Here is a 65,630-nt window from a genome sequence, read left to right as displayed (position 1 = left end):
TTTCCTAGGGCAGCCCACTCTCGGGTTGTGGGGCCCATTTGGAGCCTCAGATGATCTCGAATGGCTCTGGGCCGAACAGAAACCATAGGGTAGTTGCTCTACTTTTACACCGGTTCTATCGTGTGGTCGGTGGCCTATTTTAGGACCGCCCCCAGTCGACTGTTTTGGGCGGACTGGGTCGGTCACCCAATTGGGTCTAACTGATACGACTATTGACTATATAAGAGCAAGCATGTGAAGCCCATTTCATCACTGGCTATAACAACCCTGATTTCTTAGCATCTAACCTCCGTCTTCTACTATTTCCAGCTCGCCATCGAAGCTTCTTTCACAAGAGCGCACGGTTGGGAGGCAGCACCATCTATTGTATCAGTTCTATAGTAATCAAATTTTTGATTCTCCATACTATCTATTTTTCTCTCTTGTGTATGAGATCCTGTTATCTATTGAGCACAGACGTTGTATTTTTTTTCTTATAGATGAACCCAAGGGTTGTTCTGCATCCACAAGTGGTGGAGCGGGCCGTCTACATCCATAAATCATGGAACAGATGAGATAAACCTAGACATAGAGCCTGAGGAGCATCTAGCCATAGAGGAAGCCGAGAGTCTAGTCATCCTATCGGCATATCCTACTCATGAAAAGCCTTCCTCTCCCTATGATCTAGACAAGGTAGCAACAAAGCCACACCTTATGTCAATCAATTCAATAATTATTGAGGGTGAGGAATATGTCCCCCTTGATGATGTGTTGCCATCAATGATATCACACTCTTTGATGACTCGAGCCTAAAAAATTTAGAGGCCATCTATCTCACACAAATGGCGATCAAGGAGGCCGAGCTAGAATACGAGATGCTTGATGATGAATTTTTGAATTTGCAGAGGCCATTATTTGGGACAATGATGAGAAAGCTAGAACCTCTAGCCCTCATCAATCTCATGATGCACCACCATAAAAGGGGGTTCAATGGGACACTGGCAAAAAATACTCTTTGTGATGACAATGAGGCAGAAAAGGTATGACCTTTGCGAGTTTAGAGTTTAGGATTAATTATCATATTAGTCTCATTGTTTGTTTCAATTTCCAATCAACATCCTCTACATTTTTATATGTTTATTCTTGCATGTTAGGGCAATGATTGCTTCAATCAGCCAATACATCGACAAAGTGACTCCACAAATTTTGGTCTTTGATCTCAAAATTTCCTTGGATGGAGAGTTGAAGATAATGAAGATAATTTTCCTTGGATGGAGAGTTGAAGATAATGAAGCTTAGGGTCCTTAGTTGGATGCTAAAGATGAAGGCCATCTATCACAATGTGGATCATGTGGTTTTGGTTAAGTGCATCATTGACTTATTTTTGTTCTCGAACACATGATCTAGACCCCTCCATAGTGTCACAACCATTGTAGGGCTAGCTAGTGTTACTGATCCCAAAGCCATCGAGAATGACATAAGTGAACCCTTCCTTCTCAAACACATGATCTAGACCCCTCCATAGTGTCACAACCATTGTAGGGCTAGCTAGTGTTACTGATCCCAAAGCCATCGAGACTTATGATACTTGCAGATCTCCCAGAGTACCACAGTCCTCAACTTGAATCTGTACTTCCTCATGGTTGTAGGACCATGAGTGGGAGGTCTTTAGCCTAGGGATAGTGGTGACTGATGTGCTCATGGTGGGAATCAATGAGGTGCATGCTACTGTACCCCCCCCCCTCACATGGAGGATGCTCTCATAGATCTTACCTTCCCTTGTGTGATGCTGGCTCACAATGGAGGCTCATTCAGATGATTTTGCTTCATCCTCTACTGCCTTCATTGTTGCACTGCTTCCTCACTCTCTTCTTTGGTTTCTATGTTCTCTTTACTTTTGATATCATTTGAATGGGAATCTTCTTATGGTTTTGGGAAGCTGTCCTCTAGGTCTGGGGGGACCACTGATTCAGGTTTTCTCTCGTCACTCTCACTCATTTGGCATCCAAGCTTTTTGGTATTTTTCTTATGCGTGGCCATGGGGGATGGAAAGGGAGAGGGAGAAGGTGTAAGAGCAAGGGTGGGGTGCAGAATCAAGATTAGGTGGCGAGGGCATGGGAGTGTGGGAGTGAAGAGCTCTTAAAATGATGAAATGAAAATTAGACCCAATTCCTTTATATAGGGCTCATAATCCTAAATTTTAAAAGCACTTTTTTTCAACCTTGAACCCCAAAAACATAAAATTGACTCAACGTTGAAGTGAAACTTATCATTAACATGCATGAACTCAAATTTCTCTTTTGTATTACAATACATAGGCTCTATATATCAATTTTACTACATATCACATAATTAAAATCACAAAAGAAATATGAATTTGATGCACAACAAATCATTCCCAACCTTACACCAAAACTTTATTAAGCTAGTCAACCCATGGAATTGAGGATCCTAACAAGTTTGTGGATTTATTGGATATATCTATCCATCTAACCACAAATTCATACTAACGTTTTTCCTTGATTTCTAAAAGTTGCTAAATCACTTTCACTTGCTATGAAAGATTCATTCCTCTTAGAAATGGTGCATTCTCACATCACATTGAAAATGGTTGTCCACCTTTTTCTTATTCCTAAGGAACTCCATGGTTTCATACACTTTCCACCTAATTAACATAACATTAACATTAGCAAACAACATACAAACATGCTAAAATAAATTATGAATGCCAATAACATCAACATATATAACATAAAAAACAAAACTAATATCACACACAAACATATCACCCCAAAGAAAATAATTTGACTTGCATTTAGCAAATTTAGAGGCACACTTGACTTATAAACTACAATAAAGCTATAGAAATCACACTTGAAAACATCAAACATTGTTAAACTATCAAACTTAAAAAAAACCAAAAACTCGTGAATGAATAATACCAAATTCTTAGAGCAGGGATCTCTGAAAGAATAATGTGATCAAACGTGTCCTCCCCAGTGGCCCTCTTGTATTCTAGGTTGCTAAAGTTGATGGGTCTTGCTCCGAAATAAATTATATACTCCCAAACATCTCAAAACCTATTTTGTAGAAAACTAAGAGTGTATGTGTTTGAAAGTATTAACTTTTCATGAAATCTATTACGAGATAAACAAACCTTCCAATGTTCTCAAACCATGTAGTGAACGAGAAGAACACAACTACATAAAAGAAACTATGAACACGCTTTTTGTTCAAATTTGCATCATCAATTTTTAAATCTTGTCATTGTCGCTATCTTGCATTGTTTCAAATGTTGACTCACCTCAACCTCCAGAAAGCTACTTGGATATACTCTAGACCTTCATAGATGTTTCCCAAGAATTTGCACTAGCAAGGAAAGTGGCCAATGTTGGAGACATGGGCAAAAAAAAGATTTGTTTTCATTCATAAACACGTGTAATGCTTGAAAGTTAATCTTGTTTCTTCCTTTCTCAAAGAGTCTCATACAGTAGCTCCTTGCAGGCTTGAAACATCCGGCATCATTCATGGTCCATCTCAAACATTGATTGCCTCTAGTTTCTAACTAAAAATGATTTGAGATCACAAAAGAATCTTAGATGAGAAGAAGTGGTGAGATTTGAAAGAAAAGTGCCCAAAATGGAGCAAGAAGAAGTCAGGTTGAATATTGTTCAAAAAATCTTGAAAGTTTAGAACAAGTGAATGTGAAATGGGAGGGAAATGTAGGTTAGAGGTACTACACAAATGCAATACATCTCCACTAGCACCATAACTTGTTTCTATGGTTACCACCATCAAGTGATATCAACGAAGCAAGAGATGATCTCTAATGTCAACAATAAAGTGAACAAATTTGTCCTCTATGTGGAAGTGAAAGAGAAGGAAGCTCAAGTAAAGAACAGATTGATCTTATGTGTGGGGGGACTGCCAGATGACTATTTTGGTGAAGGGGAGTACATTAAGGATAGAATCAATAGCCTCAAGGAGAAAATACCACAAGTTGAATGGGAACAAGATGACACTTGGAATAGATCAGTCAAAAGGGAACACATGCATGAGCCTTTTTAATGAAAAAGGGTAAAGATTGTTAGACAAATCTTCAAGCTGAAGGGCGCAAGGATATGGATATCTCAGTAGCTTACTCCAACCCAACTCAAACAAAGAGCCATCGACCTTACCAAAGTGCGGGAAGCCAGGAAAGTAGGCAAATAGGTGATCTATAGGTAGGGACAAGTGCTCATTAGGGAAATGGGCTATCTATATAGGTAGGGACAAGTGCTAATTAAGGAATGCAAAATATAAGCCTCACGGTCTTAAACTAATACAATGAATTTCACCTGATGATAGGACTAGAACATAGTTATGCTTTATAATATGTTTGGCAAGAGCTATCATGTAAAGTCCCTCAAGTCTCTAGTAAACAGATGTAGTAGCTACTATTTTTTGTTGTATTTTGTCTCATAGACCTGTGAGGTTGCCTGAAGACATTAATATTGCTTTCTTTCTTTCTTTCTCTCTCTCTCTCTCTCTCTCTCTCTCTCTCTCTCTCTCTCTCTCTCTCTCTCTATCTCATCTATGTCCCCTCCATTCCCTCATCATGGCACTCCTCTTTCTCTCTCTTAGCCTCTCACAACCTCATGTAGCTTAACCAACCATCAAATCCTCTCTCTCTCTCTCTCTCTCTCTCTCTCTCTCTCTCTCTCTCTCTCTTTGAGGCATTGATAAAGTGCTCATGATGGCAATAATAGATCTCACGCAATGGGTGTTGTAGAAGAGCTCATGTGACACGCATTGTAGCGAAACCTTTAGATCTCCATAGCAATGATGATGTGGTTGATCTCAACATGCAGTGATGTGAGGCACTACCATGTAGATTACTGTATGACCTGATAAGTGCCTACCTATATTTTTCATTTTTTCATTCATGTTTTTGAATAATATGCCTTTAAAACAAAGCATCAAAGATGACAACAATGTAAAGGCAAAAGATGTTCAATTTCACTTATACCACTTTTGCGATAGTTTGGTGGTCTTCTTGTGGTCTTGGTTGGAATTGAAAATGAAGGTGATCTTACCTAGGTCTTGGGCCACTCGTACACTTTTCCTTTTCAATCACTATAGATGGTGATTCTCTAGGTTGAAATCCATACACAAACGTAAAAGATTATCTTCAAATGCTTTGAAGCATTAAAGAAAAATGCTTACATTTAAATATACTCTTCCTAATTCGTATGTCTTTTACTCACATATGCATTTAGCATCTCTTTCAAATTTTGATTTAGACTTCTCATATTTTTCTAACTTATTGAAGACAAACCCTTGAAAGTGGCTATCAAATTTCCTATTTTGGTAACTAATAATACCTTCTCATTTACCATACAAGTTTAGGACACTTTGGACAAAACAATCTTGCTAACTCAAGAAATTTTACATTTTTTCCTTAGATAAAATGATCCATCTTGGTCAATATATCAACTATTACCCACACAAATTCATGACATCTATGTATCCTAGATAAATAAACAATGAAATCCATAGAGAGAATTTCTTGGCGGGATCTCTGATGAATGTGCAAGCCACCTACCATTGCTTGCTTCCTTAAGTTGAGACCTAGATAACACGTAATGCATTCTCCTCCCATAACTAGTGAATCCTTTTGATAACTAATGAATCCTCCTCCTCCTGCCATAAGTGTATCTCCCTCCCATAAGAAGTGCCTCCTCCTCCCATAAGATGTGCATCTTCCTCCCATAAGAAGTGCCTCCTCCTCCTCACATAACTAGTGAGAATTTTATTAAGGTGCAATCTCTTCCTTCTTGAGTTGTTTGATTGAAGAAATTTGCTATATTTAGCTACATTCGCCATTATTGGCTTAGGCGCAGGAACAATGCATTCAACTACAACTTCTATTTTTGCCGCTATGCTCCTCAGAGGTGATGGGTTATGTAGCGATTAAAAAATCACATATGGGCACTTTCTCTCTCTTAATTGGGTGGAATCAAAATCCACATTGGACATCACTCACAACTTTTAGAGCTGCATTGGTGGCACTTCTACTTGAATCCCCACAAAAGCATCAAGTCATATGAGGATACCAAAACATCCCTAGATATGCTAGTAGGTTCATATGAAGGGACAAAGACCTCCCCACAACCACTCTCAAGGTTGTACGAAGACACTAAAGGTTGCCTTGGGATAATGGAGCTTAAACCATGAGATGACATTGAGGAAGATACACAATTTGAGTTTGTAAGATCATAGGTAAAAACTGAGATAAACGTACTAGAGAAGAACTACCTCCACCCAAGTTGAAGAAAAACTAGTTCCACCCCAATGCTTCACCACAATGAAATGAAGCAACAAGAGAAGACATGGGATTTAGAGAGACATGGCATTGAAAAAAGAGAGAGAAACTTCAAAAATCGAACCCAAAAAAATACTAAATTAGAGCAAGAAGTGGGTTTGTGATCCCCTAAATAAAAAGAATGCAAAACAAGGACCTTTAGGATAGACAAAGAGGGGGCCTTCGTTGTGGAAGCACCAGTTGCCCCCTGCAGGAAGATCATATTGTGTACAAACGAGTCTTCCAAAAGATTGTCTCAAGTTGTGACGAGTTTTGAAAAACCCCCCAAAAGTACCCAAACCAGTGAGAGTGGTAATTTAAGAGGATGAGGTGGAGGAACTAGTTTCAAAAAGTCTCAAGTTGTAACAATTTTTTGAGAAGCCCTTCACCAAATGTACCCAAACCAAGGAGATTGGTAATCTAAGAGGAGGAGATAGAGCTGAGGAGCCATTGAGGAAGAATCCTACAAAGGGGAAGACCAAGAAGACCCTTGATGAGCGAAGGATTAGCACCACTCTAAACTACAACTTCACCAGAGCTATGAGATCTCAAAGTATGCTTTGGTTTTTAAATAAAGAATTGGAGGTCAAGGATTTCTCTTCCCGAGATCAGAAATTGTCCACATTGCAAGATGTTGCATGGACTAGAACAGGGCCCAAGGGCTTGATACCAAATATCATTGTCTACATGAGGATAGGACTATCAAATACAAAGCCATTTTTAGAGGGGGCAAAAGGCTGGTCATCATCATGTTATTTACAGATGATTACACCAAGATGAGCCATTGGAATGCCGACATGAGGATACACATGTATCTCAAAGTCACATGCAATGTGGGATTGCTTGTGAGACAAGCAACATCCTAGGTGAGTACTATGACTCAAGCTTGTCCATGTCCCATAGAATTTATCCAAGCAAATAGGTATACATGCTGCTCTACACATTGCTTTTGTACCATGCCACCTGTATAGGCTGCTGCCGACCAGGTACAGGTTCCTGAATGCCCTGCACAGACTGTCCTTCAGCCATAACAGTTCCGTACCAGTCTGGTGTCCTTTGCAGGCCCTACACGACACACTGCATGATGCCCATGTGGCAGCCCTGCTGCTCTCAGACCTGTCCCCGTGGACTCTCTCTTTCCTGCTGGTTCACCTCCCCTATGCCCTCATTTGGGGGCTCACAGGTGGGGAGGTGACATATAACACTAGAGCCTGCTGATACATGAACATGACCTAGCAATTATCTTAACCAGGACAGCACAAGAGAGGTTCCATTCCCATCCAGATTACCACCCATGAACAGAGTATGGACAATAGCATCAGTTAAGAATGAGAGCTCTCACAGAGTTTGCAGGACTGTAGCCGTCAGATGTGAACAGATACTCTCAGGTAGCTCCCCGAATTACTCAGCCAGTTCCTGCCACTGTATATCGGAGTGGGGGTTCTCGTGAGAATCATTACAAACTTACAAATGTTCTGCTTCCTCAAATGAATTGATTACAGTACCAGTTTCTCACTATGCCGCACATTGCAGCTGGCTATTCATCATCCCTCCATACCTGTACACTTGGCTAAAACTGAGCCAATTTCCATGCTCCCTCAGAAAAAAAGACAAATCAACTGGTTTGAGGGAATCGTCATCCCTACCAACAAATGTATGCATCATTCCACTGAGGCCAGCCCACCAACTCTTTCCTGGTTTATTCCACGCTTCAGCGCTCTCTCTCATTATCTTGATCCTGTGACAGTCCTCATGCATACCAGCATCCACATATATGTTTGCCATCACTACATATGCTGCTGGAACTTTTTAGCACATTTATTCTTCCACTTTTAGCAAGCACCCAGCACAGTCAACCATACCGAGACAGTAGGTTGGAAAGGCATCCTCTCCACCATACACACTGCCTCATCCAGTTGGCCTGCACGGCCCAGGAGATCAACCATGCAAGTATAGTGCTCAATGGCTGGGATAGTGGCAGCTTAAAAGTACTTCTGGCCCTTGTCCACCAGACCCACATGACTGCATACAGTAAGAAGACTAAGAAATGTAACCTCATCTGGATGTACACCCTCTTCCCTCATTCTCTCAAACAACTGGAATACAAGTTTACTCTTTCCCTGGCGGGCATATCCTGCAAGCAATGCATTCCATGCTACCACATCCCTAGTGGGAAGAGCATCAAATACCTGTTGAGCATCACCCAGGCTCCCACATTTAGCATGAGTATCAATGCGACTGTTTGCCACGATTGCAGTCATAGCAAAACCAATCCTCTTGATACCGAGATGGAGTTCCCTGGTGGTTTCTAAATCTGCTGTATTACCACATGCTTGCAGGAGAGCAACAAGGGTAAAACTATTAGGTGTCAGTCCAAGCTCTTGCATTTGTGCATTAAGTCTAAAAGCCTCATCAATCTCCCTGATTGGCATAGGCCAGGATCATGGCATTCCAGGAAAACAGATCACAATGAGACAATTCGTCGAAGACACATTGCACATCCTGCAGGTTCGCACATTTTGCATACATATCCACCAATGTGGTTGCCACAAATACATCAAACTCAAAGCAACCCTTTACTGCTTGGGAATGGATAGCTCTACCTTTCTCTAGGCTTCCTGCTTTCACAACTTTCTCGTCAACATGCTTACCCTCTTCCAAAGCTGCCAGGCTACTGCAGGCCTTCAATACACCCACAAAGGTTCGATCATCCGGTTGGATGCATTCCTCATGCATCCTAGCATATAACTCTAAAGCATGTGCACCCTCTCCCTGCTGAGCATACCCAAGGATCATGGCATTCCAAGAAACGATGTTACGATTAGACAATTCTTCAAAAACACACTTCGCATCCTGCAGGTTCCCACATTTTGTGTACATATGATACCAAGGTAGTCCCAACAAATACAACTTTCTCAAAGCCCCTCTTGAGTATCTTGCAGTGGATGGCTCTACCTTTTTCCAAGAACTCTCTTCGGAGAAATTGCCCATAACCTTGCTTTGCCTCTTCCAGGATACCACAGGCCTTCAAAACACCAACAAAGGTTCGGTCACTCGGTACACCTTCTTGGGAGCATTTGTGCATACAAGTCCAAAGCCTGGGCACCATCTTCCTGCTGGGGCCAAAGATCATCACATTCCAAGAAACCACATTACCATTTGGCAGTTTCTCAAATACACAGCATGCATCTTCCAAGCTCCCACATTTTGCATACATAAAGACGAAGGTATTTTCTACAAATACATCTGAATCAAAGCCCTTCTTTACGATTTTGGAGTGGATACTTCTACCTTGTCAGCTTGCTTTTCCTCGTCCAAAGATGCCAAGCTACTGCAAGCTTTCAATATGCCAAGAAATGTTCGGTCATTCGGTTGAACACATTCCTCGCACATACATGCATACAAGTCCAAAGCCAAGGCCCCCTCTTCCTGCCTGGCATAACCCAGGATCATGGCATTCCAGGAAACCACACTACGATGCGGCAATGTATCAAAGACATGCAGCGCATCCTCCAGGCTTCCATATTTCATGTACAAATCAATCAAGGTATTGCCTACAAATGCATCTAACTCAAAACCATTTTCTACTACTTGGGAGTTGATGGCTCTGACTCTCTCAAGGCATCCTGGTTTTGCTAATTTCCCATCCACTTGTTTCCTCTCTTGCGGACCCGTTAAGCTATTGCAAGCCTTCAATGCCCCAAGAGCCCTCCCGCCCTCGTCTTGATTTTGTGAAACGCTATAGGCATGAACATCCTCAACATCAGTCAGCTGAGGCAGTTTCTTGAGGACTGCATTTCCATCTTTGGATGCTCCGAAGGAAGAGGAGAAGAGACAGCCACAGCTGGGGGCCCATAACCACTCAGGGAGAAAACTTTCACATGAGAGAAACCTGCAGAGAGAACTAGCAAGGTGAATACGCAAGCAAATCTCCTTCGCAAAAGCATAGCTTGCCGTCTCATCTTTTCAAGCCGATGCTTAATGTTTCCTCCCTATGCAGATTCAAAACCACTGATCTTGAGAACATTTGACGATCACGAGGAGGAAAAATCTGTTGTGGATATCCAAACCACCAATAACCTAATCATGTTGCCGGGCATTTTCTAATGAAAAGTGACTAATCAAGTTGCCAGGCATTTTGAACTCAAGGTTGCGCTCATAGAGAACTTAAGGATCAGAGTGAGATTCTATGCAGAAAGAATTTGCAGATTAAGCGAGCTGAGAACAAGAGACACCTCTGAAGTGAACCTGTGGCAAGAGCTCAACAAAACTTATAAACTGCGAAAGAGCAGCAGAACGTTCCCACGCGCCCGTCCACAGTGCTGAGGAGGGGAGAACAGGTTCCCGTGTGGATGTCTGACATATCACTGGCATCCAGCATATGATTCTGAGAAAAAGGCCCACAACGAAATGGTGTTTTCTGCAGCAACTGATTGATCCCATCCCAAATGCCCGTTGGGAGAGTGAAATTTTCACTCTCCACCCGCTCAACTATGGCCTCTCATTGCTAATTTCTTCGGATTCTTCCCTTAAAATCCTCTCTCTCTTTCTTTCTCCCTCTCTCCCTCTCACTCTCTCCCTCTCTCTCGCTTTTCCATGCTGCTCATTCAATTTGTCTTCTTTTTCGATCTCGTGCAGGCCTTGTGAATGATATTCATCTTGTTTTTCCCTTCTCTAATTTCCACGTTTCTCTTTCTATTTCAACGCACCGCCCCCTCCCTCCCCTCTCTCTCTTCTCTCTTCTCCTTGTGCACATCCAAGTCCTCTCTCTCTCTCTCTCTCCTCCAAGCTGCGCATATGAGGTAGGCCTTATGAATGCTTTATGAGCATTCATCTTGTTTTGCTTTTATTCTGAAACAAGTTGAATGACTTTTGTCATTCAAATGGCTGCCCTATGGGTGAAATGGTAAGTTGGTAGTCCACCAATAGTTGAGAGAGGAAAAGTAGGGAGTGAAATAGTAAGCTTGGGACGTGGAGGTGGAGATCACATGGAAATTGGGGGAGTGGATTAAAAAAACATTGGAAATTATTTTCTCTTCTCCAAGCTAGGCCGCCATCGATTAGGCTTCCCCGTGAGACGTGGCAAGCCAAAAAAGTTGAACGATGTTCAAGTGGGTTGCCTTGAAATGGAAAGAAGAAAAAAGAGGAAAGGTGGAGATCACATGCCCACAACCAATCACCAAAAACCTCCCAAAAAAATACTCGATTTTTAACTTTCTAAAGACAAACCGGTCATTATACCCTACCCCCTTGGGAGAGGCTTTTTTTTTTTTAAATTTGACCTACCTGAGATGGTGGGCGAATCGAAAGCAGAGAGAGAGAGAGAGAGAGAGAGAGAGAGAGACGGGGGGTGGAAGAAAAAGGTTGAGATTTCAAGGGATAGAAATAGAATAGTCATATGTTGTAGCCTGCTCCAATCAATGCACGACAAGAAAAAAGTGGACATTAAAAAGTATTCTTGACATCTAGCTGGTACACATTCCATCTGTTGAGCATCACTAGTGATATCAAGAATCTTATGGAATTCATCTTTGCTATTGGAGCATAAGTCTCATCATATTCTTGACCATATTGTTGTGCAAATCCTTCTGCAACTAGTTTAGCTTTATATCTTTCAATGCTTCCATTTGAATTTTACTTCACTTTGTAAACCTTGCTATGGCCTTCTTTCCTGGTGGAAGGTCGCATAGTTCCTAAGTATTGTTTTTTGTACAAGCTTCCATTTCTTCATTCATAGTAGTTTGCCATTCTGGCTTGTCAACTGCATCTTTGAAAGACACTGGCTCTTCTGTAGCAGTGATGTTACTCATAAGAGCATAATTGGTAGTTTCAACCTGAATGGCTTTGCCTTTCTGAGCATATGTCAATTTGGCTAGTGGTCTACTTTCCCTAGTAGACCATATGAGTTGCTGCTCTTCTCGAGGTGTCTCTAGCAAGTCTTGCTCTTCTTCATCAATATTTTCTGAAGATCACTAAGTAATTGATGTGTCTATCTCCTATGTATTTGAGGTTTTCCATTTTGATTCCTCATCAAAGATTACATCTCTAAAGATAATTACCTTTGCTTCTGCCCAATACTGATTCAATACTGATTCAGAAGATGCTTCTCACTGAGCATCGCTCTAGCACTGTCTGCTAAAGTAAAATTCTTCCTTTCAACTATTGCATACTGCTGAGGAGTAATTACACAAGTGAATTGTCTTCAAATGCCGTTACTTCTGCAAAAGTTCATGAATGTTGAATACATGTATTCACCTCCTCAATCTAATCTCATGACTTTGATCTTTCTGCCTGTCTGGTTTTCTACCATGGCTTTGAATTCTTGAAATCTAGAGAAAACTTCAAATTTCTTAATTAGAAAGTAGACCCAACAATATCTGCTGTGGTTGTCGATGAAAGTCAAGTAGTTAAGTGAACCATTGATGTAGTAGGAGGGTTGCGGGTCTATACATAACCCCATATATCTGTGTGTATCAAATCAAGAATACCTCATGCTCAAGAGGTGCTTCTACCAAAATTGGTTTACATTTGTTTACCGCCGTAGCAGCATGCTTTGCAAACTTTTCCAAGAAACTGTAGTTTCACAATTCCAATTGCTGTATTTTGATTTCTGAGCTGTATCAAGATATTGAAATTGACATGTCCATATCTTTTGTTCCATACTGCAAAAAGTGGCATTTATTATGGTTGAGCTAACATGGCATGCAAATCTGGTACTGAAGCTAGCATTCTGAACTAGCTGATATCCTCTAGTGTATTCATCTCCATCAAAAATGACTCAATAGTTGTGTTCCATCATTTGCCCAAGTGATAAGAGGTTTTTGCTGAGCTTTGGAACATAGAATATATCTTGACCAATCCTTTCATGCCAGTGAAATTGTTCATAGGGACAATGCCTTTCCCTTGAACTAGATTCGGTGTGTATCATCTACAACAGTGTAGATAATGTTCTTCTGTCCTTCTAATCGTTTCATCTCTATGAACCATTCCTGATGTTTTGTCATGTGAGATGTTGCGCCGCTGCTGATGTACCAAGGATCCTGATCTAGTTGATGGACTTGATAACTGCATTCCCCTTTTGAATGGCAATCTATGTCAAGATACATTATTTTAATCTTTGCATATCATCACTTGCAAGAAACATATTCTCAGGTTCATTGGCATAATGATTGTGACTTGAATGTCCACCGTGATGATTTTCTCTTCCACAGAAATTCCCTCGATTGTTGTTGGATTGGTTGCCTTGGTCGTACTGCTTCTTGCACGGTAATCTCTTTCATAGTGTCCAAACTTATGCACTGAATGTTTGACACATTGGTGGATGCATTCCCTCTTCCTAGGAATCTTCCTCTATTGGAATGATTTCCTCTTGGTTGTTGATGCCGATGCTATTGAGGATGATGGTGATGTTGATGCTGACTTTGATGATGACTTTGTTGGCTGATGATGACCACTTTGCTAAAATGATCTACCTCTACCTCTACCTCTTCCTCTGTTTCTATATGAAGTTGTGAATGTTTGATCATTGGAATGACCTTTGCGTGTGTGAATGGCCTGAGTCTTTAGCTCTTCACCAAGTAACATTGACTGTAACTCTTCTAGTGTTGGAATTTGCTGTTGAATGGCAATACTCTGGACTAGATTCTCGTATCCTTCTCCTAGTCCATTCAGGATGACTTGAACCATTTCTGTTGGATTCATTCCTACTGTTGCTGCAAGTTGATTGTTGTAATCCTTGATTCTGAGTACGTAAGCATGACTAATTTCATTGCTATTGCGAAAACTATGGTTTACCTATTTTCTCAGTGTGAGAATCCTAGAGGTTTTCTTAGACTCGTAAAGAGCTACAAACATATCCCATGCTTCTTTTGATGTCTTGACTATGTTGAGATTTCCTAGCATGACATCTTGAACATTCTGCTTGATCAAATAATATTCATATTGGTCTTTCTTGTCCCATTCTGCCTATGCTCGGGCAATGGAAGGATTTACTACAGGTGCAAGCACTGATGGTGTAGGTGTAGATCCCACTGCTTATGCTGCAGCAATGGTGGGAGCTACTACTAGACCATCTGATGGTCTTGGTGTAGACCCATCGACGTACTCCCATTTGTCTTGAAGTACAAGAATGGTTTCCATGTGCCATATTTGGAATTGTCTAGCTTAGCAGATGCCTCAGTGGTAAACATGGTGCAAGAAATGTACCCAAAGTGCTTGTGAAATCACTGTTTGAATTAACTGCAAAACACAGTCTGTATCAAATGAAATGTCGATGAAGATGGAACTACAATATATATCCAATTTGTTTTACAAGGCTAGTGGCAAATGTGAAGATAGTGGGAGAGAGGGAAGGAGTCTCACTTGCAGCTTTCTCACATACACAATGGGGGAATACACACAAAGGTGGAGGCTGAAAACAATTTTCCTCTTCTTAGTTGTGAAAGCCAAAAGAACTCTAGTACAAAGAAATAGAAGAACCCTATATGTGGGTCTCAAACCAAACTCAACTAACTAAGGTGGCATACTAACTGAGCCACGAACTAGTGTAGATAAGGATAGCTGTCATCCAGCTATTATTTGTGGGCGGTGTACCAATTGCATCTATAGCTAACAAGTCGGTGACATAAATGCACAACGGTCACCTTGGCATATCGCGAGTGGAGCTCGATATCTCAACACTCCCCCTCGAGCTCAATCCCAATTCTTGCACACCAAGCAGGTCTCTGAACTTGCATAGCTTCTCTGCGCCCAATGCCTTCGTGAATATGTCAGCTACCTGATCCTCTGTGCTGACATAAACTAGATCAATATGACCTAGTAAAACCTTCTCCCGCACATAGTGATAATGCACCTCAATGTGCTTTGTTCTAGCATGATAGACTGGGTTATTTGCCAAGTGTATACTGCTCATGTTGTCACAATAAATGACAACTGGCCCATCTGTAGACTGATGCATATCATAGAATAGCTTATGCAACCAAGCTACCTCACATGCAGCCATTGCTGCACCCCTGTACTCAGCCTCTGTGCTTGACAAGGCAACTGTAGGCTATTTCTTGCTGCTCCAAGTGACTACAGCACTCCCAAAAGAGAACACATATCCACTGGTAGATCGTCTATCAGAAATACTACCAGCCCAATCAGCATCAGTGTATCCATGCAACTGTATCTGAACCCCAGCCTCATAAAATAGTCCATACTGCAATGTGGACTTCACATACCTGAGTATGCGTCTAGCCGCATCCAAATGCGGTTTCCTTGGAGCCTGCATAAACTGACTTACCAACCCAACAGCATAGCTCAAATTTGACTTGGTAATAGTCATGTAAATCAAACTTCCTACTATGCGTCTGTACATAGTAGGGTCTTCCAGAAGCTCACTTGCATCTGCGCTCAGCTTCACATTCTGCTCCAAAGGAACTGAAATAGGCTTACAGCCTGTCATCCCATATTTGGACAGCATGTCCAGTCCATACTGCCTCTGCAAGAGCTGTATCCCACTTGGTGATCTAATCACCTCAATGCCCAAGAAATAACGCAGCTCTCCCAAATCCTTCATCTCAAACTTCTGCCTTAATAGCATTTTCACATGAAGGATATCTTCATCACTATCACCTGTGATGATCAAATCATCAACATAAATGACAAGCAGCATAATCCCTTTCTCTGTTTTTCTCACATAGAGTGAGAAATCTGCCTTGGAAATCTGAAAGCCAATAGTGACAAGATACTGTCCTATCTTGTCAGACCATGCTCTAGGTGCTTGCTTCAAGCCATACAAGGCTTTCTTCAACCTGCAAACAAACTCAGGATGAATAGCATGAACATAACCTGCTGGCTACTCCATAAAGACCTCTTCTTGCAAATCACCATGCAAGAAGGCATTCTTTACATCCATCTGATGTAAAGACCATCCCTTTGATGCAGCCATAGCAATGGCTGCTCTTACGGTTGCCATCCTTGCAACCGGGCTGAAAGTTTCTTCATAATCAATGCCATATGTCTGTGCATACCCCTTGACAACTAATCTTGCCTTGTATCTATTCACAGAACCATCTGCATTGTGCTTGATCTTATAAACCCACTTACAGCCAATTGCATTCTTGTCTTTAGGCAAAGGCACCAATTCCCATGTAGCATTTGCATCCAAGGCATCCATTTCTTCATCCATGGCTTTCTCCCATTTTTCATTTCCCATGGCTTGCTCAAAAGAAGTGGGTTCTGGTTCCTGTATCACTTTGACCATATAGGCATAGGGAATGGCTGTAAATCCATCATATTTCAGCCTATCCACAGGATACCTAACCCTGGTAGACCTGTGCAAAATAGGCTTACTTCCAGGTGCTCTCAAAACATCCCTGGTCTTCCTTACTCTAGGTGTAACAACAGAAGGAATACCCAACTCATCATCAATGCTCTGCTCTAGGCCACTGGATTCACCATCCACATAAGAGTGACCTGCATTCACATCAAACATGGGCTGATCTACCTTCTCTTTTCCTTTTCGTGATACCTGCGTACCACTATCTGCATTGCTTTGAGGAGATTCTCTTGATCTCAATCTACCTGTCCATGGTGAAGTATGTGAACCACTGCTAGAGGACACTACAGGTCCACTGATATTTTGTGATTGCTGCTGTGAATTTTGTGCAGCATTACCATTTTGTGCATCTACATCAATCATCACATTTACTGGTTTATACCAGCTGCTCATCTCATCAAAAACAACATCTCTGCTCACTGTGAACTTACGTGTAGAAGGGTTATAGCATCTATACCCTTTTTGCTGCAGAGAATAACCAATAAAGGCGCACTTCTCAGCCTTTGGATCCAACTTGGACCTCAACTCATCTGGCACATGAACATAGGCAATGCAACCAAAAATTTTCAAATGAGAAATGTCTGGTTTCCTACCAGTATACATCTCCTCTGGCGTCATGCCATGTATTGCTGCAGTGGGAGTCCTGTTCATTATATAAACTGCTGTAGCAACTGCTTCAGCCCAATAATAATCTGGTAGATCTTTTTCATTTAGCATGGCCCGAGATACCTCTCCAATATGCCTGTTTTTCCTTTTTGCAATTCCATTTTGCTGTGGAGTATGACTGCATGAATATTGTTGCTTTATGCCATGCTCCTGCAGGAACCTTGCAAACTCATTTGAGAGGTACTCTCCCCCTCCATCTGACCTTAGGCATTTTATTTGCAGGCCTGTTTCTTTTTCAACCATAGCTTTAAAAGCTTTGAAGTGCCCAAACACTTCACTTTTCTTTTTCATGAAATACATCCAAAGTTTTCTGCTGAGGTCATCAATAAAATGTGACAAAATAGTGACAGCCTCCAATAGATGCAGCTTTAGTAGTCCACACATCAGAGTGGATTAATTCCAATGGCTTTTTACTCTCTTGAACATGCTTAGGAAACGGTTTCCTTGCTTGTTTTCCAAATTGACAGGCTTCACATACCTTATGCATTTCTGCAACCTTGAATTTAGGCAATCCTGCAACAATATTTTGGGCTTGCATTGATTTAAATCGCTGTACATTAACATGACCAATGCGTTTATGCCAGATATCAATATTTGCAACTACACCAGTCCAATGTGCAAACATTGATGCACTCAATTCAAGCATGTCCACATCCAGCATAAACATCCTGCCTTTCTTCTTTCCTTTTGCTATCAAGCGACCATTATTTTTCATATCCTCAACAAAACATCCATGAGGATTGAATCTGACCTGCAAGCCCTGCTCAACCATTTGACCAACAGAAACCAGGTTCTTGGTGATGTTCGGGACATGAAATACATCAGACAAGTATTTCTTTTTCCCATCCTGCATAGACAAAGGAATTTTGCCAATTTGCACAATAGGATGTGCAGTATCATCACCAGTCTCCACAAATCCTGGTTTTTCCATTTTCCTTGCATCCTGCATCCATTCAGCATGACATGTCATGTGGTTTGATGCACCTGAGTCAACATACCACACATCATTGCTTTCTTCTGCACTTGTCACAGAATTTGTCATATGCTGTACCATAAACAAATGTTCATTTCTGTCATCACCCTGTCTACTAGAGGATGCATAATTGCCTTGCTGCAATTTTCCATTCATAATGTCATTCTGCTTTTTGTAGCAGTCTTTAGCCATATGCCCCATTTTACCACAGTAGTAGCATTCAACATTGCTGTTTGCATTTTGGCCTCTCTGCCATCCACAACGACCTCTTTGGCTCCCCCTGCCTCTAGAGTTACCACGTCCTCCTGCATAGGACTGGTTTTCTTGAGTTTGCTGCATATTCTGATTTCTACCACAGCCTCCAGATCGGCCTCCTCTACCTCTGCCTCTACCCCTTCCAGCATTTGAGTAGAAGACAGTTTCTTTTGAGGTTCCTCCTAAAGAAGATGCACCACCATTTCTCTACTCTTCAGAAATTAGAAGAGCAATCAACTCCTCAAAATCAGGAAATTTTTCACGGACGGCAATGGATGTCCGGAACTGCTGTGCATAATCCTTTCCTAGACCATTCAAGGTCACAGAAACTAAATCGTCATCATCCACTGGCGACCCAATGGAAGCAAGTGCATCTGCAATTTTCTTCACCTTCATGTGGTAGTCATTGATGCTCATATTTTCTCTCTGCACATTGTGCAGCTCCTGCTTGAGCTGCATTTTCCTGGCCTGCGTATTTGTGCTGTACATTTTAGCCAAAGTATCCCATGCCACCTTTAGCGTACTTGCATCCTGAATATGCACAATCATTGAATCTGAAATACTGATAGACAGCCAGTACATAACTTTTCTAGCTCTCTCATGCCATCCTTTGAATGCTTGCATTTCCTGTTGATTGGGAACATTAGGAAGAACTGGTTCTTCTTCATTTCCTGTAATGAACTCCCAGTAGCCTTTTCCCATAAGGAAATTCGTCATTCTAAACTTCCATGCTTGGAAGTTGTTCTTGTCAAGCTTTTCAGTGACAATCTGTGAAAGAGGATCAGACGCCATTACAGAACACTGCAAAATATTTTGTCACTGCAAAAAACACAGCTTCTGCCTCACAAGGGCAAATCTGCAAACCTGACGAAAGTGGTTTTTGACCACACAGTCACTTCCTAGTGAGGATTTTGCATCAACAGGCAATAAGGATGATTCTGCAACTCCCAATATCTCTGCGCACAAGCATACGATGCAATTTTTGTGGTAACTTTTCACCGACCTGCAAAACAGTGGTCGCACAGCAAAAACAGGGCCTTTTTCTGAGTGCCTGCGGAGAACTTCCGCCTCCAAAACAGGCCCCGAAATGACCTCGAATCAAAAAAATAAAGTCACCGAGGGCTTTGCCTTCACCCGCAGCATATAATGCCCTCTCGCCACACCGCGAAGGGCGTCTCAATCTGAGACAGTGCACTCTTGCACTTCCGGCTGTGCTACCTGCAGAGATTTGCTCCCAAACTCGAAAAAGGAAAGCAACACTAGTCCTCTTACCAGGACACTGCGAACTTGGTTTGCTTTCTTGAGCTCCTTACCACGAACAAGGCTCTGATATCATGTGAAGATAGTGGGAGAGAGGGAAGGAGTCTCACTTGCAGCTTTCTCACATACACAATGGGGGAATACACACAAAGGTGGAGGCTAAAAACAGTTTTCCTCTTCTTAGTTGTGAAAGCCAAAAGAACTCTAGTACAAAGAAATAGAAGAACCCTATATGTGGGTCTCAAACCAAACTCAACTAACTAAGGTGGCATACTAACTGAGCCACGAACTAGTGTAGATAAGGATAGCTATCATCCAGCTATTATTTGTGGGCGGTGTACCAACTGCATCTGTAGCTAACAAGTCGGTGAATAAATGCACAACGGTCACCCTCGCATATCGCGAGCGGAGCTCGATATCTCAACAGCAAATGATGCTGGGAATAGCCGAGAGGCTTTACAAGGCTTAAATGATGTGCACAATGCTAGAAAATCACCCATAAGGCTTTACAATGGTAGCATGTGAGTGCACAATGAACAAATGTGCAATCTGCCCTCTGATCAATCGGCCAATTTCCTTTAAGAACTCAGAAGTCTGCTCATTGAACTGATGGTGGTTGGGTTTCAGGAAATGTAGTGATGTGAAACCGTGTGTGAGCGTAGGGACTAACTCCGAGTAGGAACTATTTAGGAATTTTTGGACATGGATTCGATTGGCTACTTTGGAGTTCTCTCCGCTATGGATGATCTAATCTACTCTGATCTAGATTTAGACCAATAGTCGAGCGATGAAAAAGTAGCAAATAATTTCTTTTTTTTAATCATTTTAGGTGTTGGGTCAAATGCATTGATGTAGTAGCTGATGTGCATGTAAGAAGTGGATTTGTGAGTCTATGGCCACCCAAGCACCTTCAAACGTGAAGGGCAGCACCTATCATGAGCTTTTCTTTGACGTTGGTCGACACTAATGAAGGCATGCAGATTCCATGCTACGAAGTCATTGATGGCTCATTTCTGGAGTCATTTGAGCTGCTGCTCTCGCTATTACTTGTTGCGCACAAGCTGCATATGGGCTTATGTTGCTTGCTGCTTACTACACGGGCTTGGTCAAAGTTCTCTTCAGTAACTGGCCATGGAGCTGTCTAGTCATTGTTGTCAATGAAGGAGATTTAGTTGCTCATATTAGAAGCCTTGCTGAAGGAGTTTAAAGAGCTAGCCTTGATTGACAGTACAGTGGACGTTTTGGAAGTGATCTCTCTAGAGCTCTAGCAAATGAAACCATTCTCCCTCATTCTTGTCAGACTCAGAGAACAGAATGAACAAAGAATATCTCACTTCTTTCTCTCAATGAAGGAATACGATGAACGAGATTAAGAATTGAACATAATTTTATCTTCCTCTCAGTAGAAATGTCTCAAAGAACTTTTAAGATAATGACAATGAACAGAAACTTTTCTCTCAATGGAAAAAATTCATCATTAGAATGAAAAAACAATCACTTGCTCTCAATCTCTCAATCACACAATCTCTCGCATCGCAATGCCTTATCAGAAGGCAAGGGAGCTCTGATACCATCAACAAATATGGAGAGAGGAGAGGAGAAGAGTGGAGATGAGGAGAGAGGGCATAGCTAGAGAGCACACCACAAATGACTAACTATACACTAGATTTAGTTGAAAATGTAGAATATATACAAACCCCTTTAGGGTTAGGGTTTCTAACCCTTTCCTTTATAGCAATTAGTGCTATGCACATATTAACACATGATGTTGAGATGGCTCCTCAACAAGATTAAATTGTTGTGAAACATGCAGAGGAAGAAGTTGAAAGATGGCATGCATAGAAATTAGAAGAGGCAAATGGTAGTACTTTGGTGGAAAGCATAATTGACGGGTAGCTTATATCAAGCGACTAGAAATGTTTATTTTTATGTTTCATATTTAGGTGTATACCTTAAGAACTTGATGGAGTAGTTCTTTTAAGAATTCCCTACTAATTTTAATTTTCTTTTAAATACTAAGATGCCATGTCAAAGCAAGTAATGGGCATGGTTCAATGCAAACATCAATTATGTCAATTTATTTCACAAAAGCAATCAATGGCCTATGAAAATTGATGTTCCCATGTAATGAAGATTGAAATTTGAGCCATGCTACATCTTGCATCATCTACATCAACTCTTTATACATGCACATATCGGTATGTAATGGTGATCACATGTATGGTAACACATTATGATGTTTTGTAAGTTTGTTGTCATGGCCATAAAAATTATAAGTGAACACATTTTGAGCATATAGTATGTTTTCATGGCAATTTCCTTGAAATTCCTTAATGTGCATATTTCTTACAAAGGTTTTAATTGTCCATTTCAGCACAAGTGCTCACACCACAAATAAAAAAGAAGAGCATGATTCAAGTGAGACTTTCCTTGATTCACATGATAGCCAACACAATGAAGGCCCATCTCACAATCCCGCTCGCCCTTCTAGAGCATTAGTCCCTATAGACACCAAAGCATGCAACCCATATGCACTACCAATCTTGCTTATTAGGTAGCTATCTGAGTTTATATGCTATTGAATTGCCTTCAAGGGGAAGTCATTAGCCAATTATGGCACATATAGATCCAAAGATGTGTCGTATGCCACATATGTGCGGGTAGAGTTCATGGATAGGGAGTGTGGCGAGACGATGACATTAATTATCCCACACACCTTCATTGGACAGTTGAAAGATGTTATCCAAGCTGATAGTTTTTATAGAATCAAGAGTCCTTATGTGTTTCAAAAAGCATCTGAAGAGTGTGGCACATTCTACAGTGTCTCTTGATTTGGATGCAGCCACTAGTGTTAAAGGGGGGGTGTGGGGGTTAAAGGTCACTGTGCCTTTACCCCGGTTATGTACAATACTCAAACACATATATAAATGAATGAAAAAGAAGATTAGGGTGGTTCTGCACCCACCAAAACTTGTGTGGCTCTCTGTCTCTCTCTCTCGCTCTCTCTCCCTCTTCCGTTCTTGCTTCCGTTGAGAGCACTCTCAACTGGTATCAGAGCCCGGGTGATCTAGCTGAGCGTGCGTGAATGCTTGGAAGCTCAGCAGCTCTGTGGGAGGAAGGAGAAGCTCTGTGGGAAGCTTTGTGGGCAACTTTACTTGCATCCAAGTGTGCAGAGACCTTGGAGGAACCTTTGGAAAAGTCACTTTGGCTTTACAAAGTGGTTTTGAGAGCCTGTTAAGAGCTTTCAAAGAAAAAGTCGTTTTTTGAGCTTTTCCCTGTTCCGTTCGATGACAGAGACTCCGTATTGACTTGTAGAGGCAACTATTGCTTGCTTTTGGTGTCCACATTACTTCAGGAGCTTGGAAACACCTTCATTCTTGAATCTGGGATCATTTTAGTGGATTTCTGACTCACTGTGTCAGTTCCTGCGTTTTTTGCCCGGGTGTTAGAACTCAAGTTTGGAGCAACCATTTACAGATCTGTCAGTTCCAGTGGACTCAGGAGGTCCCAAAACTTCTATGTTGCTCATCATTCGCACTCCGGTGGAGTTTACAGATAGCTCTGTTTCCAAAAACGTTTTTCAGTCCGTGTGTTGGACCCAGTGATTGAGACCACGGTTTCCAAAACTGTCTGTCCCATTGCGTTCCGGACGCCCAAAAACCCCTACCTGTCAGTCCTTGCACGATTCGGTGAAGGATTTTCAGAGTTATAAATCTCTGTGTATTCGATTTCGTCTCTCTGTTATGCATTTTTCATACTAAGGTTTTGAAACCTTAGATTTATGCCACATGGCAGTGGATAAGTGTTGACTCCCATTTCTCACTCATCGGTTGGGATTTTGGAGTTCTGGCAGAAGAGAGATATTTGTAGATTTTCTTGCTGAGTCCGATTATGCAATGGCGCCCATGTTTTGAAGCATCTCAGGTTCTATTTTCAGTAGCGCTCATTACCGTGGGACTATGATTTCTTGAGCATACCTTATGCAGATCACTCTGGTTGCAGTTTGAGCAGTGTGCGCTCATTCGTGGTATGCATTGGGTTGCAGTGGATGATTTATAGGCCATTTGGATGCATTGCGGTCCTTGTTGGATGCGCTGATAGGCCCAAATTGCCTTGTGGGATGCTATTTTTTATGGACGCTTTGCACATGGATGCTATTTTATGCTGAGGGACAGCTTTGAAACATTGCAGGTGATGCACTGATAGTGCTATGCTCTCTTGGATGAGACATTATTGATGTATATGCCAGTGGACAGTGTTTATGCTTGAGTCATTTGGCACTTATTGGCATTTTCTTTTGGGCCAGATTTGCTCATATGGATGCATAGTATATGCACATGAGTCAGATGCATCTTTTGATGCTTTGAGCTTTGAGTTTGGTGATATTTCAGTCTATTGTGGCATACACATTTGGGTGCACCTGGTATTTGGTGTGATTCTCTCTTGCAGGCACTAGCATTTGGCATTTTGTTTCATTTGCATCATGGCATCCTCTTCCATGCCTGAAAAGGAGTTTTTCAGCATTAAAAAGTTCGATGGGACAAACTTTTCTTTGTGGAAAGAACAAATAAGGGATGTGCTTATTCAAAAGAAGCAGATTAAACCCTTGGCAGGGATTGAAGCTAAGCCTGCAAATATGTCTGAGGATGATTGGAATGAGTTGGATGCATTAGCAAAGTCTACTATTAGACTTCATCTTGCAGAGTCAGTTTATTTCACAGTAGTAAATGAGCAGACTACGGAAGATTTGTGGAAGAAACTGTGTGCCACTTATGAGAAGGAAACTGCCTCTAATAAAGTTTACCTCATGAAGAGGTTGTTTGAGCTGCAGATGAAGGAAGGGGTCTCCATTGCTTCTCATTTGAATGAATTCAATATTATTTTCAGCCAGCTTCAGGCTCAGAAAATGAATTTTGATGCGGAGACTAAGGCAATATTTCTCTTATGTTCATTGCCATCCTCATGGGATACCTTCCGTACAGCTGTCAGTAACTCTGCACCTGGTGGAGTACTGAAATTTGATGATGTTGTGGGTAGCTTGTTGGCCGAGGAGATTAGACGGAAGTCTATGGATGGCAACAAGCAGGATGCAGCCTTAAATGTGCAAAGGGGCAGATCACAGTTTAGGGGGAAGTCCCAAGAAAGAGGGAAGTCACGTAGCAAATCCAGGGCACGGAACATTGAGTGTTACCATTGTGGCAAGAAGGGCCATATGAAAAAGGATTGCTACAAGCTAAAAAGAGAGCAAAGGGATAAGAAAAAGAATGCAAATTGGGGTGCAAATCAAAAGGAAGAGAGTCCAAGGGAGGACAAAGGAAAAGTGAAGATCGAGGAGATCAATGCAGTCACACATGATAGTGACAATGATGTTCTCTTCATGTCTACTTTATCTGCAGAGTTGCTTACCACTTCAGATGATGCATATTCCCAGGATTGGATTTTGGATTCTGGTGCTTCATTCCATGTTACTCCCCATAGGGAATGGTTCTCCACTTATGACAGTGGAAAGACAGGTTGTGTGCATCTTGGAAATGACTATGCATGTGACATAGTGGGAGCAGGTGACATAAAGTTTTCTTTTGCAAATGGGTCTGCATTTGTTTTGAAACATGTGAGACATGTGCCTAAGCTGACCAAGAGTCTTATTTCAGTGGGTCAGCTAGATGATGCTGGTTTTCACACCACTTTTGGCTTTCAGAGTTGGAAAATTCAAAAGGGCTCTATGCTTTTGGCTAGGGGTGCCAAGTGTGGGACTTTGTATCCCTTACATGTATCAGGGGTATTTGATCATGTTGTTGCAATAACCGAGCAGCCAAGCACTTCTTTGTGGCATTGCAGGTTGGGGCACATGAGCCAGAATGGAATGAAACTCTTATGCCGTTTGGGTTATGTACCGCATTTGAGTTTCTCTGATTTTGAATTTTGTGAGCACTGTCTCTATGGGAAGCAGACTAAATCAGCCCATAAAAGAAGGGGAAAGAAAGAGTTTGAAATGCTTGATTTGGTGCATTCAGACGTATGTGGTCCCATGCCTACACGGTCATTAGGCGGGGCTGAATACTATGTGACATTCATTGATGATGCAACTAGGAAAGTGTGGGCTTATGCTATAGCTCGGAAGAGTGATGTGTTCCAGGTATTTCAGAAATGGTTGGCCTTGGTTGAGAATCAGTCAGGTAGAATGCTTAAATGCCTACGGACTGACAATGGTGGAGAGTATCTCTCCCATGACTTTCAGCATTTCTGTGATACTCGTGGGATTAAGAGGGAGCTTACATCCCCTCGTACTCCAGAGCAAAATCCAGTTGCAGAAAAGATGAACCGTACCATTCAAGAAAGCTTGCAATGCATGCTTTCCAATGCAAGTCTTTCTGGTGGTTTTTGGGCTGAGGCAATGAACACTGCAGTGCATGTGATCAATAGATCACCTAGCAAGAGTTTGGATGGTGGTATTCCTGAAGAGGCATGGAGTGGAAAGAAGCCCTCTTACTCTCATTTACGTATATTTGGGTGTGAGGCATATGCACATGTGCCAAAAGAGCTTCGAAAGAAGCTAGATCCTAAGTCTAGGAAATGCATCTTTCTAGGTTATGGTGAAAGTGGAGAGATGGGCTATCGTCTCTGGGATCCAGAAGCAAAGAAGATCATACGCAGCCATGATGTGGTCTTCAATGAGAAGAAGATGCATAAGGCACCCATGAGGGATGTGGAAATGAAGAGAATCACTTTCCAGGATGTGAATCCACCTGCCTATGTTGATAGACAGCAAGCTGTCCATGCACCAAATGTGCAAGAAATGGTACAACCAAGTACTCCCACAGGTATACAATCAAGGGTAGATGATGGATCATCTATTGGTGGAAATGATGAGCCAAATGTGGCTGATATGCAGGTGGGACAGCAAGCTGAAATGCCCTTGAGAAGATCATCTAGAGTGTCTAGACCGCCTGATAGGTTTGTTCCAGGGGTAGACTATGTGATGCTTACTGATTGCGGGGAGCCTTCTTGCTATAGAGAGGCTATGATGCGTGAGGATCAACGCAAGTGGGAGTATGCTATGCAATCAGAGATGAGTTCACTTATGAAGAATAAGACTTGGGACTTGGTTTCTTTGCCACATGGAAAGAAAGTATTGCCATGTAAATGGGTCTACAAAATGAAGGTCACAGGTGATGATGTGCCTAGGTACAAGGCCCGTTTGGTTGCTAAAGGGTTCAAGCAAGAGAAGGGTGTGGACTTTGATGAGATATTCTCTCCGGTTGTGAAGATGACCACACTTAGATGCATGCTTGGACTAGTGGCAGTAGAGGATATGGAGCTTATGCAAATGGATGTCAAGACAGCTTTCTTGCATGGGGATTTGCATGAGGACATTTACATGGTGCAGCCGGAAGGCTTTGAAGAAAAGGGCAAAGAGCATTTAGTTTGCAAGCTGAAAAAGAGTCTCTATGGTCTTAAGCAAGCACCTAGAGAATGGTATCAGAAGTTTGATGCTTTCATTCGGTCCCAGGGTTTTAGAAGGAGTGAAATTGATCACTGCCTCTACACTAAAAGGGCTAAGGATAGTAGCCTGATAATCCTGGCACTATATGTGGATGATATGCTATTGGCTAGCAAGAATACTTATGAGCTAGATGCATTAAAGGCCAAGTTGCATGAGGCCTTTGATATGAAGGATTTGGGATTTGCAGGTCATATTCTTGGTATGCGCATCACGCGTGATCGGAGTAGGAAACTCCTTTGGCTTTCACAAAAAGAGTATGTTACAAAAGTATTACAGCGTTTCAATATGGAGGGGGGGAAGGCAGTGAGTACTCCATTGCCTCCATATGTGAAACTGAGTCATACAGATAGTCCCAAATCAGATGAGGAGAGGGCCATGATGGCCAAGGTTCCTTATGCATCAGCAGTTGGGAGTCTTATGTATGCTATGATAGCTACTAGACCAGACATTGCATTTGCAGTGGGAGTTGTTAGCCGGTATATGGCTAATCCAGGAAAGAGGCATTGGGAGGCAGTTAAGTGCATCATGAGGTACATGAAGGGTACCAAGGAGATGTGCATCTGCTTTGGTAAAGGAGACATGCGTGTACTTGGGTACACAGATTCAGACTATGCAGGGCATGTGGATAGTAGGAGATCCACTTCTGGTTATGTGTTCACCTTTGCAGGTGGTGCAGTGTCGTGGATGTCTCGCGCACAGAAGTGCGTTGCTTTGTCTACCACAGAGGCTGAGTATGTTGCAGCCACAGAGGGTTGCAAGGAGGCTATATGGCTTGATCGGCTAGTGGGAGATTTGGGGATTCATACAGGTGTACCGACATTGCATAGTGATTCCATGAGTGCTATTCAGCTAGCACGGAATCCGGTCTTTCATGCAAAGACCAAACACATTGAGGTCAGGTACCATTTCATCAGGGAGGTACTTGAGGACAAGCGCATAGAGCTTGTCAAGGTTCATACAGATGATAACCCTGCAGATATGCTGACGAAGAGTCTACCTAGTCAGCGATTTGAGTATTGTTGTGTATTGATGGGCATTGGATAGTATGCTCACTGGTTGTTCTCCCTTAAAGGCACATTGTCCTTTAAGTGGGAGGTTGTGGGGGTTAAAGGTCACTGTGCCTTTACCCCGGTTATGTACAATACTCAAACACATATATAAATGAATGAAAAAGAAGATTAGGGTGGTTCTGCACCCACCAAAACTTGTGTGGCTCTCTGTCTCTCTCTCTCGCTCTCTCTCCCTCTTCCGTTCTTGCTTCCGTTGAGAGCACTCTCAGGGGGCCATTCGATGGAATGCCAATAAGTGTGTACATGCCATGGGTTGTCTCTTAGGAGCATTCATGGAAAGGATATTTCTTGTCAGTCATGGATACAATTGATTTTGTTATCATAAGGTGGATCAAGATGGGTAGGGCTCCTACCTGATTATAGTCGCGGATGGGAAAAATCATGAAAATTGTGCTATGATAGTAAACACAATTTTCTCATTAATATTCTTTTGACTCCTCCTTAGGCTGTCAAATCATTTAGAAAATTCGATTGCATAGAAAGGAAAGAAACCCACACTTTCTAGACTTTTTCAAGAGTTTAATGATGGCGGGATTGTCATGTACTTAGCAAAAAACATTTCTTTAATGCATGCCACTGTGCTTTTTAGTTCACTATCTTGTGCTCTATGCCAGATGGCACCATACGTGATAGCCTAGAGGATGCATTTATGTGATAGGTTTTTGACCTCAAATATGGTAAGAAGGTATGCCTCCTAGATTTTGACCATATTGATGCAACATCAAAAAAGTGCTCATCTTTTCTTTGAATTGTTTGTGGCAAATATCTGGAGTCTTTCAATTCACAAACCCAACACCCCACTAGCGGAGTATTAATGTAAGTCTTGTGGTGGACATGACCTGGCACGACCTTTTTGCTTTCTTTGCAACTGCATAGAGGTCATGGTGCAAGTACCCTCATTGAAGGCTCAAAGTTGATGCGTGATGGCTCTAAGGTTCTTGTGCAACTTTGGGGCAATTAGATTGATATTGTTTTGGCTTAGGCTGCCCGTTTGTGGAGTTTCATTCATGCATTTTGATTTCCAGGTATTTGGTGTTGATGGAGTGTAGGCAGAATGATTTCACCATTAATAGTTTAGGTTTTGTCATCGTGTTTGATGAGAACGTGCAGTTGTTCCTTGAGTGAAGTATTGCTTTCTAAATGTTTCTGATGTAATCCCTTTCTTTGCAATGAAGGAAAATGTTTAGGTTTCCTTGATTTGCATGAACTCTTTAAGGGTAAGTGTCATTCAAATTATAATTCTTTCACTTACATATACCCTTTAAAAGAAAAAAATGACAACATATCAACATTATTTGACATACCCCTTGCTTCCACATGAAGAGAAATCCATTCCACTTGATAGTTCTGAAAGCACTTACACAAAGGTGTGTGCCAATCTCCCTTTCCCAACGTTCCTATGCAAAACATTCTCACAAACACAAGGAAAGTTTGTGGTAGAATGCAATTAGTAATGTCACTCATAGCAAGCTCCATGTAAAAGAAGAAGCACTAAAACATGACTTAAATCATCAAGCACACTAACAATAATAACCCCTACATGTACCTTTTCCATCTTGTAGATTAGACCAATCTATTGTGAGTGGTAAGCATGGATATATAAGCTTATCTTGACAAGCACATCCTAGAAAAGAACAAAGAATTTGAAAACAAATGCCCATGCAGTGGCAATATTCTCACTTGCTCAATCGAGTTTTATCCTTTGCAAAACTACAACTCCTTGCTAGTATGCTTTGCGACAACATTGCAACGAGTATACCTACTGTAAAAATGCTTTAGAACTCGCTTGGACAACCTCTTGACACTAGTGAGGATCGTCATTTGCCTAATTTTGCCATTAAATGATTGCTACACACCTTTGATAGTTCTCGAGCCTTGGGGTGTGATTGGCTTGCATGGTTCTCCTCTTCTTTTGACACCAACTTTACTCTTTTTTTTTCGATGGGACTTTTCTTAAAGAGGCTTTCAAGGTATGTGCACTTGCTATGCATGACGGCCATTTTCTCTAGGTTGATGAGTCATGTTTCCCATCCATTGTCATTCCATAGAACTAACAATTGAAATTTGAAAACATGTCTTGTGGTCAAATGAATATGAGTCTGTGTTAACATAAATCATGGATAAAATGCCATCTTGATTTGCCAATGCTATCGCTGTGCAATACCTGAAACATACACACATGGAAAATACTCGTTCATAACAAGCATCATCAATAAGATATATAGAATGAGCACAAAACGTCCGTCTACCATGGTCTTGAACTCCACAATAGTTGAGGGAAATGGTGGTGCCTCTCAACTTGTTCAACCTTTAGTGCATGCCCTGCCCCATCACATGCACAACATTGAACATTGGTAGGAATGTAGAGAGACCAAGAAAAGAAAGAGATGAATGACTAGTGTGCAAAACTTATACACAAAAAGAATTGCATATTCTCCTAAATTTTCATGTCATTGTTGTGCCTACCTCACATTCTTATGCAAGTTGAAGCACTTGGACACCACAGGCATACTTCTACTATAATAGCATGGCCTTTTTGGGAGAGCAATCCATTGAAAGAGAGGATAGTGTGTTCTCTTTACTTGAGCTAGATAAGGAAGAGCCGTCTGCCAAGTTTGTATGAAAAACATGATCATGGCAACCAAAATAAGCGACATGTCTAGGCTTAAACAACATTAAATCACACCTACTATCTACAAGAATCCCATTTGCCCAGATATATATATTAATATAAAATCTTGGTGAAAATTTATCAAGCTAGTTTTTTTAGTTTCACAGCATTGATAGAATATAGTACACTTTTCTATATTTTCTTTTGAATTTTGAAATAATATTGGCGAAACTTCAAAAATTTTTACATAAAAGTTTCAAATCCTAGCGAATGTTTCAAAGATTTTTTAATATTAGGACATACAAACTTTCGACACTAATATTAAAGTTTTGCTCTTTAATGAAACTAACATGAAAAAATCATCCCTACTTGATGTAAAAGAAATTGAAGACCAAAACCAACAATATAGAGGGCATCCACTTGTAGATGATATTGAGATGGACCCCTTCATGCATGGGATACATGCAAGCCAACAAGTGGTGGATTTTTCAAGATATAATCGTAATTGTCACCCCTTTGGAAGCCTTTTCACCATTGAGCATATTCAAGGACATATATTTTAAAGAGCTTTCACTTCCAATGTTGTCTTATGGACAACCAAGGTCTTACAATGTCCCCACATGAACCAACTACCAAGACATAGCAAGATGGGAGCTAAAAAACAAAGGTAGGCATTTCACAATGAGCATAGAAAATCTTTCTTCAAAATATAAAAGTTTTGGTGCACCAGATGCTTTCTTCAAGCTAAATGTGCATGCAAAAAGGAAAACTAAGAGGGTCAATGCCTGGGGCATCAGCTCCCTTTAATAAGAACACCTATGAAAATTTTGAGTATGAGATGAATTCAATAATATGCCATGAGTAAAAGCTAGTAAAATTATCATGATTGTGTCCTAACTGAAAGAGCTTCAAACATGTCTTTACACATTGAAATTTGGGTCACACATGAAAAAGTTACATGATTTGAAAGGAGTTGGGTTTTAATATTTTAGTGTATTTTTAGTTTTAAGCCCCCCCACCAAAATACCCCCCCTCTTGGGTCTCGCATGTTATGAAAAATATGTACCAATTGTCAAATCCTTCATATTTTTTTAGTATAAACCTTATGCTTTGTGGTAGGGAGGACTGGAGATTGTCATATTTTTCTTTTGCATATTTTAAACATTTGTAAGAAATTCATGCATATTATATATGGACCTTGTCCCCCATACCCTAGATTTTGGACAAGGGTAGTAACATAATACATATTGAGGTGGCACCCCATCGTTTAATGCTACAAGCGAGAGACATGCAACTAGACACAAACATTGAGAGGCTCCTACAATTGCTAATTGGATATTGTGGCTTGACTTTCTTGCGTACATTTGCCGACTACAAACAATGGCTTAGGAAAATAATGTTTGCTATGATCAGACAATTAGGTCCTCCAACTTTCTTTGTGACTTTTTCTACAACTGAAAAGTTGTGGTGACCCTTGGTGGAGTGCTTGCACACATTGCACGATAGCGATATGGACCCATGGCATTGAATACACCACTAGACCTTTAAAACTAGTCTCCACAATGCAATACTATGTGCATAGGTTCAAAGCCATGAAAATCGTACTTAGAAATGATGGTACTACTTTAGTCTAGTTATGGAGTTCCAACATAGAGGTAGCCAACATGAACATGGATTGGTCTAGATTGAGGGGGCACCAACCTATGGCAAGTCAAGCAATGAAGACATAGAAAAACATGTTGATGTTTACACTTTGACTGATAAATGCATAATCAATCTCAAATATGGAGACTTTTCAAACACACAAACATTGTAAAACTTGCAAGTGTAGGGGAAGCTTTGCGGTTTGGCTTCCCTCAACCACCAATGCATATAACCCAAATATTGTACCTTTCGCGATGTGGCAACAATGGCTACAACCTACAAGGACAATTTCAAGCTTGTCAACAATTTCCTCCTTAAACAACAATTGAAACAAGTCTAATTCTTGACTTTGATAGCTTGCACTATTTCCTTCAAAGGCATCCAAAAGACATTTCCCAATAACTTCAACCCAACTTTTACAAGGCTATGGAAAGCAAACATTGACATTCAAATCATTCTCAAACCACATGGTGCTGCTTCTTATTGCACGTCTTATATTACAAAGATTAACAAGGACACCTCAAAAGCAGTCAAGGATCCACTTTCGCATAGTTTCCAAGCAAGCACACCTGCCAATGAATGAATATGCAAGGTAGGCAATGCAACCCTAAACACAACACATTAGTGCAGAATAAGCTATGTATTTGTTGTGTCTCTTCCCTCACTACCGCAACTTCACAAATTCATATACATAAAAAAAGAATGGTAGATGAGTGCACATTTCTACTCAGATGGCGTGCATAGTTAGAGATAATGGACCCATCAAGCATTGACATTTTTTGTGATGAAATTGTTGCCAAATATTGCAAATGCAATCCAAAGCTATCAGAGATGTGTCTCACCGCATTTGCAAGCAAATGCATGACATCACCTTCAAGGGTTCAAAAATAAAAACGTGTGAATATGATAAGTTTTAACAATTACAACGAATTACAGTTGTATGTGGAGCCTAATCATTTTTTACAGGTAGTTTTTAGCCATGCTTTGGACCCAGGTATGTTTATAGCTGTTCTATGAAGGGGGGGTATAGGGGGGGTAATGCTCCCCCTAGAATTATTACCAGGGGGATTCCAAGGGGGACTAGTGGCAGTGCCCTTAAAGTTAAAAATACATGAAAATTGGTGAATGAATTGTGTCGAATAAACAATTTTGAAAGGCACCATAGATTCTCATAAAAAGAAAGTGCAAGAAACAAAAAAAGCATATTTATATTTCATCAACAGCATACAAAATTCTCATTGCGATTTCATAAGATGATGCTTACAACTGGGCACATCTAGTTGCCAAAAAGAGGAAATCTAGATATGTAATATCTTTTTTTCTTAAGCAATGTCATTGACTCTTCTAAACCTAAGAGGCACTTGTGTGTCCTTTCCCTCGATGGTCAATTTCTTTATATGGATGTATAAATAGGTACATGCTATAGAGGGAGGCAGCTAACTTCAATCATATTTTCATATGGTAAGACTTTCAAGGTTTTGGTAAGATGGAGCAACATTGGGCAGATAGATAGCAAAGTTACATTGCTTCTCAACTAGACCACTAGTGATTGACCAATAGGAGCAAGACAACTCAATGGAGAAGTTTAGCAATGAAGGTCGGAAATAAGGAGTGAAGGTTGCTATTATTTACGTGATCAATTCTATTACCGCCACTTTAGATTCTACTGATGAAGGTATGGTATAGGAAAGCCCACAAACTTTAAGTTTCTTGGAGCATTGGATCTACAAATTGATAGGATTCAATCAGAGAATATTTCCCTTCAAAGTCATTCAAGGGGCTTAATCCCACATACACATTGGGTAGCCCAATATCAAGGTATATAAAAACTTGATGTAGAAGACCTTAAATACCTTGGATCCTTTAAGGGGTTTAATCTCACATACGCATTGGGTAGCCCAATATCAAGGTATATGAAATCTTGATATAGAAGACCTTAAATACCTTGGATCCTTTAAGGGGATGAGGTCTCTTGGAGAGGCTAGGTGGCTGAGGGTGGACGCACCCTCAGTACAAAAATCCACCATTGTATATTGCCTCATGTCCACGATGGTAGCAGAGCCACCTGGTCTGATTATACATGAGTTGAGGTGTGCAAATTGATGTACATTGCCACATGCAAGTGGGGCATGAATAGACTACAATTAATGTGGTAGGTTCATGAGAGGTGCCTCTTCTACTCTCCAAAGGCATTGTAGGAAGTTGCAGCCAAACAAACTCGCTCGTTGTCTCTCTCAAAGCAAAGATCTCTCTCAATTCTCACAATGGCGCTCTTTCTCAAGGCAATGATCTCTATCAATTCTCTCATGAATATCTCAGAAATTTCTCAACTATAGCCTTTGAATCTCTCTCTTCACACATGTAATCTCTCAAATTCTCAAGGATGGAATTCTTTCACCAATGGACGAAATTGTATGATGGAAATTTCTTTCATCAACAGAATGAAAGGATGGAAACACTCGATCGCTCAATCTCTCGAGCACTTAATCTCTCTCACAAGGATCTCAGTGCCTTAGTGGAAGGCAAGGCAGCTTTGATACATGAGAAAATATGAAGAGGGGAGAGGAGAAGAGTAGTTATGAGGAGAGAGGGCACAACTAGAGAGCACACCACAAATGACTAATTGTACACTAGATTTAGTTGAAAATGTAGAATATATAAAAACCCATTTAGGGTTAGGGTTAGGGCATCTAACCCTTTCCTTTATAGCACTCTATATGTGTTAGTTCTATGCACATGTAATCATAGGATGTTGAGCATGGTCTCTCAACGGAGTTACCATTAGGACTACTCACGTCTAATGTTGGGAAATATCCTGCATAGGTCACATAGGCCTTACATCATAGGCCATAGATCCTTTACACTTTATACTCCATTGACATGTTCTTTGGGATACCACCATGGATTACTATGAATAATAATAAAGATTGGGAAGAGAGAATATGCTTTGCCTTTCCTCCCTTGTACACCCTAAGTGTTGAGCCCTAGAGTAATAGGGGAGACTATAGAGGTCTAAGGGAATGCTTTATGTGGTGGATTCCCCGTATGCCTTTACGACTATATAAAAAACTTATACTCGCACTAATAACTTGACCAACCTTTGTATATCAAAATGATGGGAAAATATGGATCCATGGGAATTATGTGACCCATGATATTTATACATTGGGTAGAATGTTATTAGTATGGATGGTAAACCTCCCGAGATGATATGGATACCAATAAGCCCATACGGAGACCAAAAGAAAGGCTTCAACTTGCCTACACCAAGGAGGGATTGTGTACATTGGGAACTTTAATGTCGACCTTATATATTTTGTAGTATTGGGAGATTGATGTCCAGCAAATATTATTGGCACACGTACACACCAAAAAAAAAAACTTTGATTTAGTGAAAGAAAAAAACAAGTCCCTTGACAAATGTTACTACAGGTCAGAACTTGATTTGAACGAAAGGCAGGTCTCAAGAAGAAGCTGAAATTTAAAACAAAATTTCAATTTAGTCTGCAAAGGAAAAGATGAATAAAAGTCTCGTGGCAAGTGCAAAAATATACCTATCCATCACTGATATGATGTATAAAAACTACAGCACCGCACCCACAAGACATGCGATGCCCCAAAATATCTCCCCAATCTAGAAACAAAACACACTAACAAGTGCCAAATAGGTTGTGGTGCTATGAACTGCAATTTTCATCATATGATTTCCTTTGTGGCCAAGAATCACCAACCAGACCCATGCAACAATGGCACCAATAGCCCCAGTTGTGCTAAATAATGGCCAAAACTCTTCTGTTGTGTCTTGTGAACTCTCATTGCCATTGTATTGGGAAGTGACGTCTTTGGGATGTAAGCACCTCTAGGATGGTGTATCACATAATTCCCATTACGCTTGTATGACTAGTGTATCACAAAAGTAGATACTTCTCTTTATGACTATGGACATGTGTGTGTGTGTGTGTGTGTGCACGCGCATGCACATGTGTGTGTGTGTGTGTGTGCATTAAAAGTTACTTATATATATGCGTCCTGGAGCAGCATTTTTTCCATCCTATGGGTTAGACAACCTCTAGTATATTAGCTTATTTCCCCATAAAAAGCCTATTCATTGCTATTGATGGTTGCGCAAATTTCACCCTCCAAGTTGATGCCATCTTTGGTTGCCATTTTTTATAGTTTCTAAGGACGTTCATGCTTCATATGTGGGGGTTTTATCATTCGACTACATCATTTCTCAGTTCTGAACTTGTTTCAACCTTGTAAGAGAGTAGACACTACCTAACTTCTGGGTAAGACCCTCGCATGGCTACCATTTTGCATATTAATAAGTTCAATGGTCAAGGCTTTCATACATGGCAAATGAAGATCAAATTTAACTTGATGCAAAAGAACTGGAGGACAGACGTATTGTATTGTATCGTCAAAATTGTACAATAAGGGTGTGGCCCTGGCGTGGCTCACATAGCAAGAGAGCAGTGAATATACTTCTTGTATCTTGTATCTTCTCACTTGCTGGATAAGAAAAACACAAGAGTGGCTATTTCTATTTGGGCTTAGCCCATATTGGGTCAACCATGTATATCGGTGTCTCTCTGTCTCTTCCATTTTGTGCTCTTTCTATATTGTGTATTTTATGCATTTTTCTTATCGCATTGTTGCTTCGTTATCACATTGCTCTTAACAACTATTATTAGAGAATTTGTTTGATCAATGTTCGTTGACTCATTTGGAAGGAGGTTCCTGGTTCAAGTGGGAGCAATCATGGAAGAAGGAAAGCTCAAAATTGAGAAGTTCAATGGTTGGAACTACCAGCATTAGAAGATGCAGATTGAGGATTATCTTTTCCAGAAGGAACCTTTCTTGTCAAAGGTGGGATTAAAAAGAAGTCTACATGTATGTCAGTTGTAAGCTAGCAAGTTCTTGATAGAAAGGCACTAGGAATGATATGACTATGTTTGGCAACATCAGTGGATTTCATCTTCTTAAATAAAACACAAGAAAGGACTTGATGAGCATGTTAGATACATTGTATGAAAAACCATCAGCTTCTCACAAGGAATTTCTTAAGAAGTGCATGTTCAGTTTGAAGATGCCAGAAGGTGGGTGTATAGATGATCATTTGAACTAGTTGAATACGAATACAAGCCAACTAAGGTCTATTAGGAGTAAACTTTGATGATGAGGATTGAGCTCTCCTAGTTTTGTGTTCTTTGCCAAAAAGTTGGGATGGCTTGGTCATGGTTATGATTAACTTTGTTTTTGGGTCAAACACTTTAAAGTTTGATGATGGTGTTGATATTCTCCTTATCAATGCAATGGAAAAGCACAAGTGAAACACCAGGTAATGCTTTGACTCTTGAGAACAAGGGAAGACAAAGGGAGAGAGGAAAGAGGCAAGGACTCATGACAAGTCAAGAGGAAGCAGATCCAAATCCAAAGGAAACCTGTTGTGGGAAGGAAGGACACCTGAAGAATGAAAGAAAAAGGAAGGAGATGGACAACAAGAGAATATGTAGGAAGCAAACCTAGCATGTACTGTGTTGCAAGATGCCTTAATTCTTTCATTGGATACTATCATTGATGCATGGCTAGTGGACTCAGCCTCATAGAAAATATTTTCAAGACTATGTTTAAGGAAATTTAAGAGAAGTTCATTTAGGTGATGAATGAAGCGCATTGAAGGTTGTTGAAAAGGGAAAGGTGTTGATAAAATTTCAAAACGAAAACTAATGGTTGCTGAAGGAGGTAAGTCATGTTCTTGATTTAAGAAGAAACTTAATTTCAGCAAGACAATTGGATAATGAAGGTTGCACAACCATGTTTGCAGGAAATTTGTGGAAGGTCACTAAAGGGTCAATGGTAATAACAGAAGGACCCAAGGTAGGTACGTTGTAGAGTGCCTCCTCACTTTCTTTCACTCACCTAACTTGGAAAATATTGCCACTAGTGTCAACATCTACAAGTCACCAAAATACACACAATGTGCCTAATTGGTATCCTCCAACTCTTACTGCTCTTAATTCCACCATCAATGACAATGTGCATACTAGGAGACTTCAACATAGACTACAAGAAACCCAACCCTAACATGGAGTTTCTACAAGAATTCATGACAGATAAAGAAATGAAACAACAGATTGCCAACCAACAATGATACATGGGTCAACAATTGACCGTATATGGGCAAGTGACTCCATAACACACCAAACAAAAGGTACAAATTTTGACCACTTCCTAATCTACACCTCATTAATTCAAAAGAACTCTCTCTAACAATACTTATCCTCCAAACCTAGAACATATCGTCATTCACTTCCCTTGCCCCAGGCAGGCCAATTGAATTTAATTCAACTTGTTTCTCTTTGTGAGCATCTTAAATGACTTTTTCACTTTGTGTGGACCAAGCTTTTGGCCTTACTGAAGGGGTAGTGAATTATATTATCTTTTAGCATGTATGGCACACCTTTATTAAAATCATGTAATATTATTCAAATGAAATACATGTCGGTTTCTAGGTGCAACTTGAATCACAAACCACCACTAGTTGTCCACTCGCTCGGGTTGAAAGACCACCTAAAACAAAAATCCATGATATGTTCATACAATCTTTAATCAAGTTGAACAGAAAATGATATCCATACAAGAAATGCTTACTTGCTCGCAGTGTGTGGGTAGCATAAATGTGTCATTAAGGTCATCTAAAATTTTTGCTGAGTCAATGGCGAAAATTCCACTTGGATGCTTCCTAACCGTAGTTTGAGCACCTCTATAGATGACTTTGAAATATTTCACATTAAATATAAATTCTTGGAATTTCCTAAAATTCACTTGCAAAATATATTGTATGGTTCTAACATAATCCATTTCACCTACGATGAGATTTGTATCCTTGCACTTCTCTCTTGCAAAAAATTGGCCATGACTCCTCAAAAAAATGTGTTGCGCCTTACATCAATTTTCTCTACTCGTCAATAATGATTACCATACACCCACATTGCATTGAACGAATGGTATTGCAAAGGTAACGGATTCTTGTTAGTTTATACAATGATCACATACCTTTAGATCACAACCTCATGCAAATTCCTCCTCCCTCTGCAGAGATTGTGGCATAGGCCATGCTTGTATGGCAATGTCCCATGAAAAATAAGGTCCCACAACAAAATGAGACTAAGCCTGACGTCCCAATCGGCATTATTGGGGTGGACCATCAAATTCTAGGGCCAGCAAGCATATTATCACAACCTGTGAATGTAATTACTCGCGAGCAAAAAGAGGCTACCAAGGGCCCTAATATTTCAATTCAATCAAGACGACCTCTACAAAAATTGCAACTAACATGGAAAAAATCAAAATCATCATGGAATTGCCTCCTCTTGCAAATTATGGGACATGCTGCGGCTATTATAGAAGATTTATCTTACAGTATGCCATGATAGCGAGACCACTTTACAAATTATTAGTGGAATTCTTATGGATAGAAGAGTGCGACCAAGCCTTTGAGCTTTTAAAGTGGTGCCTAATCACAACACCCATGCTTATATCTCCCAATTGGGATATTGATTTTGATGTTCATACTGATGGCTCCAAGTATGCAATCGGGAGTGTTCTTTGCTAACCTAGTGAGTGAAAATAAGAAAGACTTTCCATTCTACTTTGCCAATCGACAACTCAATGATGCAGAGATCAACTATACCACCACAGAAAGAGAAGCCCTAGCAATGGTGTATAGTGTTAAGAAATTCCAACACTATCTATTGGCAAATGACTTTGTCTTCTACACCGACCGTCAAGCATTGCTTTATCTTGTAAACCATCCATGTACAATAGGACAAAGAACTAGATGGCTACTCTTGCTTCAAGAATTCAATTTCAAAATAGTGGTCCGCAAAGGTTCGCAACACTACATTGCCGATCACATGTCACGTGTCAAGTTGGGAGAAGAAGCCATTGGAGTAGAAGATGACTTGCCAGATGCCACACTATTTTCAGATAGATGTTATTCCAAATTGGTGTGCAAATATCATTGGGTACTTAATGGCAGGAAGACCACCCCCTGAAATGAAAGCAATGGATGCCAGAAAACTAATTTTAAAAGTTGTACCCTATCAACTCATTGCAGGACAACTATACAAGATGGGCAAGGACCAGGTTTTAAGAAGATGTGTAATGCCTCATGAAATCATGCCAACCCTTAGTGAAGTCCATGAATGCATTGCAAGAGGACACTTCCAAGGGGAAGTGATAGCAAAAAAAGTCCTCCTCGAAGACTACTGGCCTTGAAGCTGTGGTCCCACTAGAATTTGTAATACCAAGCCTATGATTGTAGTACAAGAACACATGGGATATCATGCGCCCTTGAAAGAAAGACTCTATCAATTGGAGAAGCATATAAAGACCAAATTAGTTGCCTGCCATGCCATGACAAAAAAAAAACATAGAAGAAAGGAATGGTTTCATAGAAACCATAAAGCCAAAGACATCATACAAGGTGACCTAGTCTTACTATACAAAGCCAAAGTCCACAAGGGCAAACTAAAATATCTAGTTCAAGGACCTTATCGAGTAAGAAAAATGAATCCCATTGGAGCTGTGCTGCTCGAAACATTGGATGGAGTCCAATTTAACACAACCGTAAATGGGAGCCGATTGAATCGATACTACATCAAAACGCAAGCCATCCCCAACAATAATGAAGATTTGGGAACCCTAAGTCTTCAATAGTTAGCACTAGATTGTTACACGCGCACTCACTAGCATATGCACGTTTTTTGCATATATAGTTAGCATTAGATTGTTACACACACACTGACTAGCATATGCATGTTTTTGCACATACAGGAAGACCTAATCAACTTCCACGTAGGGATAATTGAGTCTTAGTTGCCCTATGAAATCCCACAAATAAGCATATAGGTAGTCCCTACCTAATCGATAGATCATGTGCACTCACACAATTTTGCATAGGCACATAATAAATTGCATCAATAATAGTATCTCACTCTTTCATTCCATACTCTCAAAGCATGCAATGAATTCACAAGCAGGACAAGAAGCTATGCCAAATCTCAAGATGAATCGGCTAAAGAGTCTGTAGCCTCAGCAACGAGACCCCCGCCAAACATCACAGCCGTCTCCTAAATGCACAAATATTACACTTGTATACAAATTGATCTACAAGTTCAATGAACTAGGTGCAATCACATCCAACATGAATGCAACATAGCAAGAAATGCCAACCTCCTTAGCAACGAGACCCTCGCGAAACCTCTTCCCAAGAAGATTAAACGATAAAGTCCGCAACCTCAACAACGAGATTCCCTCCAAATTTTACAATTGTCACCCTCTCCTCAAGTGGATATAAGCTTCCTGTATACATACCAAAAAATATATAATGCAAAGGCATTATAGTAGAAGCGACTGGCATGCCACAAGCTCAACAACCACTGGGTTACGCGTTTGGCATCCCAACTCCAAAATCAAAATAAGCCATAACTCGAGGACGGGTAATAAAATGGATCCAAGAGTATGTTGTCTCTATGCCAACATGGACCTAGGTAGCACGGAATGTGTGTATAGAGTTGCGGCAAAGCTCCGCTTGTACTTACATAAGGCTAGGAATAATCCCTCTTAGGAATACAACTTGCATGTTCTACATGCAAGTTCTACATACAATTCCTACATGCATGTTCTACACGCAGTTTCTACATGACACTCCCACATGCATGTTCTACATGTAACTCCTACATGCAACTCCTACATGCAACTCCTACATGTATATTCTACATGCAACTCCTACATGCATAGAGACATACGAGTTCTATATGCAACTCCTAAATGCAACATGCAACTCCTACATGCAACTTGCAACTCCTACATGCAACTTCTAGATGCAAGTTCAACATGTAGAGAGAGAATGTCTTACACCATGCTCTTTTCCATGGATATTTTCTATCGAAAAAAATTCTAAAATTTTACCAGAGTCAATATTTCCATTGCTATTATCGTCGAAAAAAGCTTCAAAAATTAACTTTGTAGACAAAACTTTGAGCATTGGATTTTATAATTTGAAAAAAATGCTAATCTACCACATGGAACTAATGGGGTTTCGATAACATGTTGTTGGCTCTTTTCCACGGCTTCCATAGGAAGAGTAGGGTAATCTCAGTATGCAGGGTTCCAAGGCTTTTTGTCACCTACAAATATATCGGTGTCATCGTTTGTAGTATAAGTGTAGCTTATGCAAGTACAAGCAAAGCTTTGCTGCTACTCTACACACATTATGTGCTATCTAAGTTCACATTGGCACAGAGACAACACATGTACTCACTCAGCTTGATGGATGAAGCATAGCATTATGACAATGCATTATGATTATTTTTTAACCATCAGATAGAAAACATGGGCAGAAACATGGAAATGTTAATTATTGACCATGCAAATGGAATCCAATAGCCATGATATTTTGTATGAGCCTCAATCTAGATGAGAAATATCCTTGCAAACTATCATGGCCATCGGGTCCCATGTGCATGACTAGAAGACCACCAAGGCAATTTTTTTGAACCAGAAGAGAGGATGCATGGGCAAAAACATGGAAATGTTCATTCCTAACCATGAAAATGGGATCTAATGGCCATCATATTTTACACAAGAAAAGAGAGTAGACTAGACATAACCTTCCAGCTCTTCAAGCTTGCGCAAGATAACCCCAAACAAGAACACAATCGAGATGGACTTTACCTTACCTTTGTTTCCCCCACAAAGAGTTTCACTAACCGTTCCAGCACCCAAACAAGAACACAATTAGGGGCTTAGCACATGGGAAGAAATAGGATGGGAATGGAAAAAGGTGGTCCACGGTGGTCCCATGCATATTTCTATCCTATTCCCATCCCACCATGTACTCAAAAAAAGAACAAGGGATGGGTTTAGGAGGAAGAGGACACATGCCATCATTTCATGTGTTTAAAAGGTGGGGACCACGTGGGGACAAGAACACATGTCATCCTTCCATGTTTTTGAATCCCTAAAAAGGGTAACCCATTCTAGAACACATGTCATCCTTCCATATTTTTGAATCCCTAAAAAGGGAAACCCATTCTGGCTGCCAGGGTGTAGAGGCCATGGTCCAAGATGGGAGAAAAAGTGGCTACTCCCATTCTAAAATAGAGGCCATGGTCCAAGATGGGAGAAAAAGTGGCTACTCCCATTCTAAATCCATCCAGATGGCTTTACCTACCTTTGTAAGCGTGTTTCTTTTTCTTTAGTTCTGCCCACTATTGCAGCAGTCTTGAAACAATATGGATTGAGAGCTTGACACTGGAAAACCTTTCCACATGATGCACTCTCGAAGCCCTCACGCTCACACTAGAGCAAATAGAAGCTTCAGCCACTACAGTTTGCCTCCTATTCTGCAGCTCAGTTGATGCTCAAGCAGCTTCCATTATTTTCATTGATGAATTTCAGGGAGTTCCCATCCCAACAAGTTGCCGTGTTTGTACATTTTTTATCAAGCTAATTTGCTAGTTGTAATGGAATTAGCGTGATTGATGCACTATAGAAGCCCTCACGCTCATACTAGAGCAAACAACAGAAGCTTCAGCCACTAAAGCTTGCCACCTATTCTGCAGCTCAGTTGATGCACAAGCAGCTTCCATTATTTTCATTAATGAATTTCAGGGAGTTCCAAGTAGCTACCCATTTCTATGTCCTGATCCCAACAAGTTGCTTAGTTTGCACATTTTTAATCAAGCTAATTAGCTAGTTGTAACGGAATTGAATCACGAGGGCACTAGAGACGAGTCAGACATTCTGATCAAAAAGTTTTTATTATTCTTATTAACATCTAGTGAGTTGCTTTACTTGTTCTTCCATTCATGGATACAGTTTCAGGTTGACTCCATTTATTGCATTTTTTCCCATTTTGCAGTTTGGTGAGCAACAATCCAAGCCTGCCAATTTGACAATTGAGTAAAGTTGAAAAAAGAATATTAGACGTGTAGAACAGGTATGCTATAGTAGCATCTGGTGAAGTGCTACAGTTTGTGGCGTGATTTGGTGTAGGGTGAAGATTAGGAATCTTGTCGCAATAAAAATTTAAAGTTTACCACAAGAATGCCTGTAATCTAATTACTGGCAAGGTAGTTACAGCTGTAACCAAGCGAAATCAAGGAGGGCTGACTGCCTTGGACCCAAAGTTCTCTCGGAAGTCTTTGGGTCTGGAGTTTCTACACGGCAGACCTGGCATAAAAGTAGCACCCTCCCAGACTCAAAGGGAAGCTGGACAAGGCCGGTCATCCCTTGTGAATGAAACCTAGAGAAATTGAACTCCTTAACGGAGATCTACTCTTCCATTATCAACTTCAATAATTTAGTTATTGGAACTGCTGATCCTAAGACTGTCTTTCAATACCCATGCTGCAAAATCTGATCTTCTAAAAGAGAATAGCTAACGAGGAAAGGCATACAGAACTTACAGTTAAAATGCAAAGGCAGTAAACCGACTGGTAGAACACAGAAAATACACCCTCCAACTTCGGGATTATATGATCAAGAGGGCCTATCAAGCAAATGCTCAAATAGAGCAAGGAAATGGGCACCTCTGGTAAAAGATCACGCCTACAGAGTTGAAGTCAAAAGTATTGAAGCCTCGCATGCTGGGGTACAAGGCCTCTTTCTATTATTACTTTGCTAAAACAAATACTTCAGACTGCAGATGGAAAAAACAGCAAGAGCAGACCCTCTTTGAAAGGAAAAAACGGTCGAAATGCACCCTGAATAGATCTGGCTCGCTCACATACTCATTGAACATTCACAAACAAAAGGCTACTAGATAAACATCGAACCGCCAACAAAACCCAGACTGCTACAGACTACAAACGTAGCCATGAGAGTACGTCGGGAGCCTTCCAAAGCTGGCCAAACGCCTATCCAGAATTTTATCAAGGCTTCCCATGCTTGTCCGTCTGAATAACAACCAAGAAAGGTAGCGTGCGAACTTTTTTACCTTACACAGCTATACATGAATGAAAAAACAAAGAGCTGAGATAAATCTGGTAAAAATGATCCAGAGCAAACACGGATCTGGAAAGCCGCTTTGGCGAAAGATATACTAAAATGTTCTTTCAACGTGCACAAGAAATTACAACCATCTGTACAAAGCCAGCCACAGAGAGCTGCAATTAAGAACAGTCTGTGGGGAGTCAGGAAGTATTCCACGAGCGACCTGAACCATACCGTCTGCTGACAGATCAACCCCATCGAAACAACAAAACGCATATCGAATCGAGAATAACTCCTTTGTTTATCCTATCGAAAGTAGTCCAGGTACTTTCCCAGAACTATAAGGCTTCATCAAAAGGGTTCTCCACAAGGCCTCGCCGGTCAAATTTTTTCAATCTTGTCGGCTTTCACAACCGGATTCGCTTTAGCTATAGCATCTCTTCCGGCAGCTTTGTAATCAAACGAGCAGTTGTGTTTGTCCGAGTACCTGTGCAAGGAACAAAACACATCTCCACAGCGGCATTTAAAGCCCAACAAACCCACTCGCTTGCTGCAGCAGTGGCATCTGTTGACAGTTTGCCGGTGGATCTGCTCTGTTGGAAGGGTAGCGGCTGAAACAGAAACCACCGGAGAGACCTCTCCTTGCTGAAGCGAGATCTGAGCAGAAGACAAGCTTGCAATAGGCAAGGGCTCCTTGTTTCTGAGCGGAGAAGAGCTGGGCGGCAGCACGGTGAGAAGAGGCGCCGCGGGAGCCAGATCTCCTTGCACCATGTTCACAAGCGACTTATCACCGAGCGACGGAATCATGGACTTGTCACCATGCGACATGGGGGGAGCGAAGGCGCTGCCGGGCTTGAGGACCACCTCGCGGTAACACTTGGAGCAGAGGTTCATGGTGGCGGGGCTACCGAAGAAGCCACAGTTGTTGGTACAGAGGACGAGACCTTCGGGCTGTTGGCAATCGGTGCCTTCCGAGTCACAGTTCCAGCTTTCCTGGGCCATAACTAGCAGAAGGGGAGGGGATGGGAGGCAGAGGGAGGAAGAGGGAAGCCCAGGAAAGCCAGGGAAGGCGGATCGGAGGCAGATTAAGGGCAAGATGTGGGGATCTGGCTATGGAGGAGCTCTGAGAGGGCGACGGAGGGATTTGGAAGCGGAGAGAAGAAGGGGAAGGGGGGGAAGAATGGTGAGGGGAGCTCTGGAGGAGGAGGAGAGAAGCTATGGCGTCAGGGAAGCCCTTCTGAGGAGCAAGGACCAGCTATGGCGGCAGCAGAGCTCCGAGCTCTGGCTATGGCGGAAACAGAGCTCCTTCAAAAACTAAAAGATGAAGAAGAAGAAGAAGAAAATGAAGACGATGAAGACGAAGGCCATGCATGCATGTATCCATCCATCCATCCATCCATCCATGCATAACGTTTGACCCATTCCATCCCCTGTATCTTCTCTCTCTACCACACATCCTCTCTCTTTGTTTCTATACCTTTGCATGCTTCCACGTCCACGTACTTATCAATGCCAGCTGTCCCCTCCCGCATTATTGCCCTTGCTCGCCTGTCGTCTCACACGTGTGCACTTTGTACACGCTGTCGCGTCCGACGTGGCCCCCCCCAACGTTCTTCTTACCCGGCCGCCCTCCTTTCTTTCTTTGGCGCGCTGATGCCGGCAGCCCGGCCCCACCTTCCCAGACGCCCTTTTTCCTCCTGGGCGCCACCTGGTCGGAATTTAGCTCTCTCCCGCCGCGTGGCTCCCTCCCATTCGCCCGCTTCAGATTCCTCTCTGCTTCACCAACTTCTTGTCGAAGCGCTTGTAGCCTGTTTCCACGCAGGGGTAAACGCACCCTTCCCGCTTACCAATGGCTCTGGTTTTTCCCAACCATGAGCCATTTTTGTTGGAGCAGACATGCGCAGCACGCATCAGGCTCGAATCGGATCCACCTACACATCAGGCTCGGATGGGATCCACTTGGCACGGGATGCTCTACCCAAGGCTGCAGGCTCTCCATTCAACGATAGTGGCGCCCGGAGGCCAAAAGGATCCAAGGAAATCCTTTGGATCTATACCGCCACCGTCGGTCACCTTGGCCATTTAAAGACGTGACCTGGGAACTCGTCGAATGCTCCTCTCCGCATTCAAATAGAACTTTTAGCCCTGCGTGGAAATAGGTCCTTGGCTGAGCAAACGTCAAAAATCAAATCTCAAACTTCACACCCCTCCATCAGCTTGGGAGCCACAGCATTAATGGCTCCCCGATCTCCACCTTTACATGGGCTCACCCCCTCGAACAGAGCTATGGCCATACCCCGACCCTCATTGAACAAGGATACCCATGATGCCTTCACGCTTCCTATAAGGCCTTTGTGATGGTGGTATGGGACGGCCTCTAAGCACCCCAAGCCTAGCAAGTATCACGAATCCCCCCCCAAGAGGATGTTCTCACGAATTGCTATGCTAGCAAATATGCCTAGGCACTTGATGGTGAGCGGCTAAGCATGGCGAGCATTCCTACTAGTATGCCTACAAGCAACATTCAAGAAAGTTTAGATTATCTGCAACCATCACATCTGTGTGTAACTCGCTTTCAATTGGTCAATGGCAAAGCCTTGAAATGCTGAGATGGAGAGGCCAGTTCCTCCTCTCCAATGGGGCACGAATTTGCCAGCTACAGGCAGCAATCTTCAAGGGGCTTTGCGTGGAAATAGACCAAGTGCAAGCATAAGGAGGCGTATTTGCAAAGGTAGCATGCCATGGGGACATGCTCTAAGGCTAGGTTCAACAACTCACTATAATTGGTTTAAACGTTATTCACCAACGTTGGGGCCTGGGGGTGCCGAACCTTCTTTCCGCCGGATGTGCAAAGTCTCGAATCTCCTTTTGCCAAATCAATGAATGCCTTTGTGAGACACGCACCATATGCCCCGTCTTAAGAGCATGATCGCACACTCTCAATTGTCCACCTTGTGGGGACATCCTATTCCCCACCCCCCCCCCAACTACCATGCTTTTAGCACGTATGCAACAGATAGGGCCTATATTTTGGGAAAACAAAATAGACTTTGCATAAGCAACATGCCCTTAGCCATGCAACATCACTAGAAGAGCATCCCCATGGGTTTCACTGTGTGAACCCTATAGCAAGCACATGCATTAAAAGGGCCAATTTATTTGAGAAGCTTTTACACCGTAATCCTTCATCAAGTTTTATCTCAAAATCTAATTTAAAAACCTTGTTAAAAGTGTACAAAGTGACCAATTTAAAAACCACTATAATGAATGCAATTACTTACTAGCACTCTTGAGATATTAAAAAGTCAAGTGAATGGAGATGTGATGGTAGCATGGAGGCAAACATTTCTATTGAATACATGGAACATTGGTTACCTTGCATTGATGTTTCAAAAGTTGGACTCGAAAAGCCAAGCTAGGTGACAATATCATCTTTCTTCTACTTCGTAGCCAACTTGTAGACCATGCAAGGATGATTTTTGAGGGGAGGAGGAGATGTCTCAAAAAAAGAACACGTGCAATATTTTGATTGCAAAAAGGAAATCCATGGACACCTCACGAATTGGGACACACGTTTCTAAAGAGATTCCATGAATGTTTATTGGCCCAAAAATATTCATATTCAAAATGAGGAACGTGCTACCTAAGGGTTTAGGTGTGTATGATGTGAGAGGTTGGCTTCTAATGTCCATGCCATGGTTTAGCAATGGGAATCAAAGTGTGGGTGCATTTCTAAAACAATACTTAAAACTTGAGATAATGAGTAGGGTAAAGGAGAAGGAGAGGCTTGCAATTGCTACAATTTTTGGGTGTTGATTGTGATGTTGTAGAAAAGGAAAATGCAATATGTTGGTTGTGATGTTGTGCAAAAGGAAGATGCAATATGTTTCAAGGAATGGGAGGAACTAGTGTAAGCAATAAAGAAAGGCATCAATAACATCAACCTTACCAAACAACAAAACTCTAGTTATTAGCAACACTAATTATGATACGACAAAGAAATGGTGGGCATGCTCTTAATTGTGGTTCCTCATGGATTGTGGTTCCTCATGGATGTCCAAAAGACTTTGATGTCCAAAAGGCTTTCGATAAAGGGGTGAGCCTAGTCATGTATACCCCTCTTATAAATCCATCGATATCTCACCACTCAGTCCTATGTGCCATGTCAACCTTGCACCATTGGGACGCCATCACTCTCCACCATTGTTGCCTCCACTTATTGAAGCAACCATCACATACCTAACAAATAAGCAAAGCCCCCTTATGTAGAATTAGCAAAGCCAACCAACACTTCACCATCAACCACACCAACAAATCTCCTTCCAAACTTGTTGTGCCATACCTATGTAGAGTCTAGCATGTCATCCTCCACACTTCTATAGAGTCTTGTGTTACCACCTACCAAACTTAAAGTGAAAGTCCCGATAAATTCTTGAACTTCTCTATTTGTGCATTTTGCATCTTTTGGTGGGGCACAAAGCACGTCCACATTTTTCAAATGGGTTGCTAGGCTGCTGTAAAAAGCAATTATGTTTACTATTCAAATCATAGGGATGCATGTTTGTTAAAAATCTCAATAATGAAAATTGTACATGGCCAGATCTTCTCTAGCCATGTTTGTAGGTGAATGCTAGGAGGGGCCACTCAAATACAAAATAAGTGGTGTGGCCAATATGTTTATGTAGTTTTCAATGCAAAGGATCCTACAATGTTACTTTTAGGAATCATCGACTAATGGGTATGCTTTCAATATATCGACCCATGAATGCCATGTCCGTCTCGTGATGGGTGCATGAAAAGAACAATTAAACACTGAGGCAACTGATTTACAAGTAACTTAGTGCCATAGGGAGTTTAAAATATTTTAAAAATCACAAAGTTTCTAAAATCTTAGATTTCACTCATAGAACAAGCACCCCTCATCATGTGCATGCTTGGACCTCAACAAAGGGCCCTTGCTTATAGGGTAATCCCATAGGCAACAATATTAACTTACAATCTACAAGATACAATGGAAAGTGGAAAAGGAAGATTTTTCATGCATGATGTTGCATGATCTAGTGTTTCAAACAATATGGATGAAAGTAATCATCAATGATAGGTTATAGGGCAGTGGAAAACGAAGGCTTAATGGACCGTGTTGCATGATCTAAAGTTGCAAAGAACATGGATGAAGGGAATCATCAATGATAGGTTACAAAGAATATTTGTAATATCATCCAAGTGAGACACGGTCCTTAGAGGCTTTGTGTATAAATAAGTGCTCCATGAGGAAAAAGTGATAGATAAACAAAGATGAAATCAATGATGGGTTATAGGGAGGTGGAAAAGGATGTTTACTCGACCATGTTGTTTTTATATAAAAGCGAGGTACATATAGATGCGTAGAGCATGCCACGTGTTAGCCTCGGGTGCAGAGTCCCAATCCCGCTACATAGCTAGGCTACAACCTCACTCTCCTCTTGAAAAAATCCCGGGAAGGTTTTTACTTGACCATGTTGCATGATCTAATGATGCAAACAACATGGTTGAAGGCAATCATCAACGATGGGTTACAAAGAACATTTACAATATCACCTAAGTGAGACAGGTTCCTGATAGGTTTTGTGTATAAGTAAGTGCTCCATCAGGAAAAAGTAAGAGATGAACAAGGATGTACATGCAAAACATTATAAAAGAAACAGAACTCCAAACCTAAGCAATAGAATGAAGAAATCGATAGGAAGTCCACTCCTCAGTCTCTCCCCTTATTCTTGTTTTAAAAAGAAATTGGCCAAGGGACAGTGGGGGCACGGGGTGCTCTAGCCTTACTTTGAGGAATCATAAAATATGTTTATGTAGTTTTCAATGCAAAGGATCCTACACATGCACATGCATGCATTGAGCTTCAAGCTTTGTGCTTTGTCGTATTCTCTTCCATACACAAGGCTTCTCACAACATATGATCATATTGCATGTTGGACTCAAAGCTCAAATATGTCAACTCCACTCTAATCATGTATTTTCTCTCTCTCTCTCTCTCTCTCTCTCTCTCTCTCTCTCTCTCTCTCACACACACACACACACACACACACACACACACATGCATGCACGCATGCACACACACACACACGTGCACATGCACATGCACATCAGTCTCATGCATCCGCCACCCACCCGCATGCATACATGCATGTGCGAACCCACATTACACATGTGTGTGTGTGTGTGGGGGGGGGGGGGGGTGATACACACACAAAACAGATTGAGCACATTTCTTTTTACACTCATTGCATGTGCGTGTGTGTGTGTGTGTGTCTGTGTGCATGAAAGCGCGTGTTCACACAAAACAGATTGAGCACATTTCTTTTTACACTCATTGCATGTGCGTGTGTGTGTGTGTGTCTGTGTGCATGAAAGCGCGTGTGTGTGTGCACACACGCACTTGTGCATGTGCATGCATGTGCATGTGCATGTGTGTGTGTGTGTGTACGCATGCACATGCACAAATATGTGTATGTGCATGTGCATGCCTATCTACATGTGGTGGGTGCACGCATGTATGTGCATGCGCATGCATGTCTGCATGTATGCGGGTGCATGCATATGTGCAATAAGTGCATGTACACGCTCATGTGCATGCATAATGTGCATTCTTGTGCATGTTATATGTGTGCATGCACGTGTGTGTGTATATGTGCATGCGCATGTGTGTGTGTGTGTGCCCACACACATGCTTAAGTGCATGTGTGCACGCGTGCAAGTGCCCACTCATGTGTGTACGTTCTTTACAAGAGAAAATGCCTCAACTTAAGCCCATAAACTCATTTCTCCTTAAAACATGTATGCCAAAAGCACAATGTGAGTTAAATAAAAGATAAAGGCAGCATGCATCTAGCATTATTGGAAAGCTCATTGCTTCTTAAAGATACTCTTATTGTAGTTGGTAAAAATAAAATGAAAAGGAGTAGGACCGATGCATTACAAAGATTATAATAGAAAGGTCACGTGGAATGACAAAACCAAAGTTCGATTTTTAAGGTGAAGAGATAGCTATCATTTTTGGCATAAGTGTATATTCGAACAAACCTTGAAGTGGGAAATAAATGTATAGAACACCAAATCTTGGTTGTCATCCCTATCATGAATTGCAAATCACTCAAGGGACATGGTAAATTATTGACATTCCATAAATCTGAAGAGCATGGTAATCATTTTCAAGCGTCCTCATCCATTGATGTCAGCCATTATTACATAAACAAGAGGATTTATCATTGGCATAGCTACTATAAGGATTCATCAATGAAACACAAAATCTCATTGTCATCATGGAGCTAATATGACTTTGATAATTCATGATTATAATTAGCACCCAAGAGATTAGCTTGCTATCCATGGTGATAAAGTAATATCTTAAAAGCTTTTGAGAGATTATATGTAATTGATCAGAATTCATAAAGGCCTTTTAGTTTGCTATCCATGATATATTGTAATATTTTTAAGAGCTTTTGAAATTACGTGTAATCAATCAAAATCAATAAAGCTCCTTTAAGTCCAAGCCCAATATAGGTAAGCTTTAAACAATTTGTAGGAAAATCCATGCATTGTCCACCCAATCTTTTAGATTGTAGTTAAAATGTTAACAAACCATGAGATGCACCTTAAACCATGAAAAATGTGTAATCGTCGTCTTCCATAATCTAGTTTCTTATGCATTACAAATTCTAATAGCATTCTAGCATAAATATAATTTGTTAGGAAAGTAATGTAGACTTGCCCAAGGAGCCAGTGTGGATTAGCATAGTTCAAACTTTTTTGCCTATAGTACTTTCATTTATGAAATTCATCCTCAAATTTGGATACTGTCACATTTGTGTATAAGAACATTGAATCATATGCCTATAGCTCATGGGATCTCCATAATATTTGGGTAACAAATGAAGTGCTTGAAATAATCAAGTATCAATTCTATTATCAATTTGCCTTCAATTTAAATTGATACCTATACATTGTGAAAATATCAAATTTTGGATTACTCCTCTTAAAGCCTTCTATCTACATTATATATGGTCAAATTATTCTCCATCTTGTATTATGTATTCTGCCTCTTTTTATTTACTGGATTAGAGATAAAATTTGTTTACATTAAAATGTTTGTAAACACACACCCATATAGTCAATTACTATGCAATTTTCTTTCTTGCAAAATAAAAGAATTGCATGAAATATGATAAAGTAGGCTTCTAGCAAGGTAGGCCATATTTTGAGAACCATTTCTCAAGCATGCTCAATCTATGAGCAATGTCTACAATCTGTTAAGAATATTTATTAGTACTTATTTGAATGAAATATGATTGAGTAGGCTTCTAGCAAGGTAGGCCATATTTTGAGCAACATTTCTCAAGCATGCTCAATCTATGAGCAATGTCTACAATCTGTTAAGAATATTTATTGGTACTTATTTATAGATTCCTAGCGTATTGTGCATGGGTTGCTAACCATATCCATTGCCATAGCCTTGTCTTAACATGGCATTTTTTTAATACAAAAACATGGCATAAAAATTGTAATGTACATGTGTACAAAATAAAGAATCAAACATTAAGAAAATCTAGGATGCAAAGAATGAGGGTTTGTATGATTGACATACTATTAGAACAATACACCTAGAGTTTAGCATTGCCATATAGTAATTGTCAATAAACAATATGTTGAATGCTACCATCAATAGCAAATGGCTTGCATTCCCATTCAACATTGCAATTCAGTTGTTAAGAATAATTTCAAGCACACCTCCAAGATTTCGAGTATTTCATTTAACATGTTCATTCTTGATTTTAAGCAATGTATTTACTACTATCATCCATAGAAATAGTCTTCATGGCTTGAAGAATATTTTCTTTGTGAAAGTTCACTCGAGAAATGTACATCTATGCTTCTAGCAATCATCGTAAGATGGGGCATGAGCTCTTAAAACCTAGGCTAGCAAAAATCTAGCCTATTGAGTCATAAACATATAGTTTAGTTCCTATGAGGAGCTATACAGATCATTCATGTATGTAGTTTTCATATATAGATCATTCATGTATGTAGTTTTCATCAAACTAGGGTCATCCATGAACTTAAAACTGTCAAATACATCTTCAAGTCTTAGCAATCATGGAGATGGAGATCCATAGGGATAAACTATTTTGTGCCTTTTATGAGCATCCAAAGTAGTCTGCTATATTGACAATTAGTTTTTAGTGCACCATTAGCAATATTTTCTAAGATTGTGCTCCTTTAAACAACTACCTTCATTAAACCATGAAAAACGTGTATTGAATTAGAATCATAGACTCTCATAATCTGATTTCCTATGGATTGCAAATTCTACTAGTATGGGAGCATTAATGCTTAAGCTGGGAATGTATCATAGAGGATTACCATAGTTCAAACTTGGTTGCCCATAGCACTTCCATTTATGAAAGGCATCATCAAATTTGGATAGTGCCTCTTTTGTGTATAAGAATATTAAATTATATGTTTATATCTCATGTGATCTCCATAATAATTGGTGCTATATCTCATGGGATCTCCATAAAATTTGGGCAACAAACGATGTGTTTGAAATAATCATGACTTTTATGCTCAATCTTTCCTTCAAATATGGTACCTTTACAAATGTCGAAATTTGGATTACACCAGTTAACGCATCTGTCTCATTATATACGATAGCAAATTATGGTCATCTCATATTATGTACAAAAAGTTTACCATGTGGGTTCAAATGGAGGGGTTCTTACTTAAAAATATAAGGTAAATTTACAAAAATTTATTTACATATGGGGTTTTTATTGGTTTTGAAATTGAAAAATAATATATAGAAAAATGGGTCTTTTATCCATGCAAATTTTATAAATAAGGGCTTTTTAATAATATCCCTTGAACACACGTTGTGTCTAGGGTTTCTTAATAGTGCACACATCAAGGCCTCATTTTCATGAATTGTTTAGTGAGCGACTTTGCATTAAAATGTTTGTAAGCTCATACCCACATAGTCCATTATAATGCAATCTACTTTCTTTCAAATTAAAAAATTTGCATGAAATATGGTAGTCGAGGCTTCTAATAATCATTTTAACATGGGGCATGGACTCTTAAGTCTTGGCTTAGCTAGAAATCTAGCTTGCTTGTGTCATAAGCATATAGTTTATTGTTAATGAGGGGCTATATGAGATCATTCATGTACTTCATATAACAATCCAGTATTACTTTGTCTTAGTAATGATGGAGATGGAGATTTATGCAGAAAACCACTTCCACATTATGAGCATACATTTTGAGCATGCAGTGCACCATGGATTTTTTGAGATTGTTCTCCTTTAATCAACTAGCAAGCAATTTTCGAGATTGCACATTCTACGTCCATTCAAGCCTATAAAAATAAAATTGTTGGATATAATTAAACTATCATAGTTTAGGATCTTTCCCCCCATATTATTGAACATGTTTCCTAAACATGTTGATTATAGCTTGAAATTAACAAATATCCTTGAATCTTTCTTGGCTAGTGTGCTTGGATATTTGTGTAAGAATTCAAGGACAAAAATCCAATAGTTGAGCTACCAAGATAGGAGGCTAAAGAATCTTCCGGAGGGTGTAGGCAAAAGATCACTTCAAAGAAACGTAGAAACAATGCCATATGGATTAGAATAAAGGTTTCAATAAACCAAAGGTGAATATAGAAATGATAGCAAAGAGATATCATACAATTGTCAATGAAGCACCTAAAATTGTCTCGAATGGTGTAAACTGCATCATGTAGAGAGGACTACTAGGATTCATGGACAAACCCTGACCCTAAATTATGTGGTCAATACATGTCTCTCTTCATTTCAATGAAGTAGATAGATTCAGCTTGTGTGTGCATTCCTCTCTCTCTCTCTCTCTCTCTCTCTCTCTCTCTCTCTCTCTCTCTCTCTCTCTCTCTCTCTCGCTGACACACACACACACACTTACTATCCCTTCCTCCATTGGTTTGGTCACTTGCTCATTAGTTCTCCCTCTAACAAAACCCCCCCTCATCCCAAACCTCTCTTTCACTTTCTCTCCCTAGTATTTCCCTCTTTTCAACCTCTCCATTCATTTCCCTTCTTAAAAAATCCCCCCTCCCCCCTTCTGCCCCCTGTTTCCCCTAATTTTCTTCATATTTTTCCTACCATTTTTTCTAATTTTCTTCCTAAAATCATCTCCTAAGTTTTATATTTTTTGCCTATTTTCCTAATTATTTTGTATTTCTCCCTAATTTTTCCTAATTTCTTCTAAACTCTTTCTAATTAATCACCCGCCTTCCTTTACTTTCCCCCATTTTATATATATCTCTCTTCATACCCCATTTTTACACTATGTTCTTATTATCTCGCCTATTAATCTTGGTGTATTTAATTGCTCACATTTGTTTATTTTTTTTTTAAATTTCCCATTATTCTCCTAATGGCTACTTTAAATAGCTTTACAGTCATTAGCTCTCACTAAGCTTGATTAGTTTGTCGTAAAGTGTTAAGTTTTATTGTGACCCTGATAACAACGGAGGGGTGTTTATGACACCTATCTTCCCAACTAAAGTCAAAGCTAGTTCTTACCATTTTCCTTGTTGGATGGTGGCAGGTAAGTAGACTCTCCTCTTCAATAAAAGTGATGCTTGCCAAGACTTATCCAAGCTCAACTTCTATACAGTTTCCACAAAGACATGTCTACAAAAGGCCCACTGCTAGTTTCCTTTACAAACAGGGATTCACCAACTTGTACAAACTTTTTTGTTAATTTGTCCTATTTCATTGTCTAGCTTCGCTCTTTTGTCTTTTCACTATGTAAAGGCTTGTTGTAAAATCTTCCACACACACACACACACACGGATTCACACATGTAGCATCTTCTTTGACATGGTATTAGACCTTATGGTACTCCTCTCCTTCTAAGATTTCAAGTCCTACCATTGATGCATTGTGATATTTCTTCCTCATTAACTATGTAAAATGTTTTCTCCCAAGCTTGACATTTTGATGAGTAGAGATTGAGTTATCTTGTTTTGTACTTTAATGTGCTTCATGAGGATTTGATGTGTGACTTGGTGTAATTTTATGAACTTAGGTGTTGCAACTTTTAGTGATCGAGGGTCATGTCTTCCTCTCTTTGATGCATCTTCTAATCAACTCTTGATTATTGTGTGATTTTTGTACTTCATTGTGGTTTTCCAGCTAGACTTACTACCATATAGTTAAATGGGAGTTGAATGTGCACCTAAGAATCCATGACAATGTCATCATATTTTAAAATGCACATTGCACCTTACAAAAAATTAATTCATTTTTTATTTTATATTATGCATAGACTAGTGGAGGGTCAAGCTAGCATGATCTTTAAGTTAATCTAGAGAACCAACTCCACAAAAGCCAATCATTGTTGGTTATCAAACTTGGTCTTTATTGCTGATCTACTTAGACTACAAGTGCCTTAAATAGGTAGTTAGCTCCAAAAATACACCCAAATTTTGGTGCTCATATGTCGACAACTTGAAGTCTAATTTTGAACTAATTTGTAGTATAGTTTGCCATTGGCCTAGTCCATAGTAACAATACATGCATATGTTAGGAGTATTGTTTTGATTACATACTCTTCTTGAGTTTCCTCCACCTTGAGGCTTGATGATGAGATAGTTATGCAAATTTCTACCAAGGTTGTGTGAATAGTTTCCTCTAGCTTGATTATTGAGTCTGCCTGAATTTTTGGCTTTTTCACTATGAAATCGTCTTCCTCTGGTGGAGGATGCTTGTTCATGCCTTTTACTTTCATTGTTCGCAACCTCTTCTTAACTGTTATTGCATAAGCATGACTAATATAATCTCAAAGCATGGTGATGAATCTCTGGTGACAATTGCTATTACAAGCTAATCATAGTCTTTGCCAAGACAAGTATGATCATAGTCTTTGTCCAAATAGCTGTGTGAATATTTTTGTATGCAATTTGGTTGCATTGTTCAATTGATTCTCAAATCTCAGTGCACAATCCAACATAAGAGGCTTGGACATGCCAATTTAATGTGACTAGTCTCTTCTAAAAGATACAAAATAGTACCACAAGTTTATCATCAAAAAGATGTTTGTAAATCATGTCGCATGGGAAATCAACACATCAACCATATCCAACCTAGGAGATCAAATATCTCATCATTTCACTCTCACATGTGGGGTTATACCTCTACTCTATCAATAAATAATGCATCATACTTCAAAAAAGACCCGGACATCTTTTTTGAAATAGAAATCAATGCATTCAAAGATTTCAAAGCATGTGGACAAATTCATCAAGATCCTCTGCTATGATAATTAGGGAGAATATAAGTTAGTTGACTTCAATGCTTTTTGTAAACGTTTTGGGATAAAAGGATAATGTGTATAAATGATGAAAATGAATTTCCAAGGCCATATTCTTTAGAATCTTGTGAAATGGTTATATATATTCATATATACCTAGATGAATCTAGAAACATTCCCAAACTCATCCTCTAAAAACACAACATAATGCCGTTTCAATCTCATGATAGTCAATCATAAGTTTGAAAACCATAAACTCCATCACGCATAGCAAGGACTAGCTACTATGACATCTCCACTGACGTCATCAACGCTAATAGTGGGTGTAGACCATAGTATAAAAATATTCTCTCACAATCCACACATCCACACATACTTGAGCATCCAATTATACAAAGCCTTTGTATTGAGTTTTTCTTGGCACTCCAGAGGTGAAGGGTAGACTCAACCATGATGAAGGCTAGCACTAAAGGAGAAGGCTAATCAAAAAATAGTCCAAAACCTCTTCATTCAAGCTACAACTTCTTGTGAAGTCTAAATCATTTCATTTTAGTCTCTCCTGAAGGAGCATCTAAATCTAGCTGATATATAGAAATCCTAGTGCTATCTTGTAAAACTTATTATGAGAAGAGGCATTCATAAGAATTAAGTCATTAATTGATCATTTAAGTATTTGTCTCTTGAGCTCATGGATATGTTCTAGATAAAATCAATAACAAACTTGATGTCAAATCCATAAAATGTGTCTTTAGAAGATATTAAAAGGAATCCAAAGCATATGTGTTGCATGATCTAATAGAAAGAAGGTTGATAATATCTAGACATATCATTCCTAAGATGAAACTTCATCATACTTTGATCCTACAACAATCTTAGTACCGACTCGATCTCCCTACTTAGTCTTCACAAAATATTCTTCCAAAGCATACAGATTCTATGACCCAATCAAATGAGCATTGATAATTTCGAGAGATGTCATTCTTGATGAAAGTTTATCATACGTTGACTAGCCTATAGATATCTTAGTACTTGTAGACTTACTCTATCTACTCGGTGAGCAATTCCAGAATCAAAAGAATCACATTCAACTTAAAAGGCAATGCTAAGATCTAAAGGGTAAAGGTGAATATATGTTTGTTCTTATTTTTTTCAATCAAGTGTAGAGTTAGTCATGTATAGTAAGTCATTTTGTATGTGCACTTCTCTCTCTTTCTCCCCTTACCTTGTGTGTGCACTCTCCTCTCTCTCATCACCATCCAAGGATTTCATTTCACATTTGTGTCAATGCTTCATTCATGGATATCAATATCATTCACAAATAGCATGAACATCATGACATTGGTGAGTACAAAAAACAACTAGTAAATTAGATCAACTTACCATCAGTACATTTCACATTATCGATCGATGATGATGATCTTAATAATGAACATCAATTTCATTCACAAATAGCATGACATCATGACGTTGGTGAGTAGAAAAAACAACTAGTAAATCAGATCAAATTACCATGAGTACATTTCACATTATCGATGATGATCTTCAGAATATTGGTGGTAATATGGTTTATATTGTGGGCTATCCAACCATTACCACTGGTAATGGTATTAATACAAGTAGTATATGGATAATATTGGCAAAAGTATGGCTATTATTGATGGTAATATTTCCTAGTTTCTTGCTAGTATCTTATTTACAAAAAGCTTGTGAGAGCTCCAAGCACTCTTTATTGAGTCTTCATTTAGCAAGATTGTAGTCTATAGCTCCTATACCTAGAATGTTGGGGTAAGGTGGACCATAATTGTAACAAGGAGATAGCCTAACTCACTCTCTCTCGTGCTCACTACTATCTGAACTGAAAGAATGATGCACTCAAAACACAAGTGGAATTGTAGAGTGATTGTTAGAATCAAAGGGAGAGAATATAGCAGGCCTCTGGAGAGGGAAAATGAATAATGAACAATGCCTGGCACAGAAGGCTGAATACAATCGTAAATAGATAAGTACTGCAAGGAGGGGAATCCCTCACTACAAAAAAGAGAACTAGAAACTACTGTAGACTAATTGAAGCAATGGAGGGGCTGCTAGTCTTCTACAGTCTTCTTTTGCCATGATCTTGGACTCAAGTGCTACTATTGGGGCTAATGCTAGAGTTCATTGAGGAAGATGAAGAGGGTTGGCCTTATATGGGCTTGTATGGCAGATTGATCGACTTGGTCGGTTGGTCAATTCCGACCGTTGATGCCAGGTCGAGAAAAAAGCCAATGTCGACCAAAAGTCAACGTGTTGAATTTTTGACCAAAATTTAATGCATTGACTTTTTGACCAAAAAGCCAAACCTGTATTTTTGGTCTGCGCTATCTTTTGAGGCTTCTTGGCATATTTGATGGCGCTATAGCCCGTAGAAAGCATGCCACAAAATGTGGATGCCTATGACAACAATTCATTCATTGGGATAAGGGTTTATCACATTGAGTCATTAGGATAAGGTTTAACACATCTAAAGTGTTTATCACATTCAGTCATTAGGATAAGGCTTACCACATCTGCAAGTCAATGAGTGCAATTAAAATTATGGAGGAGAGCAGGGTGACCATATTGCCAAGAAATTATGTTCAACTTTTTACTAGATTGCAACTCTAAACTTTAGGTCTATGTAAGGTGCAAATAGTATTTGGAGAGATTGGATTGATATGTGTCTATATTTTTGTGCTTTTTGTTTGAAAAGCTATAACTATAGAGACAAGAAATAGATACCTATGTACTAGAAGTGCAAATAGAGAACGATTGGTGGCTAGAAAAAGTATTGCGCAGGTAATGGAACGAACTTCAAGTAGAAGGCAAGTTAATGTACTTGGAAAACACAAAAGCCTTACTCATTCATACTATGCACAATGTGGTTGAAAGCCTATGATTGAAGGTGTTAATGCTAATGCAAATCAAAATGAAGCTCCACAACCACAAGTGGACGCAACATCTTCCCCACATTATTGCCATAATAGTTCTAGTCAAGGTATAGTAAGAGAATTTATTGAGGCTTCTTGAGTAGCTCTAAGGAGAGAAAAACATGGTGGGGATGAAAAGAAGTGAAAAACAAAAGTACATCTACCCAAAATGGGAGCTTGTAATCAATTTGCAAGACTAAGTTGAATGAAAATGCCAATTCTATCAAGAGGAGAAATTTGGAGATGCCCCTTGAGTAAGGGTTACATATTTGGTTATGCAAATAAATCTATTGCACTTGGCCATGCTCTAGGTATAGTTGTAGCTGCTCAAAAATTGAAAGAAACTACAGGCAAATGGAAAAAGGGAAAAAAGATCAATTTGGAATGTTATGAGTGATAGTTCCAATCTCCCATCATTCCAACATAGATCACACTCTAATCATGCAACCTCGCATAAGTAGTGAGGCTACCCAAGCCCACTTCAATAGTATTGGTGCAAGCACACCTCAAATTGAGGAATTAAGAAACACATTACATGGAGTTGGTCTTAGTCGATCAATTTTGCATTTTGGTTATACCCGGAGTATGGTTGATAAAGTAGACATGCAAGATGCATGGAATTGCATCACACGGTATGGTGTAGTTTTCAAACCTCCTACTTATAATGCCTTGCAAACAACTATACAAGACAAAGAATATGCCTAGCTAAAAGATCACATTAAGCAGAGTATTCTTTAGTCTTGCATAACACATGATATACAATTGTTTCTTATGGATGGACAACTATAAAAAGATGGTATGGTGTACATTTCAAAAGATGATATGGTGTACATTTCAAACTTTTTATTTATAATGCATTGCAGACAACTATACTAGACAAAGCATATGCCGAGCAAAAAGATCACCTCAATTGTAGTATTTTTCAATCTTGCACCATGAGTATGAAGTAATGAAAAAGATTTCCATTATTGCATGCAAATACATCATGTGGTACAGTGTAGGTTTCAAACCTCCTACTTGCAATCAACTATACTAGACAAAGCATATGTCAAGAAAATGATCCCATCAACCATAGATTTTTTCAATCTTGCATAACACAGGATGCACAATCGGGTTTGACAGATGGACAAATATAAAATGATGTTTGTTACTGAATGTGATGAGTATATCATTGAGAGGCGTGGTTTTGAATGAGTCTATTGATTTAAAAAATGAAAGAAATTACAAGGTTTACAAAGGATATGTTTTGGCAAAAACCATGAGAAAACCATAACGGAGATATGTGTAGACAACGTTGTGCAAACCATCATGGACAATGGAAAGAGATATGCAAAGCCTAGTCAATTATTACAAAGAGAGTTTTAGAAGCTAGTGCAAGAATTGTAATTATATATACATTACATGGTGATTTTTTAAACAAAATTATTAATTCAAGGTTGAAAAATCGTTCCAAACCTATTTTTTATAATTTTCTTGAATGATACTCATCACAAGCTCATAACAATCTTGCACTATGTCTCAGTCAACCCTAACTTAGCTTTGTGCTTACTCTTAATCATATGACTATCTGAATTCATATTCCTAGTATGTACAATATCATATGACTATTTGAGTTCATATTCCTAGTATGTACAATATCTCTCACCACGTGCTTGTAGAAAGTTGATGCTTGCAATTTATGCAAGTTAGCATATTGCATCATGGCACAAATGGCCTTTGTATGTTAGTGAATGTTTTATCCTTTGCCTCACTCCCTACCCAATCTCAAATCCCTATAAATTTTTGTTTATAATTCTAGCTATTTTGTGAAGTTTCCATTGAATGTCCATGTGATTAAATAGGTTACATATGCACTCCCTTGTCGATGCTTCAATAGGTATCCACATTTGAATGCCCCTTGTTGACGATCTAATAGGTACCCACATTTGATTGTCACATGATTTAATACATTGCATACATTGCACACCCCTTATTGATGCTCTAACAAGTATGCATATTTGGACAACAACAACACTCCTACCATTGATAAAGTGTGTACTAGTGCCAAGGGTGAAAGTACTACCACACATAAACCTCAAGACCATCGATTAAAGAGCAACTACTAGTGGGGGGGAGATAGACTACTAGTGGAGACAAATTTCAAGAAAAGTCTCAGCGGTAGTATATCATATGGCAAACTAAATGCGATCTTGAAGTAGTATGATCAATTACTTATGACTAGATATCACCTATAATACAATTGAATGACTACTATTTTATGTCATCCTTGCCAAATTGACTTGTCTCATCATTCTAATCTTTAATTTTGATCCCATGATATGCAATTAGAGTTTGATATCGATGGATCCAAGGCTCTTAGTATCATGTAATTTCTGGGTTAATCCCTGGTTAATCAAAGTCTTCTTCGATGCTGCAAAACTCCCCTCGATTGTTGAGATCCATCACAAAAGATGATTCTATTCTTTGTTCAATTTCATTGTAGCTTAGCCACTATCAATACATTGCTTATTGAGACATGTCTAGAGATGTGAAGAGACATCTTTGCTCTTTCTTTGCTTTGTGAATATTAGGTACTATTTTAACTCAATACGTGTTGATATCTCTCTAGTCACTTGCTTCCTAGGGACACTTTCAAGTGGTTTTCTATCATTGGCCCTTCTTTTCATTTCCAATAGCTTTAAAAATTTCTATCAATAAAAAATGGAGCATACCCATTTTCTTCTTCCCATGAAAAGGGACATGGTGATTTGATTGTCAAATGACACTAGTCAATAGTTTTTTTTCCATATATTTAAGAAGGCAACCAATTATATTATTACTCAGCTTTGTGGGGTGGTCTTGAATAGCATGAATAAGTTTTCCAAAAATCTAATATGTTCAATCAGTTGCAGTGGGAATAGGTGACAAGTTGGAAATTGGAAGCTGATTTTTTTATTCTAGTCAATAGTTTTTTTTTTCATATATTTAAGAAGGCAATCAATTAATTTATTACTCAGTTTTGTGGGGTGGTCTTGAATAGCATGAATAAGTTTTCCAAAAATCTAATACATATAATCAGTTGCAGCGGGAATAGGTGACAAGTTGGAAATTGGAAGCTGATTTTTTGTCATGCTTTGGACTTTGTCTTATAGCTACATTACATTGTTGAGCCTTGTTCTTTGTTAGATGATAGACTTATGGCTTCTTGTAGCCCACTAATCACATTTCGTACAAGGAGCCCTCGACAACATCAATGGTGGGGTAATTAAATGCAATGTTGAACAACCATGTCCCCCACAACTCTTAAGTGCATCTAGTTGTGCTTTCTTTATTGAGTCAGGCTCTTTGCTTGATTGCCATGCTATATAAGCCAATGGAGGTCGTTCATATTGATTGCTCCAAATCTCATACTGCATTCATGGAAAGTTTCATCCTTAGCCCACTCAATGAGTCAACCTTAAATCTATGCTTTGATTCATCATGTAGCTTTCAATAAGGTTACTTGTCATGGGTTGCACTTACTCTTTTGAAACCTAGTTAGGTAGTTAGCAAGTTTACCTACCATTTGGACTTAATCCAAGATGCCCACTCTCTAAAACTTGATCTAGATAGTGTACATAGGGATATGTTGCACATCAAAAGGTAATAATACTCTTCTTCTGATTTCGGCGAATTGTTGAAACATGAATAAAAATAAGCATCTCGCATATGAGTCTTTAACCTGGGAGATCATGTATTTG

The 65,630-nt window shown here is 40.0% G+C and overlaps 2 protein-coding genes across 2 annotated transcripts; both read right to left on the bottom strand.

Annotated features, from left to right (window-relative positions):
• Positions 1 to 7,258: 7,258 nt before the first annotated feature.
• On the bottom strand, positions 7,259 to 9,853 carry LOC147883929 (pentatricopeptide repeat-containing protein At2g33680-like). The gene is made up of 6 exons (XM_087398923.1): positions 9,591 to 9,853; positions 9,278 to 9,347; positions 8,850 to 9,175; positions 8,337 to 8,743; positions 8,185 to 8,243; positions 7,259 to 7,387 (listed from the first exon to the last, which is right to left on the bottom strand). The coding sequence occupies exons 1-6, from the start codon at positions 9,851 to 9,853 to the stop codon at positions 7,259 to 7,261; spliced, it is 1,254 nt and encodes a 417-aa protein (XP_087255049.1).
• Positions 9,854 to 45,711: 35,858 nt separating this feature from the next.
• On the bottom strand, positions 45,712 to 46,967 carry LOC147883928 (zinc finger A20 and AN1 domain-containing stress-associated protein 8-like). Its single transcript, XM_087398308.1, has one exon. The coding sequence runs from the start codon at positions 46,631 to 46,633 to the stop codon at positions 46,013 to 46,015; it is 621 nt and encodes a 206-aa protein (XP_087254434.1). The 5' UTR covers positions 46,634 to 46,967; the 3' UTR covers positions 45,712 to 46,012.
• Positions 46,968 to 65,630: the final 18,663 nt, after the last annotated feature.

Source organism: Dipteris shenzhenensis, chromosome 27, assembly GCF_047967505.1.
Source record: "Dipteris shenzhenensis isolate YYH24624 ecotype China chromosome 27, Dip_SZ_1.0, whole genome shotgun sequence".
Classification (NCBI taxonomy): Eukaryota; Viridiplantae; Streptophyta; class Polypodiopsida; order Gleicheniales; family Dipteridaceae; genus Dipteris; species Dipteris shenzhenensis.
The sequence above is the reverse complement of the archived record's forward strand: the minus strand, read 5'-3'. Positions and strand labels throughout refer to the sequence as shown.

Coding starts and splice junctions, on each gene's coding strand:
- LOC147883928 (XM_087398308.1), bottom strand. CDS start 46,633: ATGGCCCAGGAAAGCTGGAACTGTGACTCGGAAGGCACCGATTGCCAA.
- LOC147883929 (XM_087398923.1), bottom strand. CDS start 9,853: ATGAAATATGGAAGCCTGGAGGATGCGCTGCATGTCTTTGATACATTG. Junction 9,176..9,277: donor AAGAGAGTTCTTGGAAAAAG/GTAGAGCCATCC, acceptor GGGAACCTGCAG/GATGCGAAGTGTGTTTTTGA. Junction 8,744..8,849: donor GCAACCACATTGGTGGATAT/GTATGCAAAATG, acceptor TATGCCAATCAG/GGAGATTGATGAGGCTTTTA.